The 70,206-nt window shown below is 51.4% G+C and overlaps 4 protein-coding genes across 10 annotated transcripts in view; 1 reads left to right on the forward strand and 3 right to left on the reverse strand.

The window, feature by feature from the left end:
- Positions 1-9,064: 9,064 nt before the first annotated feature.
- On the reverse strand, positions 9,065-25,046 carry LOC308148748 (troponin T, fast skeletal muscle isoforms-like; the record flags this gene model as incomplete). 4 transcript variants are annotated; one of them, XM_080522255.1, is made up of 14 exons in its annotated part: positions 25,025-25,046; positions 22,345-22,385; positions 21,944-21,957; positions 20,734-20,886; positions 18,985-19,002; positions 18,331-18,349; positions 18,173-18,218; positions 17,604-17,720; positions 17,410-17,487; positions 16,120-16,233; positions 15,921-16,033; positions 12,475-12,565; positions 10,669-10,709; positions 9,065-9,238 (listed from the first exon to the last, which is right to left on the reverse strand). In XM_080522255.1, the coding sequence occupies exons 2-14, from the start codon at positions 22,362-22,364 to the stop codon at positions 9,202-9,204; spliced, it is 861 nt and encodes a 286-aa protein (XP_080378381.1). In that variant the 5' UTR covers positions 22,365-22,385; positions 25,025-25,046. The 4 variants fall into 4 exon arrangements, with proteins under 4 accessions (XP_080378381.1, XP_080378380.1, XP_080378383.1 ...); XM_080522254.1 differs by lacking the exons at positions 10,669-10,709; positions 25,025-25,046 and adding an exon at positions 11,574-11,614 and having other exon boundaries at positions 22,345-22,379; XM_080522256.1 differs by lacking the exons at positions 9,065-9,238; positions 10,669-10,709 and adding an exon at positions 11,570-11,614 and having other exon boundaries at positions 25,025-25,039.
- Positions 25,047-32,995: 7,949 nt separating this feature from the next.
- On the forward strand, positions 32,996-41,027 carry LOC308148744 (uncharacterized protein). Its single transcript, XM_080522249.1, has 3 exons — positions 32,996-33,231; positions 33,443-33,486; positions 37,824-41,027. The coding sequence occupies exon 3, from the start codon at positions 37,839-37,841 to the stop codon at positions 40,776-40,778; it is 2,940 nt and encodes a 979-aa protein (XP_080378375.1). The 5' UTR covers positions 32,996-33,231; positions 33,443-33,486; positions 37,824-37,838; the 3' UTR covers positions 40,779-41,027.
- Positions 41,028-48,670: 7,643 nt separating this feature from the next.
- Positions 48,671-55,028, reverse strand: LOC308148743 (troponin I, fast skeletal muscle-like). Of its 2 annotated transcripts, XM_080522247.1 has the most exons (7): positions 54,939-55,028; positions 53,961-53,993; positions 52,259-52,295; positions 51,721-51,849; positions 49,242-49,331; positions 49,002-49,175; positions 48,672-48,888 (listed from the first exon to the last, which is right to left on the reverse strand). In XM_080522247.1, the coding sequence occupies exons 2-7, from the start codon at positions 53,966-53,968 to the stop codon at positions 48,811-48,813; spliced, it is 516 nt and encodes a 171-aa protein (XP_080378373.1). In that variant the 5' UTR covers positions 53,969-53,993; positions 54,939-55,028; the 3' UTR covers positions 48,672-48,810. The 2 variants fall into 2 exon arrangements, with proteins under 2 accessions (XP_080378374.1, XP_080378373.1); XM_080522248.1 differs by lacking the exon at positions 54,939-55,028 and having other exon boundaries at positions 48,671-48,888; positions 53,872-53,988.
- Positions 55,029-56,173: 1,145 nt separating this feature from the next.
- Positions 56,174-70,206, reverse strand: part of LOC308148742 (troponin I, fast skeletal muscle-like) — a 14,913-nt gene continuing 880 nt past the window's right edge. The window contains exons 1-8 of one of the 3 annotated variants that reach the window (XM_080522245.1): positions 69,495-70,206; positions 69,362-69,419; positions 63,146-63,177; positions 60,380-60,419; positions 59,518-59,646; positions 58,203-58,292; positions 57,770-57,943; positions 56,174-56,416 (exon numbers count right to left, since the gene is read on the reverse strand). The exon at positions 69,495-70,206 is cut by the window's right edge and continues 880 nt beyond it. In XM_080522245.1, the coding sequence (XP_080378371.1) occupies positions 56,339-56,416; positions 57,770-57,943; positions 58,203-58,292; positions 59,518-59,646; positions 60,380-60,419; positions 63,146-63,153 (519 nt within the window). In that variant the 5' untranslated portion in view covers positions 63,154-63,177; positions 69,362-69,419; positions 69,495-70,206 and the 3' untranslated portion in view covers positions 56,174-56,338. Of the gene's footprint in view, positions 56,417-57,769; positions 57,944-58,202; positions 58,293-59,517; positions 59,647-60,379; positions 60,420-63,145; positions 63,178-63,588; positions 63,689-63,729; positions 63,772-65,652; positions 65,659-69,361; positions 69,420-69,494 lie in introns of those variants that run through there. The other 2 variants (XM_080522244.1, XM_080522246.1) reach the window with 2 other exon arrangements.

Below are 70,206 nucleotides of genomic sequence, written 5' to 3' on the forward strand. Positions count from 1 at the left end.
TCGTCTCCTGAACCGTCCTCCCCTGAACCGCCCTCTCCTGAACCGTCCTCCCCTGAACCGTCCTCTCCTGAACCGTCCTCTCCTGAACCGTCCTCCCCTGAACCGTCCTCCCCTGAACCGTCCTCCCCTGAACCGTCCTCCCCTGAACCGTCCTCTCCTGAACCGTCCTCTCCTGAACCGCCGTCTCCTGAACCGTCCTCCCCTGAACCGTCCTCTCCTGAACCGTCCTCTCCTGAACCGTCCTCTCCTGAACCGCCCTCTCCTGAACCGTCCTCTCCTGAACCGCCCTCTCCTGAACCGCCGTCTCCTGAACCGTCCTCTCCTGAACCGTCCTCCCCTGAACCGTCCTCCCCTGAACCGTCCTCTCCTGAACCGTCCTCCCCTGAACCGCCCTCTCCTGAACCGTCCTCTCCTGAACCGTCCTCTCCTGAACCGTCCTCTCCTGAACCGTCCTCTCCTGAACCGTCCTCCCCTGAACCGCCCTCTCCTGAACCGTCCTCCCCTGAACCGTCCTCTCCTGAACCGTCCTCTCCTGAACCGTCCTCTCCTGAACCGTCCTCTCCTGAACCGTCCTCCCCTGAACCGTCCTCCCCTGAACCGTCCTCTCCTGAACCGTCCTCTCCTGAACCGTCCTCTCCTGAACCGCCGTCTCCTGAACCGTCCTCTCCTGAACCGTCCTCTCCTGAACCGCCGTCTCCTGAACCGCCGTCTCCTGAACCGCCGTCTCCTGAACCGTCCTCTCCTGAACCGTCCTCTCCTGAACCGCCCTCCCCTGAACCGTCCTCCCCTGAACCGTCCTCCCCTGAACCGTCCTCCCCTGAACCGTCCTCCCCTGAACCGCCGTCTCCTGAACCGTCCTCTCCTGAACCGTCCTCCCCTGAACCGTCCTCCCCTGAACCGCCGTCTCCTGAACCGTCCTCCCCTGAACCGTCCTCCCCTGAACCGTCCTCCCCTGAACCGTCCTCCCCTGAACCGCCGTCTCCTGAACCGCCCTCCCCTGAACCGTCCTCTCCTGAACCGTCCTCTCCTGAACCGTCCTCTCCTGAACCGTCCTCTCCTGAACCGTCCTCCCCTGAACCGTCCTCTCCTGAACCGTCCTCCCCTGAACCGCCCTCTCCTGAACCGTCCTCTCCTGAACCGTCGTCTCCTGAACCGTCGTCTCCTGAACCGTCCTCTCCTGAACCGTCCTCTCCTGAACCGTCCTCTCCTGAACCGTCCTCTCCTGAACCGCCCTCTCCTGAACCGTCCTCTCCTGAACCGTCCTCTCCTGAACCGTCGTCTCCTGAACCGCCGTCTCCTGAACCGCCGTCTCCTGAACCGTCCTCTCCTGAACCGCCGTCTCCTGAACCGCCGTCTCCTGAACCGTCCTCTCCTGAACCGCCCTCTCCTGAACCGTCCTCCCCTGAACCGTCCTCTCCTGAACCGCCCTCTCCTGAACCGCCGTCTCCTGAGCCGTCCTCTCCTGAACCGTCCTCTCCTGAACCGCCGTCTCCTGAACCGTCCTCTCCTGAACCGTCCTCTCCTGAACCGCCCTCTCCTGAACCGCCGTCCTCTCCTGAACCGTCCTCTCCTGAACCGCCGTCTCCTGAACCGTCCTCCCCTGAACCGTCCTCCCCTGAACCGTCCTCTCCTGAACCGTCCTCTCCTGAACCGTCCTCTCCTGAACCGCCGTCTCCTGAACCGTCCTCCCCTGAACCGTCCTCTCCTGAACCGCCCTCTCCTGAACCGTCCTCTCCTGAACCGCCGTCTCCTGAACCGTCCTCCCCTGAACCGCCGTCTCCTGAACCGCCGTCTCCTGAACCGTCCTCCCCTGAACCGTCCTCCCCTGAACCGTCGTCTCCTGAACCGTCCTCCCCTGAACCGTCCTCTCCTGAACCGTCCTCTCCTGAACCGTCGTCTCCTGAACCGTCCTCTCCTGAACCGTCCTCCCCTGAACCGTCCTCCCCTGAACCGTCGTCTCCTGAACCGTCCTCTCCTGAACCGTCCTCTCCTGAACCGTCCTCTCCTGAACCGTCCTCTCCTGAACCGTCCTCCCCTGAACCGTCCTCTCCTGAACCGTCCTCTCCTGAACCGTCGTCTCCTGAACCGTCCTCTCCTGAACCGTCCTCTCCTGAACCGCCGTCTCCTGAACCGTCCTCTCCTGAACCGTCGTCTCCTGAACCGTCCTCTCCTGAACCGCCCTCTCCTGAACCGCCCTCTCCTGAACCGCCGTCTCCTGAGCCGTCCTCTCCTGAACCGTCCTCTCCTGAACCGCCCTCTCCTGAACCGTCCTCTCCTGAACCGTCCTCTCCTGAACCGCCGTCTCCTGAACCGTCCTCCCCTGAACCTTCCTCTCCTGAACCGCCCTCTCCTGAACCGTCCTCTCCTGAACCGCCCTCTCCTGAACCGTCCTCCCCTGAACCGTCCTCTCCTGAACCGTCCTCTCCTGAACCGTCCTCTCCTGAACCGCCGTCTCCTGAACCGTCCTCCCCTGAACCGCCGTCTCCTGAACCGCCGTCTCCTGAACCGTCCTCTCCTGAACCGTCCTCTCCTGAACCGTCCTCTCCTGAACCGTCCTCCCCTGAACCGTCCTCTCCTGAACCGTCCTCTCCTGAACCGTCCTCTCCTGAACCGTCCTCCCCTGAACCGTCCTCTCCTGAACCGTCCTCTCCTGAACCGTCGTCTCCTGAACCGTCCTCTCCTGAACCGTCCTCCCCTGAACCGTCCTCTCCTGAACCGTCCTCTCCTGAACCGCCGTCTCCTGAACCGTCCTCCCCTGAACCGCCGTCTCCTGAACCGCCGTCTCCTGAACCGTCCTCTCCTGAACCGTCCTCTCCTGAACCGTCCTCTCCTGAACCGTCCTCTCCTGAACCGTCCTCTCCTGAACCGTCCTCTCCTGAACCGTCCTCTCCTGAACCGTCCTCCCCTGAACCGTCCTCTCCTGAACCGTCCTCTCCTGAACCGTCGTCTCCTGAACCGTCCTCTCCTGAACCGTCCTCCCCTGAACCGTCCTCTCCTGAACCGTCCTCTCCTGAACCGTCGTCTCCTGAACCGTCCTCTCCTGAACCGTCCTCTCCTGAACCGTCCTCTCCTGAACCGTCCTCTCCTGAACCGTCGTCTCCTGAACCGTCCTCTCCTGAACCGTCCTCTCCTGAACCGTCGTCTCCTGAACCGTCCTCTCCTGAACCGTCCTCTCCTGAACCGTCGTCTCCTGAACCGTCCTCTCCTGAACCGTCCTCTCCTGAACCGTCCTCTCCTGAACCGTCCTCTCCTGAACCGTCCTCTCCTGAACCGTCCTCTCCTGAACCGCCGTTGTGACGGAGCAGCGCCGTCAGTACCAGGGCAGCGTCACACCCCCTGCGGCGTGCAGCTACACCCAAACATACGTCACACTCACTTCCTCACTGCCTCCGTACTTCACATCAAGTCATTCAATTAGCTCATCGCCCTCTTAGCCAACCGTTAGCATAGCCAGACAGGGGTGCACACCTGGCTGCTGGGGTTTACCTGCACAAACATTCACACATTCACACATTAACACATTCACACATTCACCCATCCATACACACACACAGGAGACGCTTACCGTGACATGAGCCTCAGAGCAGTGGAGAGCTAAGAGGGGGCGGAGCTAACTCCGTGACTATGTAGCTCACCCGCACGGAGGCGTGGTCATGTGATCACGAGGACTTTTGAATAATTATTTATTTTTCTTTTTGAAGGGAATTATTTGCTGTTTTGCTGTGGAAAATGTTTTTGTTTACTTTAGAAGAAAAATTGAGGATCCGTTTAAAAAAGGAGGTGAAAATGTATTATCATTGATTTGATTGGCTGGGAGAAGTCATCCCACACGGGGGGGGGGGGAGAAGCTGCATCAGGAGAGTCTGTCCCTGCAGGGGGGGGGGGGGGGGGGGGGGGGGGGTGAGAAGCTGCATCAGGAGAGTCTGTCCCTGCAGGCGCTCGGGGGACCAGCAGGCCACAGGACTCCTGGAGGACGTCCGCTGAGATCAGCTGTTGTTTGGTTTGGTTTTCGCATGTAAAGTCTTTTTTTCCTCACTTGCTGTAAATATTAATTTTGGTTTTGGCCGCCGAGCACCGAGTTCCAAGGAAATAAATACAATGTCGACTTACCATATGGATCGTGGAGGTTATTAATAGTAGTTTGATTTGGACTGGATGAGAACCTCGCCAAGTCGTCTCCTGAACCGTCCTCTCCTGAACCGTCCTCTCCTGAACCGTCCTCTCCTGAACCGTCCTCTCCTGAACCGTCCTCTCCTGAACCGTCCTCTCCTGAACCGTCGTCTCCTGAACCGTCGTGTCTTGAACCGTCCTCTCCTGAACCGTCCTCTCCTGAACCGTCCTCCCCTGAACCGTCCTCTCCTGAACCGTCCTCTCCTGAACCGTCCTCCCCTGAACCGTCCTCTCCTGAACCGTCCTCTCCTGAACCGTCCTCTCCTGAACCGTCCTCTCCTGAACCGTCGTCTCCTGAACCGTCGTGTCTTGAACCGTCCTCTCCTGAACCGTCCTCTCCTGAACCGTCCTCCCCTGAACCGTCCTCTCCTGAACCGTCCTCTCCTGAACCGTCCTCCCCTGAACCGTCCTCTCCTGAACCGTCCTCTCCTGAACCGTCCTCCCCTGAACCGTCCTCCCCTGAACCGTCGTCTCCTGAACCGTCGTCTCCTGAACCGTCCTCCCCTGAACCGTCCTCTCCTGAACCGTCCTCCCCTGAACCGTCCTCCCCTGAACCGTCCTCTCCTTTACCGTCCTCTCCTGAACCGTCCTCTCCTGAACCGTCCTCTCCTGAACCGTCCTCTCCTGAACTGTCCTCTCCTGAACCGTCCTCCCCTGAACCGTCGTCTCCTGAACCGTCCTCTCCTGAACCGTCCTCTCCTGAACCGTCCTCTCCTGAACCGTCCTCTCCTGAACCGTCCTCTCCTGAACCGTCCTCTCCTGAACCGTCCTCTCCTGAACCGTCCTCTCCTGAACCGCCGTCTCCTGAACCGTCGTCTCCTGAACCGCCGTCTCCTGAACCGTCCTCTCCTGAACCGTCCTCTCCTGAACCGCCCTCTCCTGAACCGTCCTCTCCTGAACCGTCCTCTCCTGAACCGCCGTCTCCTGAACCGTCCTCTCCTGAACCGTCCTCTCCTGAACCGTCCTCTCCTGAACCGCCCTCTCCTGAACCGTCCTCTCCTGAACCGTCCTCTCCTGAACCGTCCTCTCCTGAACCGTCCTCTCCTGAACCGCCGTCTCCTGAACCGCCGTCTCCTGAACCGCCGTCTCCTGAACCGTCCTCTCCTGAACCGTCCTCTCCTGAACCGTCCTCTCCTGAACCGCCGTCTCCTGAACCGTCCTCTCCTGAACCGTCCTCTCCTGAACCGTCCTCTCCTGAACCGCCCTCTCCTGAACCGTCCTCTCCTGAACCGTCCTCTCCTGAACCGTCCTCTCCTGAACCGTCGTCTCCTGAACCGCCGTCTCCTGAACCGCCGTCTCCTGAACCGCCGTCTCCTGAACCGTCCTCTCCTGAACCGTCCTCTCCTGAACCGTCGTCTCCTGAACCGTCGTCTCCTGAACCGTCCTCTCCTGAACCGCCCTCTCCTGAACCGCCGTCTCCTGAACCGTCCTCTCCTGAACCGTCGTCTCCTGAACCGTCCTCTCCTGAACCGTCCTCTCCTGAACCGCCCTCCCCTGAACCGTCCTCTCCTGAACCGTCCTCCCCTGAACCGTCCTCTCCTGAACCGTCCTCTCCTGAACCGTCCTCCCCTGAACCGTCCTCTCCTGAACCGTCCTCCCCTGAACCGTCCTCTCCTGAACCGCCCTCTCCTGAACCGCCCTCTCCTGAACCGTCGTCTCCTGAACCGTCCTCTCCTGAACCGCCCTCTCCTGAACCGTCGTGTCTTGAACCGTCCTCTCCTGAACCGTCCTCTCCTGAACCGTCCTCTCCTGAACCGTCGTCTCCTGAACCGTCCTCTCCTGAACCGTCCTCTCCTGAACCGTCCTCTCCTGAACCGTCGTGTCTTGAACCGTCCTCTACTGAAGCGTCGTCTCCTGAACCGTCGTCTCCTGAACCGTCCTCTCCTGAACCGTCGTCTCCTGAACCGTCCTCTACTGAACCGTCCTCTCCTGAACCGTCCTCTACTGAACCGTCCTCTCCTGAACCGTCCTCTACTGAACCGTCCTCTCCTAAACCGTCGTGTCTTGAACCGTCCTCTCCTGAACCGTCCTCTACTGAACCGTCGTCTCCTGAACCGTCGTCTCCTGAACCGTCCTCTCCTGAACCGTCGTCTCCTGAACCGTCCTCTACTGAACCGTCCTCTCCTGAACCGTCCTCTACTGAACCGTCCTCTCCTGAACCGTCCTCTACTGAACCGTCCTCTCCTAAACCGTTGTGTCTTGAACCGTCCTCTCCTGAACCGTCCTCTACTGAACCGTCCTCTCCTGAACCGTCGTGTCTTGAACCGTCGTCTCCTGAACCGCCGTCTCCTGAACCGTCGTGTCCTGAACCGTCCTCTCCTGAACCGTCCTCTCCTGAACCGTCGTGTCTTGAACCGTCCTCTCCTGAACCGTCCTCTCCTGAACCGTCCTCTCCTGAACCGTCCTCTCCTGAACCGTCCTCTCCTGAACCGCCCTCTCCTGAACCGTCCTCTCCTGAACCGTCCTCTCCTGAACCGTCGTCTCCTGAACCGTCGTGTCTTGAACCGTCCTCTCCTGAACCGTCCTCTCCTAAACCGTCCTCTCCTGAACCGTCGTCTCCTGAACCGTCGTCTCCTGAACCGTCCTCTCCTGAACCGCCCTCTCCTGAACCGCCGTCTCCTGAACCGTCCTCTCCTGAACCGTCGTCTCCTGAACCGTCCTCTCCTGAACCGTCCTCTCCTGAACCGCCCTCCCCTGAACCGTCCTCTCCTGAACCGTCCTCCCCTGAACCGTCCTCTCCTGAACCGTCCTCTCCTGAACCGTCCTCCCCTGAACCGTCCTCTCCTGAACCGTCCTCCCCTGAACCGTCCTCTCCTGAACCGCCCTCTCCTGAACCGCCCTCTCCTGAACCGTCGTCTCCTGAACCGTCCTCTCCTGAACCGCCCTCTCCTGAACCGTCGTGTCTTGAACCGTCCTCTCCTGAACCGTCCTCTCCTGAACCGTCCTCTCCTGAACCGTCGTCTCCTGAACCGTCCTCTCCTGAACCGTCCTCTCCTGAACCGTCCTCTCCTGAACCGTCGTGTCTTGAACCGTCCTCTACTGAAGCGTCGTCTCCTGAACCGTCGTCTCCTGAACCGTCCTCTCCTGAACCGTCGTCTCCTGAACCGTCCTCTACTGAACCGTCCTCTCCTGAACCGTCCTCTACTGAACCGTCCTCTCCTGAACCGTCCTCTACTGAACCGTCCTCTCCTAAACCGTCGTGTCTTGAACCGTCCTCTCCTGAACCGTCCTCTACTGAACCGTCGTCTCCTGAACCGTCGTCTCCTGAACCGTCCTCTCCTGAACCGTCGTCTCCTGAACCGTCCTCTACTGAACCGTCCTCTCCTGAACCGTCCTCTACTGAACCGTCCTCTCCTGAACCGTCCTCTACTGAACCGTCCTCTCCTAAACCGTTGTGTCTTGAACCGTCCTCTCCTGAACCGTCCTCTACTGAACCGTCCTCTCCTGAACCGTCGTGTCTTGAACCGTCGTCTCCTGAACCGCCGTCTCCTGAACCGTCGTGTCCTGAACCGTCCTCTCCTGAACCGTCCTCTCCTGAACCGTCGTGTCTTGAACCGTCCTCTCCTGAACCGTCCTCTCCTGAACCGTCCTCTCCTGAACCGTCCTCTCCTGAACCGTCCTCTCCTGAACCGCCCTCTCCTGAACCGTCCTCTCCTGAACCGTCCTCTCCTGAACCGTCGTCTCCTGAACCGTCGTGTCTTGAACCGTCCTCTCCTGAACCGTCCTCTCCTAAACCGTCCTCTCCTGAACCGTCGTGTCCTGAACCGTCCTCTCCTGAACCGTCGTCTCCTGAACCGCCGTCTCCTGAACCGTCGTGTCCTGAACCGTCCTCTCCTGAACCGTCGTCTCCTGAACCGTCGTGTCCTGAACCGTCCTCTCCTGAACCGTCGTGTCCTGAACCGTCCTCTCCTGAACCGTCCTCTCCTGAACCGTCGTGTCTTGAACCGTCGTCTCCTGAACCGTCCTCTCCTGAACTGTCCTCTCCTGAACCGTCCTCTCCTGAACCGTCGTGTCCTGAACCGTCCTCTCCTGAACCGTCGTGTCCTGAACCGTCCTCCCCTGAACCGTCCTCTCCTGAACCGTCCTCTCCTGAACCGTCCTCTCCTGAACCGTCGTCTCCTGAACCGCCCTCTCCTGAACCGTCCTCTCCTGAACCGTCCTCTCCTGAACCGTCGTCTCCTGAACCGTCGTCTCCTGAACCGTCCTCTCCTGAACCGTCCTCTCCTGAACCGTCCTCTCCTGAACCGTCCTCTCCTGAACCGTCGTCTCAATCAAACGTCACGCTGTCACTGGAAACCTTTCTACAATCACAGCTCTGGTCGTTTCACCGAGCTCAGGGGTCTTTGCCGTCTTAGCCTCGGTCTCACTGTAGTACACCCCTGAGTGGTACGGTATGGTACGGTAAGGTAAGGTAAGGTAAGGTAAGCCCACCCAGACCAACTATGTTGGAGTACGGTAAAATGTAGGCAGGGCTGAAAACGACACAGGGATGGAATGTTATTACGCAACCATGGCGGTGAGGAGAACGTGGAACCTTCCTTCCTGTGTGACGGTGAAAACGTTCTTCGTCTAAACGCTAAACTGAACTGGGAGGTGAAGAAACGAGTTCAACCCTACAAATACTGAACTTTATTGCTTTGTGAATGACAACAGCTCTACAGGCAAGGCTTGAAGAGTCACACTTTATTTACAAAAATACTGAGAACCAAACAGCGGAGGCGAGTTAGCGCGGTTACCAGATGTTGACCAGCAGGGGAACTCCTGGTTACCAGATGTTAACCAGCAGGGGAACTCCTGGTTACCAGATGTTGACCAGCAGCTGGACTCCTGGTTACCAGATGTTAACCAGCAGGGGAACTCCTGGTTACTAGCTGTTGGAGGATGAGGTGGGTCGGTAAGCGCAGGGTGACCCTCAGCGTTGCTGGTTTCTTCTTCTGAGCTGCGTCCGTCGCCACTGTGCGCTCTGCTTCGTCAGGCGTGTGTCCGGGACCATGGCGGTTTGGTTTCTGAGCGGCGACGAGCCGGGGCGGATTACTTCCTGCGGCGGGAGGCGGCGCCCTTCTTGCTGCTGTTGTACAAAGGAAACGAGACACACGTCACTACGTCACTACGTCACTACGTCACTACGTCACTACGTCACTCACTTCCCACAGTTCAGGAAGGTTAGCTCAGGGCGGTGGAGCAAGCTGGGCCACACAAACCATGCAGTACTTACCAGCCGGCCAATCAGAACGACCGTGAGCCAACCAATCAGAGGGTGAGTAGCAATAAAAGAAGGATGATCAGCTGGACTGAAGCCAAACCGAGAACTGAACTCTCATCCTTCCCCAGGTACTGGATCACCTGCTGGTTATTACCTGCTACTGGTTATAACCTGCTACTGGTTATTACCTGCTACTGGTTATTACCTGCTGGTTACTACCTGCTACTGGTTATAACCTGCTACTGGTTATAACCTGCTGGTTATTACCTGCTGGTTATTACCTGCTGGTTATTACCTGCTACTGGTTATAACCTGCTGGTTATTACCTGCTACTGGTTATTACCTGCTACTGGTTATAACCTGCTAGTTATTACCTGCTGGTTATTACCTGCTGGTTATTACCTACGACTGGTTATAACCTGCTGGTTATTATCTGCTGGTTATTACCTACGACTGGTTATAACCTGCTGGTAATTACCTGCTACTGGTTATAACCTGCTACCGGTTTTAACCTGCTGGTTATAACCTGCTGGTTATTACCTGCTACTGGTTATTATCTGCAACTGGTTATTACCTGCAACTGGTAATAACCTGCTGGTTATTACCTGCGACTGGTAATAACCTGCTACTGGTTATAACCTGCTATCGGTTTTAACCTGCTGGTTATTACCTGCTACTGGTTATAACCTGCTGGTTATTTCCTGCTACTGGTTATTACCTGTAACTAGTTATAACCTGCTAATGGTTATGACCTGGTGGTTAAAACCTCCTGGTTATAACCTGCTAGTTATAACCTGCTGGTTACAACCTGCTGGTTATAACCTGCTGGTTATAACCTACTGGTTATGACCTACTGGTTATGACCTGCTGGTTATAACCTACTGGTTATAACCTGCTAGTTATGACCTGGTGGTTATAATCTACTGGTTATGACCTACTGGTTATAACCTACTGGTTATGACCTACTGGTTATAACCTGCTAGTTATGACCTGCTGGTTATAACCTAGTGGTTTTAAACTACTGGTTATAACCTGCTAGTTATGACCTGCTGGTTATAACCTGCTGGTTATGACCTGCTGGTTATAACCTGCTGGTTATGACCAGCTGGTTATAACCTGCTGGTTATAACCTACTGGTTATAACCTACTGGTTATAAACTGCTGGTTATAACCTGCTGGTTATGACCTGCTGGTTATGACCTGCTGGTCAATGGTGTTGAAGAGATAAACTTTCACTCGACACAGAAACAGTTACCGGTGGTAAACTGTTGTTGGTTACCAGAGACGTTACTTACTGCTTCTGCAACTGGTCAATGCGGTTCCTGTACGTGAGAACCTGGAGGACACAGCAGGACCACACGGCGTTACCTTGTGACTCCGCCCCCGCTGCCCCGGCTCAACTGGACCGGATCACCGGCTGAACCGAACCGGATCAAAGGCTGAACTGTACCGGATCAAAGGCCGAACTGTACCGGATCAAAGGCTGAACTGTAGCGTATCAAAGACTGAACTCTTCCGGATCAAAGGCTGAACTCCACTAGAAAAGTTTCAGCACTCAGATCAGCTGAAACCACATTAATCCTCCTGCTGGAGTCAAACCTGAGCTTCATACTGACCTGTAACATTCACACATGTCTGAAGGCTGAAGATCCTACATCCTGTAACATTCACACATGTCTGAAGGCTGAAGATCCTACATCCTGTAACATTCACACATGTCTGAAGGCTGAAGATCCTACATCCTGTAACATTCACACATGTCTGAAGGCTCAAGATCCTACATCCTGTAACATTCACACATGTCTGAAGGCTGAAGATCCTACATCCTGTAACATTCACACATGTCTGAAGGCTGAAGATCCTACATCCTGTAACATTCACACATGTCTGAAGGCTGAAGATCCTACATCCTGTAACATTCACACATGTCTGAAGGCTGAAGATCCTACATCCTGTAACATTCACACATGACTGAAGGCTGAAGATCCTGTCAAACATGTTGGAACCATGAGAACGTAGAAGAAGTCCTGCTCTTCTTTGAAACACCTTTGGGAACAAACCGTCCCTGTCCGTGTGGAGAGTTCTGTCCTGTAGAGACGCTCTGTCCTCTAGAGACGCTCTGTCCCCAACTGTCCTTCATGCTGACATGCAAGCGGGCCTGAAGCTAGCAGCTAGCAGCTAGCAGCTAGCAGCGACTTACAATTTACTGAGCTCCTCCACTCTCTTACGCAGAGTCGTGACCTGCAAACAAGACCAGGTCATGACGGAACGTGACGGAACATGACGGAACGTGACGGAACGTGATGGAACGTGACGGAACGTGACGACGTGAAGAGAGAACGTGACGAGGCAATATGACGATGTAGAGAGAGAACGTGAAGAGAGAACGTGCCGAGAGAACGTGACGAGAGAACGTGACGAGAACGTGACGAGAATGTGACAAGAACGTGATGAGAGAACGTGACGAGAACGTGACGAGAACATGACGAGAACGTGATGAGAGAACGTGACGAGAACGTGATGAGAGAACGTGACGAGAACGTGACGAGAACATGACGAGAACGTGATGAGAGAACGTGACGAGGCAATGTGACGATGTAGAGAGAGAACGTGAAGAGAGAACATGAAGAGAGAACGTGACGAGAACGTGACGAGAACGTGATGAGAGAATGTGACGAGAACGTGACGAGAACGTGATGAGAGAATGTGACGAGAACGTGACGAGAACGTGATGAGAGAACGTGACGAGAACGTGATGAGAGAACGTGACGAGAACGTGATGAGAGAACGTGACGAGAACGTGACGACAGGCTGATCATCTTCAGCCAAGATCCTCAAGAATCTTCCAGATTTTATCGCCTGAAGTTTTTGGGTTTTGTTTTCAGAAAAAACCTCCAAACTGAATTAATGAATGAATTAAATAATTAAATATAATATAATATGATGTAATCTAATGTAATCTAATCTAATGTAATGTAATTGTAATTGTAAAAGTTAACTTGAGAACAGAATCTGTTTTCCTTCACAGTGTTTCTGAATGAAAGCTGGACTTGGAGGAAATGGTGACATCATGGTGGGTTGGTAGTTTGACGCCGGCTCACCTCATACTTCTGCCTCTTCAGTCTCTCCGTGTGGTCGAACTTCTCCGACTCCAGCTGGGTCATCCATTCATGAAGCTCTTTGATCTTGTCCCTGCAAACAACAGTCATCAGGACCTTTCATCACACAGCAGCTTTCACAACTCGCCATCCGAGCCATGTTCCACTTCCTGTTCCACTTCCTGCTCTACTTCCTGCTCCACTTCCTGTTCCACTTCCTGCTCCACTTCCTGTTCCACTTCCTGTTCCACTTCCTGTTCCACTTACTGCTCCACTTCCTGTTCCACTTCCTGCTCCACTTCCTGTTCCACTTCCTCCACTTCCTGTTCCACTTCCTCCACTTCCTGCTCCACATCCAGCTCCACTTCCTGTTCCACTTCCTCCACTTCCTGCTCCACTTCCTGTTCCACTTCCTCCACTTCCTGCTCCACATCCAGCTCCACTTCCTGTTCCACTTCCTCCACTTCCTGCTCCACTTCCTGTTCCACTTCCTCCACTTCCTGCTCCACTTCCTGCTCCACTTCCTCCACTTCCTGCTCCACTTCCTCCACTTCCTGCTCCACTTCCTGTTCCACTTCCTGTTCTGCTTCCTGTTTGTTTGTTAACTTTATTCTTCATGAGATTCAGTCAAACTGTAAACAATAGATTGTGACGAGTGTCGGATTCTTCTTGTCGCAGCAGCAAAATACAGACCAACGATCTGACGTACCGAAGTACCAAAGTACCGAAGTACCGAAGTACCAAAGTACCAAAGTACCAAAGTACGATAGTATGAATGATTTTTATAATTTATAATTTTAAAAAAGTGGACATGAAAGCAAGTATCAAGTCAGGCTAGAGTCCTCTCTGGCTAACCTGTCCATCAAGGGAGGACAAATTAAGATGAGGACATTAGATTAGGACAGTAGATTAGGACATTAGATTAGGACATTAGATTAGGACAGTAGATTAAGGACATTAGATTAGGACATTAGATTAGGACAGTAGATTAAGGACATTAGATTAAGGACATTAGATTAGGACATTAGATTAGGACATTAGATTAAGGACATTAGATTAGGACATTATATTAGGACATTAGATTAGGACAGTAGATTAAGGACATTAGATTAAGGACATTAGATTAGGACATTAGATTAAGGACATTAGATTAGGACATTAGATTAGGACATTAGATTAAGGACATTAGACTAGGACATTAGATTAGGACATTAGATTAAGGACATTAGATAAGGACATTAGATAAGGACATTAGATAAGGACATTAGATTAAGGACATTAGATAAGGACATTAGATTAGGACATTAGATTAAGGACATTAGATTAGGACATTAGATTAGGACATTAGATTAGGACAGTAGATTAGGACATTAGATTAGGACATTAGATTAGGACAGTAGATTAAGGACATTAGATTAGGACATTAGATTAGGACATTAGATTAGGACAGTAGATTAGGACATTAGATAAGGACATTAGATAAGGACATTAGATTAAGGACATTAGATTAGGACAGTAGATTAGGACATTAGATTAGGACATTAGATTAGGACAGTAGATTAAGGACATTAGATTAAGGACATTAGATTAGGACATTAGATTAGGACATTAGATTAGGACAGTAGATTAAGGACATTAGATTAAGGACATTAGATTAGGACATTAGATTAGGACATTAGATTAAGGACATTAGATTAGGACATTATATTAGGACATTAGATTAGGACAGTAGATTAAGGACATTAGATTAAGGACATTAGATTAGGACATTAGATTAAGGACATTAGATTAGGACATTAGATTAGGACATTAGATTAAGGACATTAGACTAGGACATTAGATTAGGACATTAGATTAAGGACATTAGATAAGGACATTAGATAAGGACATTAGATAAGGACATTAGATAAGGACATTCGATTAGGACATTAGATTAAGGACATTAGATAAGGACATTAGATAAGGACATTAGATAAGGACATTAGATTAAGGACATTAGATTAGGACATTAGATAAGGACATTAGATTAAGGACATTAGATTAAGGACATTAGATTAGGACATTAGATAAGGACATTAGATTAAGGACATTAGATAAGGACATTAGATTAAGGACATTAGATTAAGGACATTAGATTAGGATATTAGATAAGGACATTAGATAAGGACATTAGATAAGGACATTAGATAAGGACATTAGATTAGGATATTAGATTAGGACATTAGATTGAGGACATTAGATTAAGGACATTAGATAAGGACATTAGATTAAGGACATTAGATTAGGATATTAGATAAGGACATTAGATAAGGACATTAGATAAGGACATTAGATAAGGACATTAGATTAGGATATTAGATTAGGACATTAGATTGAGGACATTAGATTAAGGACATTAGATAAGGACATTAGATTAAGGACATTAGATTAGGACATTAGATTAAGGACATTGGATTAGGACATTAGATTAAGGACATTAGATAAGGACATTAGATAAGGACATTAGATTAAGGACATTAGATAAGGACATTAGATTAAGGACATTAGATTAGGACATTAGACTAGGACATTAGATTAGGACATTAGATTAAGGACATTAGATTAAGGACATTAGATAAGGACATTAGATTAGGACATTAGATAAGGACATTAGATTAAGGACATTAGATAAGGACATTAGATAAGGACATTAGATTAAGGACATTAGATAAGGACATTAGATAAGGACATTAGATAAGGACATTAGATTAAGGACATTAGATAAGGACATTAGATAAGGACATTAGATAAAGACATTAGATAAGGACATTAGATTAAGGACATTAGATAAGGACATTAGATTAAGGACATTAGATAAGGACATTAGATAAGGACATTAGATAAGGACATTAGATAAGGACATTAGATTAAGGACATTAGATAAGGACATTAGATAAGGACATTAGATAAAGACATTAGATAAGGACATTAGATTAAGGACATTAGATTAGGACATTAGATTAAGGACATTAGATAAGGACATTAGATAAGGACATTAGATAAGGACATTAGATTAAGGACATTAGATAAGGACATTAGATAAGGACATTAGATAAAGACATTAGATAAGGACATTAGATTAAGGACATTAGATTAGGATATTAGATTAGGACATTAGATTGAGGACATTAGATTAAGGACATTAGATAAGGACATTAGATTAAGGACATTAGATAAGGACATTAGATAAGGACATTAGATAAAGACATTAGATAAGGACATTAGATTAGGACATTAGATTGAGGACATTAGATAAGGACATTAGATAAGGACATTGGGATTAATGAAGATCATGGGGTTAGGGTTGGGGGGGTGCTGCCACTCTACAGGCTGGGAGGTAAATAGCCCCCCCTGGTGGAGGGTAAGTAGCCCCCCCCCCCCCCCCCGGTGGGGTAAGTACGGGGTCATACTTGAGCTTGTCGTCGTTCAGATGGTCGATGTTCAGCGCCTTGCGTCTGGCGGCCAGGATCTTCTTCTTCTTCTCTCTCTCAGTCTCTTTCTTTCCTCCTCTCTTCTGGTCGGCCTAACACACACACACCAGATGTTAACCTGTGTGTGTGTGTGTGTGTGTGTGTGTGTGTGTGTGTGTGTGTGTGTGTGTGTGCGGACCCTCTGCAGGTGGCTGCTGTAGGTGGAGCCCATGCTGGACAGAGCAGACTTCTTCTTGGCCTCCTCACCAGCCTTCTTCTTAGCATCACTTTCCTCCCGGTTCCGCCTCTCCTCCTTCAAAATAAAGCTCCGCGTGAGATGCTAGTAACACAGACTGCAGGTAACTACAGACAGGAAGTAACTCCAGACAGGGAGTAACAGTAACTGCAGACAGGAAGGAAGTGCAGACAGGAAGTAACAGTAACTCCAGACAGGAAGTAAGTGCAGACAGGAAGTAACAGTAACTCCAGACAGGAAGTAACAGTAACTCCAGACAGGAAGTAAGTGCAGACAGGAAGGAACAGTAACTCCAGACAGGAAGTAAGTGCAGACAGGAAGGAACAGTAACTCCAGACAGGAAGTAAGTGCAGACAGGAAGGAACAGTAACTCCAGACAGGAAGTAAGTGCAGACAGGAAGTAACAGTAACTCCAGACAGGAAGTAAGTGCAGACAGGAAGTAAGTGCAGACAGGAAGGAAGTGCAGACAGGAAGTAACTCCAAACAGGAAGTAACAGTAACTCCAGACAGGAAGTAAGTGCAGACAGGAAGTAAGTGCAGACAGGAAGTAAGTGCAGACAGGAAGAAACAGTAACTCCAGACAGGAAGTAAGTGCAGACAGGAAGTAAGTGCAGACAGGAAGTAAGTGCAGACAGGAAGAAACAGTAACTCCAGACAGGAAGTAAGTGCAGACAGGAAGTAAGTGCAGACAGGAAGGAAGTGCAGACAGGAAGTAACTCCAAACAGGAAGTAACAGTAACTCCAGACAGGAAGTAAGTGCAGACAGGAAGTAAGTGCAGACAGGAAGAAACAGTAACTCCAGACAGGAAGTAAGTGCAGACAGGAAGTAAGTGCAGACAGGAAGTAACAGTAACTCCAGACAGGAAGTAAGTGCAGACAGGAAGTAAGGGCAGACAGGAAGTGAATGCAGACAGGAAGTGAATGCAGACAGGAAGTGAGTGCAGACAGGAAGTGAGTTTAGACAGGAAGTGAGTGCAGGCAGGAAGTGAGTGCAGACAGGAAGTGAGTTTAGACAGGAAGTGAGTGCAGACAGGAAGTAAGTGCAGACAGGAAGTAACAGTAACTCCAGACAGGAAGTAAGTGCAGACAGGAAGTAAGTGCAGACAGGAAGTGAATGCAGACAGGAAGTGAATGCAGACAGGAAGTGAGTGCAGACAGGAAGTGAGTTTAGACAGGAAGTGAGTGCAGACAGGAAGTGAGTGCAGACAGGAAGTAGCAGCAGGCCCACTGACCTCCCTCCTGGCCTGCCGCTCCTTCTCCTTCTCGGCCCGGACCCTCTGCTGCTCGGCTCTCTCAGCGCGACGCTTCTCCTGCAGGGCGGCAACGTCCGTCACACTCTGACCAGTCTCTTTGTAGACTGACGGCTTCCAAAGCCCTCCATCAAACCCATTGATCAGCGGCTCTCCGGAGTCTATTGATCACTCACGATTCTCTCCTTGAGGGCAATCAGCTCCTCCTCCTCCTTCTTCCTGCACTCAAAGTGAGCATCGATCAGCCCCTGCAGCTCCACCAGGTCCTTGTTCTGCCGCTTCTTCTGGATGTCCTGCAGGGGGCGCCAACACAAGTTTCAGCCAACAGGAAGTTCCCTGCAGACACACGGGAAGTTCCCTGCAGACACACGGGAAGTTCCCTGCAGACACACAGGAAGTTCCCTGCAGACACACCGGAAATTCCCAGCAGACACACAGGAAGTTCCCAGCAGACACAGGAAATTCCCAGCAGACACACAGGAAGTTCCCTATAGACACAGGAAGTTCCCAGCAGACACACAGGAAGTTCCCTGCAGACACACAGGAAGTTCCCTGCAGACACACAGGAAATTCCCAGCAGACACACAGGAAGTTCCCTGCAGACACAGGAAGTTCCCAGCAGACACACAGGAAGTTCCCTGCAGACACACAGGAAGTTCCCTGTAGACACACAGGAAGTTCCCTGCAGACACACAGGAAGTTCCCAGCAGACACACAGGAAGTTCCCTGCTTGGTTCCTACTCACGTCAAAGTCCACTTTCTCACCGTCGGGGATCTTAGGAGCAGTGGGCCTGTGGAGAAGGGGGCGGGGCTTATTGTCAATGTCAGTGATCTGATTGGTTTTCTTTGGTCCTTTGAGTCGGATCAGATTATCAACAGGAAGCAAGGAAGGAGGAAACTTACTTGAACTTTGGCTTCTCCTCTGCAGGTTAGGAAATGAAGAGGGGACAAGTACATGTGATCGGGTTAGAAACCAAACGACTTCTCAGGCGTCACATGGTTGTTTTGAAATGACAGATTAGATTCAGTAACAGTCAGTGTCAAGTTAGAATGAAATGAGAGCAAACGTTCAACAATCCCTTAAGAAAAGACTAAATCAGTTCTGATTCGTCTGAAAGCTTCTCTCTTCATTTACGTCTCATTTTTCTGCTTTCATCTTTTCGGCTTGACCCCAAAACGGTCGACACGAGCAAGACAGAGTCCTGGTCCCATGTCCTTCCTGCCGTTAACCCAGAATGTGGCGGCGCCATGCCATGCAGAGGACGGGTGACGTAGCAAGAGTCCCGGTGGGTCGCTGCGCCCAAGCAGGTTGTTAGCGCCTCACTGTCGCTACCCTTCATCTCCACTAGCAGCTTTAGCATTTTCCTCACGATCCCTCACTGATCGCCGCCTCACATTTTCAACGTTTCAGCGCCAATCGGGCAGTTTGAGGACGACAAGACGGGCAGGTGATCCCTGAGGACAGACGTCAGACCTGGACAACTGGAGGCCCACCAAAACCAGATAGACAGATTTCAGATTTGAAAAAGTGTTTTTTTTATGAAAGAATCTACATACCTTCCTCTTCAACGGCCTCTGCATGCAGCAAGCATCCGAAACATAAAGCAGAATAGACAGAGTGTTAGCGGCTGCGTTCGGGTGGCAGCAGATTCACATCCAGAACACTGAGAACGGCGGCTCCGCCGGTACATTCTCAAATAGTTCCCCTCGGCAGGCAGAGCCCCCGGAGCAACAGCTGGACCGGGGCCAACAGCTGGAGCTGCTCTTTCATCCAGCTCGAGCTGTATTTGAGAATTTACCAACGGTTCTGTGACGTTAAGGCTTAAAGTCTCCAGAGAGAGAACCAACCCTTCACATGCCTTCGGTCTGGAGCAACAAGAGGAAGGAGTGACATGAACACTGAAGCACTGAGCTGAAAGCAGCAGTTTCCTCACTTCTTCTCAAATTGCTGCACGAGAAAACACATGAAGAGTTGCGTTCTGCTGACGGACTTCTGAAGCCACGGTCAATACGTGTTATTGGTGAACTGGCTGGAGGTTAATGAAGGTTGATGAACTTAGTCTCAATTCATCAACAAAGGCCTGTGACTGCAACATCTTAACTTCAAGCACTGACAGGTTGTCTTCAAAAAGAGAAAAGGCTTTAGACGTGCTGGACAGTCGTTATTCCTGCAGAGCAGCGGCGAGACGTTCAGGTGAATCTGATGGTCGTCATCAGATGTGAAACCCTGGAGGAGCAACATGCATGAGGAGTCGGACACTGATGGAAGACGCTGATATTTTGTTCCTCGTGGTGAAAGAGCGACTGGTCGACTAGCAGGAGACGAAGCTGCTCATCATCATCATCATCATCATCATCATCATCACCTGCTGTGTTTGAAAACCTGTCAAACTGTTCACGTCGGACCTGAAACCCGTCGTTTTCACTCTGGGAAGGTTTTTTTTTCGCTTTAGTATCTCATGGAGAAATGAAACACGGGGAAGTGCTAGCTTGTTGTTGTTAGCTTGCATCACATTAGCATTATGTTAGCTTCCTTTCTGTCAGCTGATGCTAGTTCATCCAGAAGTTTACTGAATTACAGGAAAGTAGAGTTATGCAACATAGAGCTTTATATTGGTGAGATGATGCAGACTGATGAAACGAGTCCTGCGATTCAGGTTTTGGTTTTTAAACTTCCTCCAGAACCGTCTGGAACCAAACGAGGATCCAGAAGTCGTCTCTAATAAAAACCTTCCTGGAGGAAGTTCCTCTTCACACTCAGACTAACTGGTATTTCCAGCATTTTATTTTGGCGGGACATCCCCGGTGGGTTGACGTCTCAGCTTGGTGTCACCAGATCCTGTTTGTCCACGGGACCTACTGGATCTACTGGATCCACTGGGTCTACTGGATCTACTGGATCCACTGGGTCTACTGGATCCACTGGATCCACTGGGTCTACTGGATCTACTGGACCTCTCCACATCTGGATCCTCTGAGGAAAAACCTTCAGCCTAACCTAACCCTAACCTTTGGTCATTAAAATATCAGCTGTCCAACATCAGTGTCGTCAAGATGAGTGCGTGTGTGTGTGTGTGTGTGTGTGTGTGTGTGTGTGTGTGTGTGTGTGTGTGTGTGTGTGTGTGTGTGTGTGTGTGTGTGTGTGTGTGTCCAGAGGTGAAAGGAAGGTAGCATTAGCGCTAGCAGACATGTGAGCATGTGTGCGGTCAGGATTAGCGGCGTGGGGCCGGCTTCGCCACTCCAGCGCACCTGATGCCTGTGAAAAGGTGATAGAATTGCCCCGGCCCCCCTTCACATGCCACATACCTTCAGGCTCAGGCTCTGGCTCTGGCTCTGGCTCTGGCTCTGGTTCTACCTCAGGTTCTGGCTCTGGTTCTGGCTCTGGTTCTGGCTCTGCCTCTGGCTCAGGGGCCGCCTCAGGGGCCACCTCTACTTCCTCTACTACCTCCTCCTCTACAGCTACACAACATGCGGCGAGTCACCAGGGGAGAGGAAGGGCGGTGAGAGGGTTAATGGAGGCGAGGGGGGGGGGGGGGGGGGGGAGGGGGAGAGGGGGAGGAAGAGAGTGGTCGGTGGTGAGTAGATGTGAGATATGAGGAGGTTGTACTGCCACCGGGGGGCGCTAGAGCAGGTGAGACGGCAGGCGGTTACAAGAGGGAAAAGGTCAGTGGTCGATGACGAGACGAAGTCGCTTCCTGGGGAAAACCTGCACTGCAGCTCCAACCGCTCCCACCCTGTCCTGCAGCAAAATGGCCGCCCGACACGTGTGACGGCGTTTGGGTGGCGCGGGGCGTTAGTGTCATGCACAGTGAGGCTGAACCACGAGGAGGTAAGAGCACACGTCCTGGACGGTGCCTGGCGGATTAGTATCAGTGCCTCGCCGGCCGTCTTACCATCGAATTCTTCACGTCCAGCCGAGAAAGAGAGGAGCAGAAGGACAAGATCAACAGATCCCGTCTGTACCCACTTTGTCAGAACGTTACAGCAAAGTGTGGGTACACTGGGGATCCATGCTTAGCGTCCTCAGAGCCGTCCTCCTGGGCCGTCCGGAGCCGCGGGACTCTGGAGTCCGCCACAGTCCGGCTCGGCTCAGGAGGACCGGACCGCTGCTGAGGGTCATGCAGGGCTGCAGGGCCGCAGGGCTGCAGGGCTGCAGGGCCCCCTGGCAACAGGCCAGGGCCACTGGTTTGTGGCGACACTCAGCCGGGTGGGACACTGTCCTGTTGCCAGGGGGCGGAGCCTGCAGTGGCGCCACAGCGAGGAGGGGAAACGTATGTGCAGGTTTGCTTGATGAGGAAGCGCTACGGCAACAACGGGAACCTGGAGGAGTCAAGCCAAACCTGCAAACATACCAACTGTCCAGTGCACACCACTAGGAGGGGACAGAGAGTGGGTTAGGCAGGAATCACAGGTGGTCCTGGGGCGAGCAGGGCGTGTCCCCCCCCCCCCCGGCGCCGGGACCTGCTGCTGGGACTGGAAGGTTTTGGTTTGGAACGGGGAAGGAGACGCTACTTACCCTCGACCTGATCACTGCAACACACAAACAAAGCAACTGTAAGACCAAAGCTCTCGGTTCCACTTTGTGTTGGTGGCGGTCGTCTGATCAAAACATCCCATCGTCTGCATAACGCTGCTCATGATGACATCATTTGTTTCCCTGATCTTTAGGACGGATTTGGTTTAGAGAATTTCAATTTGAAATTATGATAAATGAACAACAAAAGTACTAATCTATTGTCATGGATTAGCATCTTTTACAAAAGGAATCACTGATGCTCAGACTGGTCGCTTGGTTTTATTGGTTGAATTGGTTGAAGGCGATACAAAGTGGGGAGTCCAGACCAGGACCTGGAGTCACGACCGGCCTGGAGCTCTTTGATCAGACTCGCCACCAGGACAGTGAAGAGCAGTACTCACACTTCCTCGGTGTCGGACATGGTGACAGTGGACTTTGCAACCTGGAATTGTGGGAGAAGACAGGAAGTTAAAGTCGCTTCAAGTCAACGGCGAGCGTCTCTCCGCTTTATTTATAGCTCAGGATTAAGTTGCAGATTTCCTGAATATGTGCTGTTGACCGCACCCTAACTGCCCCCCCCACCCTGACTGCCCCCCCCCACCCTGACTGCCCCCCCCCCCACCCTGACTGCCCCCACCCTAACCAACCCCCCCACCCTGACTCACCACAACTAGGAGAGTTATATCTGTCGGTCAGTTGAGACGTAGGAGTTACAGGTTTGTGTTTTAATGGCAGAATCCTCACGTCCAACTTTTTCCAGATATAATTAGACGTGAGGCTGAAACGTGAGCTTCGCTCCAGATTCTGCTTCTCTCAGGAGAAGTTGAGACGGGAGCCAAACTTAGATTTATGTCGACGTGTTTTCAGCTGTTGGCGAGAAGAGGCGCGACTCCACGCCCACGTTTCACGTTTCTCCTGCATCGGAGGCGTCACGGATTTTATTAATCCGTAGAAACACGTCGCTGAAGCTGCAGACGCTTGGCAGCTCCCCCACCAGACCTGAAGGGTCCAGGATGCTTCAGCTCCCCCACCAGACCTGAAGGGTCCAGGATGCTTCAGCTCCCCCACCAGACCTGAAGGGTCCAGGATGCTTCAGCTCCCCCATCAGACCTGAAGGGTCCAGGATGCTTCAGCTCCCCCATCAGACCTGAAGGGTCCAGGATGCTTCAGCTCCCCCACCAGACCTGAAGGGTCCAGGATGCTTCAGCTCCCTCATCAGACCTGAAGGGTCCAGGATGCTTCAGCTCCCCCACCAGACCTGAAGGGTCCAGGATGCTTCAGCTTCCCCACCAGACCTGAAGGGTCCAGGATGCTTCAGGTCCCCCACCAGACCTGAAGGGTCCTGGAACCTGAAGGGTCCAGGATGCTTCAGCTCCCCCACCAGACCTGAAGGGTCCTGGAACCTGAAGGGTCCTGGATGCTTCAGCTTCCCCACCAGACCTGAAGGGTCCTGGAACCTGAAGGGTCCTGGATGCTTCAGCTCCCCCACCAGACCTGAAGGGTCCTGGAACCTGAAGGGTCCTGGAACCTGAAGGGTCCAGGATGCTTCAGCTCCCCCATCAGACCTGAAGGGTCCTGGAACCTGAAGGGTCCAGGATGCTTCAGCTCCCCCACCAGACCTGAAGGGTCCTGGAACCTGAAGGGTCCTGGATGCTTCAGCTCCCCCACCAGACCTGAAGGGTCCAGGATGCTTCAGCTCCCCCACCAGACCTGAAGGGTCCAGGATGCTGGGAGGACAGGTCGTCCACAGAGGACGGTGTGTCTCACGGGGACAAACTCATGGTTCCACTGTGGTGGAACCTGTTGGTGCTGAGACCTGAGATCAGTTTGTCGTTAGCCGCGGCGGCGCGAGGGCCGCCGCTAAGACGTCCCGGTTCTACAGCTATTTCCAACGGACAGCTGCACGGGGCTCAGATCCGGTTTCAGGGGACCCTCCATCTTGAAGATTGGGTTCCTTTCCTTGGACCGTGACCCACGAGAACGTTTCCATGTCCATATGTGGCAGTGCTCCTGCGAGACCCCCCGTCCTCCACCACCGCTCCGCTGCACAATTTAAAATAAACCCTCAAACGTGAAGTGAAGGTCAAAGGTCTCATGGCTTCCTGCCATTGGTTCTCTGGAACTCGTAAATTCCAACGTCAATAAGTTTACATGCAACGGTAATCAGGAACCACCACAAACACCTGGTGTTGAGGCAGTTCCTTCACACCCTGAAGCTGGATCTCCTGCTGGATCTCCTGCTGGATCTCCTGCTCCAGGTGTTTCAGTGTTTATCCTGCAGCTATGGGTTCTCCGGTCTGTAAACATGCCGGCTGCGTTTGCAGCTTGACGAGAGATAATCCCGACACGCGGAACCGAGACCAGAGACATTCGGGACTTAAGATTCCAGAAACAACAACATGACTCGTTGTTGCATAACTCATTAGTATCGTCTTCTACCTCCTGAAGCGGAAAGCTGCTTCAGAGGCTTAAGCTCCTGTAAATCCCTCAGGTATGAACCTCCGCCCCCCCCCCCCCCCCAGGGTCCCTGGACCCCCACCCACCCACGCCGGCAGCAACAACAACAGACGAGGAACCCGGAACCCTCCCAGGTTCAGGGCCAGTTTGGACTTTGCAGGAAGACAGAAACACAATTTAGCAACGAACTCAGAGCAAAGTCTGGACTTCAGCTCAGGATCAGTTCTGGATCCCAGAGTCCAGCTGAAGTCCAGCAGCCCAGGCCCGTTCAGACTCACGTTGGTCTCAGTGGGGCCGGAATCTCTCCCAACCCTTCACCCTCTCACCCTACATCCCTACCAGTCACCCTCTCACCCTACATCCCAACCCTTCACCCTCTCACCCTCCATCCCAACACTTCACCCTCTCATCGTTTCTACCAGTCACACTCATCCTCCTCCTCTCTGACATTCACTCTGTCATCCCAGTTGAATTGTGTTCATTTTGTCATTCTAAATACATATGTTGCTCAAAAACAGTCCGTAACTCTGTCACCCTCCTCTCCACCATTCACCCTCTCACCCTCCTCTCCACCATTCACCCTCTCACCCTCCTCTCCACCATTCACCCTCTCACCCTCCTTACCTCAGAAAAGCCGAACGAAGCGAGCTCCTGCTGGCCAAGACAGGCTGTAAGGTTCTGCAAACTTACCGCGCTGATTATGTCCTTCTGTTATAGTGACACTTGATCTGCTCGGCCGTCTGATTGGCCGGAGGGCACGGTCGGAGGCGAGGCCGCCTCCCCCCCCCCCCCACCCCCCACCCCCACCCCACCCACCACCCCCACCCCTCCTTCCACTGGCACTCAATAAGGAGATAGAGAGAGTCTAGAGTGAAGGAGGGAGGCTCAAGTTTGGAGAAAGAGGAGCTGGCCAGGAGCAGTGCCCTCACTCTCGTCCAGACCCCCCCCTCACCCCCTCACCCCCTCACCCCCTCACCCCCACCCCCCCCCCCCACCCCCACCATCATCAGGAGGCTATTCTGGGGCGGCTGCATTAGGCAAGCAGATTTCATGTGAGAGGGAAGTTTGGATCATCAGGCAGAAGGTTGGTGGAACGTCTGAGAACCTCGTATCAACATAACGTATAACCTGGTCAATACAGGACAACGTATAGCCTGGTCAATACAGGACAACGTATAGCCTGGTCAATACAGGACAACGTATAGCCTGGTCAACACAGGACAACGTATAGCCTGGTCAATACAGGACAACGTATAACCTGGTCAATACAGGACAACGTATAACCTGGTCAACACAGGACAACGTATAGCCTGGTCAATACAGGACAACGTATAGCCTGGTCAATACAGGACAACGTATAACCTGGTCAACACAGGACAACGTATAGCCTGGTCAACACAGGACAACGTATAGCCTGGTCAATACAGGACAACGTATAGCCTGGTCAACACAGGACAACGTATAGCCTGGTCAATACAGGACAACGTATAGCCTGGTCAACACAGGACAACGTATAGCCTGGTCAATACAGGACAACGTATAACCTGGTCAACACAGGACAACGTATAACCTGGTCAATACAGGACAACGTATAGCCTGGTCAATACAGGACAACGTATAACCTGGTCAACACAGGACAACGTATAGCCTGGTCAACACAGGACAAACAGTGTGTGAGCCCTGAAACTCCTTAGCATGTAGCATGTAGCATCACAGTCCTCAAAGTCTCTATGATGAGACAAATACTGATTGAAACTATTTACAGCAGGGAACGAGGCTCTGACTCGTCAACGGTACAAGCTGATCTATAGATCATTGGTTCAACATAGTTCCCAGAAATAAACAAGGAGAACAAGGAAAGTGAATCGATCAGGACGGAGAAACTCTGTTAAAACATGTTGAGCCTGAATGTGAAAAAGGTTCCTGGGCGTGTAGAACATCATGGTATGTATGTCCATACCTTGCCTCCGTCAGCCCTCCACCATAAAGGCCACGATGGGAAACACTTGAGTGTAGAACCTGTTAAAATGAACACGATTCTGATTCATGTTCTATTTTGTTCTGAAAACAAATGAAATAGAAATTAGAATAAAAACTGTTCAGGCTCCCAAAAGGAGAAAATGGTGGACCAGAAAGACTCTGGACCAGAAAGACTGTGTCTCACATCTGGACACGTTTTCCTTTTAAAGACAAGACAAGATAAGATCAGATGAGATAAGACTCCTCCTGATGACCTCACCCCTGTTTAATGCCCCCCCCCCCCCTCCCCCCAAATGATCTCACCCTTCCTTAACGATCACCCCCTGCTTAGTTATCTCAGCCTCCTTCTATCCCCCCCCACCCCACCATCGACTAGTGACTGAACCATCGACTAGTGACTGAACCATCGACTAGTGACTGAACCCTCGACTAGTGACTGAACCCTCGACTAGTGACTGAACCCTCGACTAGTGACTGAACCATCGACTACTGACTGAACCATCGACTAGTGACTGAACCATCGACTAGTGACTGAACCCTCGACTAGTGACTGAACCCTCGACTAGTGACTGAACCATCGACTAGTGACTGAACCATCGACTAGTGACTGAACCCTCGACTAGTGACTGAACCCTCGACTAGTGACTGAACCATCGACTACTGACTGAACCATCGACTAGTGACTGAACCATCGACTAGTGACTGAACCCTCGACTAGTGACTGAACCCTCGACTAGTGACTGAGCCATCGACTAACTACTGAACCATCGACTAGTGACTGAACCATCGACTAGTGACTGAACCATCGACTAACTACTGAACCATCGACTAGTGACTGAACCATCGACTAGTGACTGAGCCATCGACTAACTACTGAACCATCGACTAGTGACTGAACCCTCGACTAGTGACTGAACCATCGACTAGTGACTGAACCCTCGACTAGTGACTGAACCATCGACTAGTGACTGAACCATCGACTAACTACTGAACCATCGACTAGTGACTGAACCATCGACTAGTGACTGAGCCATCGACTAACTACTGAACCATCGACTAGTGACTGAACCCTCGACTAGTGACTGAACCCTCGACTAGTGACTGAACCATCGACTAACTACTGAACCCTCGACTAGTGACTGAACCCTCGACTAGTGACTGAACCATCGACTAACTACTGAACCCTCGACTAGTGACTGAACCATCGACTAACTACTGAACCCTCGACTAGTGACTGAACCATCGACTAACTACTGAACCCTCGACTAGTGACTGAACCCTCGACTAGTGACTGAACCCTCGACTAGTGACTGAACCATCGACTAGTGACTGAACCATCGACTAACTACTGAACCATCGACTAGTGACTGAACCATCGACTAACTACTGAACCATCGACTAGTGACTGAACCATCGACTAGTGACTGAACCATCGACTAACTACTGAACCATCGACTAGTGACTGAACCATCGACTAGTGACTGAACCCTCGACTAGTGACTGAACCATCGACTAGTGACTGAACCATCGACTAACTACTGAACCATCGACTAGTGACTGAACCCTCGACTAGTGACTGAACCATCGACTAACTACTGAACCATCGACTAGTGACTGAACCATCGGCTAGTGACTGAACCCTCGACTAGTGACTGAACCATCGACTAGTGACTGAACCATCGACTAACTACTGAACCATCGACTAGTGACTGAACCATCGACTAGTCACTGAACCCTCGACTAACTACTGAACCATCGACTAGTGACTGAACCATCGACTAGTCACTGAACCCTCGACTAACTACTGAACCATCGACTAGTGGCTGAACCATCGACTAGTGACTGAACCATCGACTAACTACTGAACCCTCGACTAGTGACTGAACCCTCGACTACTGACTGAACCCTCGACTAGTGACTGAACCATCGACTAGTGACTGAACCATCGACTAGTGACTGAACCATCGACTAACTACTGAACCATCGACTAGTGACTGAACCCTCGACTACTGACTGAACCCTCGACTAGTGACTGAACCATCGACTAGTGACTGAACCCTCGACTAGTGACTGAACCATCGACTAACTACTGAACCCTCGACTAGTGACTGAACCCTCGACTAGTGACTGAACCATCGACTAGTGACTGAACCCTCGACTAGTGACTGAACCATCGACTAGTGACTGAACCCTCGACTAGTGACTGAACCCTCGACTAGTGACTGAACCATCGACTAACTACTGAACCATCGACTAGTGACTGAACCATCGACTAGTGACTGAACCCTCGACTAGTGACTGAACCATCGACTAGTGACTGAACCATCGACTAACTACTGAACCATCGACTAGTGACTGAACCATCGACTAACTACTGAACCATCGACTAGTGACTGAACCATCGACTAGTGACTGAACCCTCGACTAGTGACTGAACCATCGACTAGTGACTGAACCATCGACTAGTCACTGAACCCTCGACTAACTACTGAACCATCGACTAGTGACTGAACCATCGACTAGTGACTGAACCATCGACTAACTACTGAACCATCGACTAGTGACTGAACCATCGACTAGTGACTGAACCCTCGACTAGTGACTGAACCATCGACTAGTGACTGAACCATCGACTAGTCACTGAACCCTCGACTAACTACTGAACCATCGACTAGTGACTGAACCCTCGACTAGTGACTGAACCATCGACTAGTGACTGAACCATCGACTAACTACTGAACCATCGACTAGTGACTGAACCATCGACTAACTACTGAACCATCGACTAGTGACTGAACCCTCGACTAGTGACTGAACCATCGACTAGTGACTGAACCATCGACTAGTGACTGAACCCTCGACTAGTGACTGAACCATCGACTAGTGACTGAACCATCGACTAGTGACTGAACCATCGACTAACTACTGAACCATCGACTAGTGACTGAACCATCGACTAGTGACTGAACCCTCGACTAGTGACTGAACCATCGACTAGTGACTGAACCATCGACTAGTGACTGAACCATCGACTAACTACTGAACCATCGACTAGTGACTGAACCATCGACTAACTACTGAACCATCGACTAGTGACTGAACCCTCGACTAGTGACTGAACCATCGACTAGTGACTGAACCCTCGACTAGTGACTGAACCATCGACTAGTGACTGAACCATCGACTAGTGACTGAACCATCGACTAACTACTGAACCATCGACTAGTGACTGAACCATCGACTAGTGACTGAACCCTCGACTAGTGACTGAACCATCGACTAGTGACTGAACCATCGACTAACTACTGAACCATCGACTAGTGACTGAACCATCGACTAACTACTGAACCATCGACTAGTGACTGAACCATCGACTAGTGACTGAACCCTCGACTAGTGACTGAACCATCGACTAGTGACTGAACCATCGACTAGTCACTGAACCCTCGACTAACTACTGAACCATCGACTAGTGACTGAACCATCGACTAGTGACTGAACCATCGACTAACTACTGAACCATCAACTAGTGACTGAACCATCGACTAGTGACTGAACCCTCGACTAGTGACTGAACCATCGACTAGTGACTGAACCATCGACTAGTGACTGAACCCTCGACTAGTGACTGAACCATCGACTAGTCACTGAACCCTCGACTAACTACTGAACCATCAACTAGTGACTGAACCATCGACTAGTGACTGAACCCTCGACTAGTGACTGAACCATCGACTAGTCACTGAACCCTCGACTAACTACTGAACCATCGACTAGTGACTGAACCATCGACTAGTGACTGAACCCTCGACTAGTGACTGAACCATCGACTAGTGACTGAACCATCGACTAACTACTGAACCATCGACTAGTGACTGAACCCTCGACTAGTGACTGAACCATCGACTAACTACTGAACCATCGACTAGTGACTGAACCATCGGCTAGTGACTGAACCCTCGACTAGTGACTGAACCATCGACTAGTGACTGAACCATCGACTAACTACTGAACCATCGACTAGTGACTGAACCATCGACTAGTCACTGAACCCTCGACTAACTACTGAACCATCGACTAGTGACTGAACCATCGACTAGTCACTGAACCCTCGACTAACTACTGAACCATCGACTAGTGACTGAACCATCGACTAGTGACTGAACCATCGACTAACTACTGAACCATCGACTAGTGACTGAACCCTCGACTACTGACTGAACCCTCGACTAGTGACTGAACCATCGACTAGTGACTGAACCATCGACTAGTGACTGAACCATCGACTAACTACTGAACCATCGACTAGTGACTGAACCATCGACTACTGACTGAACCCTCGACTAGTGACTGAACCATCGACTAGTGACTGAACCCTCGACTAGTGACTGAACCATCGACTAACTACTGAACCCTCGACTAGTGACTGAACCCTCGACTAGTGACTGAACCCTCGACTAGTGACTGAACCATCGACTAGTGACTGAACCCTCGACTAGTGACTGAACCCTCGACTAGTGACTGAACCATCGACTAGTGACTGAACCCTCGACTAGTGACTGAACCATCGACTAACTACTGAACCCTCGACTAGTGACTGAACCCTCGACTAGTGACTGAACCATCGACTAGTGACTGAACCCTCGACTAGTGACTGAACCATCGACTAGTGACTGAACCCTCGACTAGTGACTGAACCATCGACTAGTGACTGAACCCTCGACTAGTGACTGAACCATCGACTAGTGACTGAACCATCGACTAGTGACTGAACCCTCGACTAGTGACTGAACCATCGACTAACTACTGAACCATCGACTAGTGACTGAACCCTCGACTAGTGACTGAACCATCGACTAGTGACTGAACCATCGACTAGTCACTGAACCCTCGACTAACTACTGAACCATCGACTAGTGACTGAACCATCGACTAGTGACTGAACCATCGACTAACTACTGAACCATCGACTAGTGACTGAACCATCGACTAGTGACTGAACCCTCGACTAGTGACTGAACCATCGACTAGTGACTGAACCATCGACTAGTGACTGAACCATCGACTAGTCACTGAACCCTCGACTAACTACTGAACCATCGACTAGTGACTGAACCATCGACTAGTGACTGAACCCTCGACTAGTGACTGAACCATCGACTAGTGACTGAACCATCGACTAACTACTGAACCATCGACTAGTGACTGAACCCTCGACTAGTGACTGAACCATCGACTAACTACTGAACCATCGACTAGTGACTGAACCATCGGCTAGTGACTGAACCCTCGACTAGTGACTGAACCATCGACTAGTGACTGAACCATCGACTAACTACTGAACCATCGACTAGTGACTGAACCATCGACTAGTCACTGAACCCTCGACTAACTACTGAACCATCGACTAGTGACTGAACCATCGACTAGTCACTGAACCCTCGACTAACTACTGAACCATCGACTAGTGACTGAACCATCGACTAGTGACTGAACCATCGACTAACTACTGAACCATCGACTAGTGACTGAACCCTCGACTACTGACTGAACCCTCGACTAGTGACTGAACCATCGACTAGTGACTGAACCATCGACTAGTGACTGAACCATCGACTAACTACTGAACCATCGACTAGTGACTGAACCCTCGACTACTGACTGAACCCTCGACTAGTGACTGAACCATCGACTAGTGACTGAACCCTCGACTAGTGACTGAACCATCGACTAACTACTGAACCCTCGACTAGTGACTGAACCCTCGACTAGTGACTGAACCATCGACTAGTGACTGAACCCTCGACTAGTGACTGAACCATCGACTAGTGACTGAACCCTCGACTAGTGACTGAACCCTCGACTAGTGACTGAACCATCGACTAGTGACTGAACCCTCGACTAGTGACTGAACCATCGACTAACTACTGAACCCTCGACTAGTGACTGAACCCTCGACTAGTGACTGAACCATCGACTAGTGACTGAACCCTCGACTAGTGACTGAACCATCGACTAGTGACTGAACCCTCGACTAGTGACTGAACCATCGACTAGTGACTGAACCCTCGACTAGTGACTGAACCATCGACTAGTGACTGAACCCTCGACTAGTGACTGAACCATCGACTAGTGACTGAACCATCGACTAGTGACTGAACCCTCGACTAGTGACTGAACCATCGACTAACTACTGAACCATCGACTAGTGACTGAACCCTCGACTAGTGACTGAACCCTCGACTAGTGACTGAACCATCGATTAGTGACTGAACCCTCGACTAGTGACTGAACCATCGACTAGTGACTGAACCCTCGACTAACTACTGAACCATCGACTAGTGACTGAACCCTCGACTAGTGACTGAACCATCGACTAGTGACTGAACCCTCGACTAACTACTGAACCATCGACTAGTGACTGAACCCTCGACTAACTCCTGGAGTGTAGACTAGCGTACGTCTCACCTCGATCAGTGAACTATTGACCAGACTAGACGTTCCGTCCTCACTGTGGACAGAGACTCTTGGAGAAAGTGTGTTGGACTATGGAGGCCCTGTCGGTTGCCCTCTCCACCCCTTGGGGGCCCCAGAGCCCCTTTTAGAGCGGTGAGGCGGTGAAACCGAAGGCTGCGGCGTCCCGCCCGGCCGCGCTGCGCCGTCACCGCCACGTCGCTGTCACTGAGCTGCCGGCGGGGCTCAGGGTTATTTTGGGACTGCCATGGCGCCCGGTCCTTCCATTTGCAGGAAGGGGGGCTGAGCGGAGCCGGACCTGAAGCTGGCGCTCTGACACTCCGGGCTGGGAGCCGCAGGACGCAGCCGGCCCGCCGTCCACAGCTGCAGCGCCGCAGGTAAACACCTCACATTGGCCGGGTGGAGCAGGGGGGGGAGGGGGGGGGGGGGGGGGGGACAGCTGCTGTCTGGTGGGAGAACCACCAACGTCGGGACGGGGGCTCAGGGTGTCTCTGTCCCTGGGTGGACCTTAAAGCCCCGGCAGGCTAAGAGTTAGCCGTTAGCCGTTAGCCTCAGCTCGTCCTCACTCAGCCTTCTGCCCTCCTGCAGGTGAAGCGGCTCCAGACTCTCCTCGACGCCTCCACACTCACCTGGTAAGCCTCTCCTTCAGGTTTTTTACAGTTTCTGTGCCGCGACTGGAAGTACAAATACTTTTTGGGACTAATTTCTTCACTTGCGGAGGCGATTGTGGAGCAACGCCGGGTTTTATTACGCTGCTATTATTACTCTTTCCTCTTTTGAACTCGCAACCTGAAGGCCCTCGAATACCAAAACTAGCAGGCCCTTAAAAGGAGGAGCGAGATCTGGTGTGTCAGGTTCAGTGTGTGTGTGTGTGTGTGTGTGTGTGTGTGTGTGTGTGTGTGTGTGTGTGTGTGTGTGTGTGTGTGTGTGTGTGTGTGTGTGTGTGTGTGTGTGTGTGTGTGTGTGTGTGTGTGTCCTACACTTCACTGACATGACGATCTGAGGGAATCAAACACTCGTTTCTACTCTCATGAGGTCAGAAATCCTGAAAACATAAACGTTTCCCGTTCTGGTTATAATCTAGAATAATAATTATAAATCACAGCATGGCATTAGCATTAGCCTTAGCCTTAGCCTTAGCATTAGCATTAGCATTAGCATTAGCATTAGCATCAGCATTGGCAGCATCGTCTCGATGCATCCAGGCAGTGATTCCTGGCCGAGGAGACGAAGCTCCTGTTGACAGAGTTTCCCTCCAGAGAGTCGTTCAGGACCAGACGGACTCGTCAGACGAAGGTCACGACGCCGTCGAACTTCTTTCATTCATTCATTCATTTATAAACAAAGACTGAACGATAGAAGATGTTTTAGAAGACGTGATGCTTCCAGATATACTAAACTGAAAAGTACCACCCAGATACTTTCAACTGCATCAAGGTCCATCATTCAGGTCGTTCTCTGACATCAAAGAGACTTCAGATCGTTCTCTAACGTCACAGTGACTCAGATCGTTCTCTAACATCACAGTGACTCAGATCGTTCTCTGACATCACAGTGACTCAGATCGTTCTCTGACATCACAGTGACTCAGATCGTTCTCTAACATCACAGTCACTCAGATCGTTCTCTAACATCACAGTGACTCAGATCGTTCTCTAACATCACAGTCACTCAGATCGTTCTCTAACATCACAGTGACTCAGATCGTTCTCTGACATCACAGTGACTCAGATCGTTCTCTAACATCACAGTGACTCAGATCGTTCTCTGGCATCACAGTGACTTCAGATCGTTCTCTAACATCACAGTGACTCAGATCGTTCCTAACATCACAGTGACTCAGATCGTTCTCTGACATCACAGTGACTCAGATCGTTCTCTAACATCACAGTGACTCAGATCGTTCTCTGACATCACAGTGACTTCAGATCGTTCTCTAACATCACAGTGACTCAGATCGTTCCTAACATCACAGTGACTCAGATCGTTCCTAACATCACAGTGACTTCAGATCGTTCTCTGACATCACAGTGACTCAGATCGTTCTCTAACATCACAGTGACTCAGATCGTTCTCTAACATCGCAGTGACTCAGATTGTTCTCTGACATCACAGTGACTCAGATCGTTCTCTGACATCACAGTGACTCAGATCGTTCTCTAACATCACAGTGACTCAGATCGTTCTCTGACATCACAGTGACTTCAGATCGTTCTCTAACATCACAGTGACTCAGATCGTTCCTAACATCACAGTGACTCAGATCGTTCCTAACATCACAGTGACTTCAGATCGTTCTCTGACATCACAGTGACTCAGATCGTTCTCTAACATCACAGTGACTCAGATCGTTCTCTAACATCACAGTGACTCAGATTGTTCTCTGACATCACAGTGACTCAGATCGTTCTCTGACATCACAGTGACTTCAGATCGTTCCTAACATCACAGTGACTTCAGATCGTTCTCTGACATCACAGTGACTCAGATCGTTCTCTAACATCACAGTGACTCAGATCGTTCTCTGACATCACAGTGACTCAGATTGTTCTCTGACATCACAGTGACTCAGATCGTTCTCTGACATCACAGTGACTCAGATCGTTCTCTGACATCACAGTGACTCAGATCGTTCTCTAACATCACAGTGACTCAGATCGTTCTCTGACATCACAGTGACTTCAGATCGTTCTCTAACATCACAGTGACTCAGATCGTTCCTAACATCACAGTGACTCAGATCGTTCCTAACATCACAGTGACTTCAGATCGTTCTCTGACATCACAGTGACTCAGATCGTTCTCTAACATCACAGTGACTCAGATCGTTCTCTAACATCACAGTGACTCAGATTGTTCTCTGACATCACAGTGACTCAGATCGTTCTCTAACATCACAGTGACTCAGATCGTTCTCTGACATCACAGTGACTCAGATTGTTCTCTGACATCACAGTGACTCAGATCGTCCCTAACATCACAGTGACTCAGATCGTTCTCTAACATCACAGTGACTCAGATCGTTCCTAACATCACAGTGACTCAGATCGTTCTCTGACATCACAGTGACTCAGATCGTTCTCTAACATCACAGTGACTCAGATCGTTCCTAACATCACAGTGACTCAGATCGTTCTCTGACATCACAGTGACTCAGATCGTTCTCTGACATCACAGTGACTCAGATCGTTCTCTGACATCACAGTGACTCAGATCGTTCTCTAACATCACAGTGACTCAGATCGTTCCTAACATCACAGTGACTCAGATCGTTCTCTGACATCACAGTGACTCAGATCGTTCTCTGACATCACAGTGACTCAGATCGTTCTCTGACATCACAGTGACTCAGATCGTTCTCTAACGTCACAGTGACTCAGATCGTTCTCTAACATCACAGTGACTCAGATCGTTCTCTAACATCACAGTGACTCAGATCGTTCTCTAACATCACAGTGACTCAGATCGTTCTCTAACATCAAAGAGACTTAAGATCATTCTCTAACATCACAGTGACTCACATCGTTCTCTGACATCACAGTGACTTCAGATCGTTCTCTGACATCACAGTGACTCAGATCGTTCTCTGACATCAAAGAGACTTCAGATCATTCTCTAACATCACAGTGACTCACATCGTTCTCTGACATCACAGTGACTTCAGATCGTTCTCTAACATCACAGTGACTCAGATCGTTCCTAACATCACAGTGACTCAGATCGTTCCTAACATCACAGTGACTTCAGATCGTTCTCTGACATCACAGTGACTCAGATCGTTCTCTGACATCACAGTGACTTCAGATCGTTCTCTAACATCACAGTGACTCAGATCGTTCCTAACATCACAGTGACTCAGATCGTTCCTAACATCACAGTGACTTCAGATCGTTCTCTGACATCACAGTGACTCAGATCGTTCTCTAACATCACAGTGACTCAGATCGTTCTCTAACATCACAGTGACTCAGATTGTTCTCTGACATCACAGTGACTCAGATCGTTCTCTGACATCACAGTGACTCAGATTGTTCTCTGACATCACAGTGACTCAGATCGTTCCTAACATCACAGTGACTCAGATTGTTCTCTAACATCACAGTGACTCAGATCGTTCCTAACATCACAGTGACTCAGATCGTTCTCTGACATCACAGTGACTCAGATCGTTCTCTGACATCACAGTGACTCAGATCATTCTCTAACATCACAGTGACTCAGATCGTTCTCTAACATCACAGTGACTCAGATTGTTCTCTGACATCACAGTGACTCAGATCGTTCTCTGACATCACAGTGACTCAGATTGTTCTCTGACATCACAGTGACTCAGATCGTTCCTAACATCACAGTGACTCAGATTGTTCTCTAACATCACAGTGACTCAGATCGTTCTCTAACATCACAGTGACTCAGATCGTTCTCTGACATCACAGTGACTCAGATCGTTCCTAACATCACAGTGACTCAGATCGTTCTCTGACATCACAGTGACTCAGATCGTTCTCTGACATCACAGTGACTCAGATCGTTCTCTAACATCACAGTGACTCAGATTGTTCTCTAACATTACAGTGACTCAGATCGTTCTCTAACATCACAGTGACTCAGATCGTTCTCTAACATCACAGTGACTCAGATCGTTCTCTAACATCACAGTGACTCAGATCGTTCTCTAACATCACAGTGACTCAGATCGTTCTCTAACATCACAGTGACTCAGATCGTTCTCTGACATCACAGTGACTCAGATCGTTCCTAACATCACAGTGACTCAGATCGTTCTCTAACATCACAGTGACTCAGATCGTTCTCTGACATCACAGTGACTCAGATCGTTCTCTGACATCACAGACGGAATGTGGTCGTTGTTTCTCCACCACCGTTTGGTGACGGAGGCTGTATTACAATGTTGATGGACCCATCCGGTTGCTGAGTTCTGTTAATATCGGCTGTTTGTTCTTCGCAGGGCGCCGAAGCCGTCATGGCGGTGGCGTACGGCAGCGCCGCCCCCCCGGGCCTGCTGCAACCACCCTACGCCCCACCCCTGCTGCCCAAGCCTGGGAAAGACAACGCTCGGCTGAAAAAGCTCCTGAAACGGACGGCGAAGAAGAAGTCTTGCGTTCAGACGTCCCAGTCCGCCGCGCCGTTCCGCTCCAGCCTGTCGCCGGTGAACGAAGCCAGCCCGGACCTGGAGCGCAGCGACTACTCCACCCCCCCCAAGACCCCGGAGACGCCGTTCACTCTGCACGGCGTCGCGCCGGCGCCACGCTTCACCGTCAGAGCGCTCTACCAACACGTGGCGTCGCCCTACCCGCAGCGGGCGGCTTACGGCAGACCGGCGAGTCCCTCGTACTCCCACATGCAAGGCGTCTCCACATCTTCCTCTCAGTCGCTGTCGGTTCCCTCGTCTGCAGCTTGTAGCACACTTTTTGAGTTTCCCGCTGGACGAAGCGCGCAGCCAAAGCCTCAGAGTCCCGGTCCAGCTCTGTATTCGGCGCTGATTCGGCCCCTCACCGTCTTGGCCCCCGTCATCAAATCTAAAAGCCCACGTCCAACCTTTAAAGCCACCGAGCCCTCGAGGTCGCCCAAGCCAATGTTTGAGGTTCCTCAAATGCGGATGTACACGGCGAGCACCTCATTTTACGAGACGTCCAGAACCCCGCCGGTGTATGACATGGTTGCTTTAACTGCCATTGGCAGCATGGTGCCCAAACAAGACGAAGGTGGAAGAGGAACAACACCGACACCTCAACCTTTGTCATCCGTCACTGATTCTCAGAGAAAAGCTCCCACTCCAGACGCTACGACCGGAACGTCACCAAAGGTTGAAATCACGGCTCCTCCACTGGAAGCCTCGGTGTCAGAGGTCCGGAGAGCGACGCCGACACCCGACGCCAAAACGGCAACGCCGACATCAGAAGGCACCAGAGCAACTCCCACTGCCGACAGCAGAAACACAACTGCAGCATCGGACGTCCAGACCGTGGTGCCGTTGTCTGTGATCACAGTTAAAACACCAACGTATGAGTTTGAAACATCAAGGATTACAGCGGGACGACCTCGAACCCCCGCTCGAGCCGCAACGCCAGCCTTCGAGGTCTCCAGACCGAACCCCCTCCTGTTTGCAGTGACGCCCACCCCAGTAGAGCCAGAGAGACCGACCACGTCCCAAACCCTTCCTGCTGCAAACAGTTTGTCCGTTTCCCAAAGTGTGAAGATCACCGACGGAGCGCTGCCAAACGGAGACGTTCACTCAGACATGACTCCTGCAGCCAAACCGGCGCCACAAAGCCTCGTAGAACCAAAGCCAGAGTCTGACCTGACAAGAGAACTGACCAGAGCAGATCCGGTCAGTTCCGGGAGGCCAAAGACTCCAACATACGAAGCGAGTCGACTTCTGAGCACATCGCCTGGCTACAAACGACCAAAGACCCCAACGTACGGCATGACTCGTTCTGGAGTTTCCCCTGCAGCCTTTCAAAGACCCAAGACACCGACACACGTGACTCAAAAGTCAAGCTACCGGGGGTTGACACCAGCTGAGTACGCCGCCTACGGCGGAATAAAGACCTTCTCTCCAGCGTTTGGCATCGGCAGCATGACGACGTCGACTCAAGACGAGGTGAAACCGTCAGCAGAGTCTAAGACGCCTGGTCCAAGACCATCTGGGACAGGCCAGTCTGCAGAGGAGGGGTCTCAGACCAAAGATGTGGGTCAGCCCCAGCAGGTAGAAGGGACGGTAGCTCCAATCCCAACTATTGTTGTTTCACATGCCTCGGAATCTTCTGGTAAAATTGTAACCAAACAAACAACGTCTCATCAGGTTGAGACAAACTCGGCTGAAGAAACTCCGACAGCACAGAGTCACACCACGGCGCCTGAAGAACCCAAACCTAAAGCCCCTGAAACTAAACGTCCTTCGTCTAAAGATCCATTGAAGGTCGTAAAGAAACTTCTCGGCAAAGTCCAAACTACTGAACAACCTCAAGATGAAAGGAAATCAGAAGTCTTAAAGCAAAAAGAACCTGCAGCTGCCGTGACGACGAGAGACTGGCCAGCAGACCCTCAGGCGCCTGCTGAGACCAGGACTGCTGAGACCAGGACTGCTGAGACCAGGACTGCTGAGACCAGGACTGCTGAGACCAGGACTACTCAGACCAGGACTGCTGAGACCAGGACTGCTGAGACCAGGCCTGCTGAGACCAGGACTGCTGAGACCAGGACTGCTGAGACCAGGACTACTCAGACCAGGACTGCTGAGACCAGGACTACTCAGACCAGGACTGCTGAGACCAGGACTGCTGACAAAGGACGAGAGCAGAAAGCATCAGTCACGCCCCCCTCAGATAAAGAGCCGGGTGAGGACGCCCCCCCAGCGGAGCTCCTTATGAAAGTGTTACAGAAGCCGAAGGGAATCCAAGCTAAAGCCAGCGGTTGGTCGCGCCTGAAGAAACACATGGTGGTGGAGCAAGAAGAGCCCAAGTTCCCCGAGATGGCGCCCGGGGGTCCGGCCGGCGAGCGGCCAGAGCGTGAGGAGAAGCGGCCGGACGAGGCGGCCGGCGCCCAGGACGACCGGCGGGCCAGCGGCTCACCCAAGGCCACCAAGATGTGGGACGCCGTCCTCTTCCAGATGTTCTCGTCCAAGGAGAACATCATGCACCAGATCGAGTTGAGCAAAAGCGAGACGGAGCCGAGCGAAGAGGCGGCGGCCGGCGAGGGCAAGGACATCCCGTCGTTCGCCTACCGGCTGCCGGTGCTGCTGTTCAGTCCCAAGTTTGATGCCAAGAAGCTGAGAGAGGCGGCGTCCCGGCCCGTCACCAAGATCTCTACCGTGTTTGAAATGGGCCTGATCGGGCGGAAAGGTAAAGAAGAGGAACCAAAAGACTTTAATAGAACGGCGAGGGGCTTCAGGAACGTGTAGACCACAGAAGGAGGTTAGGAATTGTCTTCTATGTACGGGTGAGGAGGAACGCTGTCGTCTGAAGGAACCTGGCTCTGAACTTTATACTTTATACAAAAGCTTTGTGAGACTGGTTGTCCACGGCGACGCTCCAGGCCTGTGATTGGCTGGACAGGCAGCACATTTGTCCTCGAGTCACTCGTTGCATCAGAATAAAGTGTTTTTGTCATTTAAAGTGTTTTCATTTGTTCATTTTGTTCACGACATGCTAACGTGGCTTCATAGCCTCACACACAAAGCTTCACCTTTGATGACGTCACATGAAAGCTTTCAATCCACCTTTTCAACTCATCATGCTATCGTTTAGCCAACGAGACAGAAATACTCGTGAAAAAGTGACGAGTCTTTGAAGGAAGAAAGAATCGTGAATGACTGAACTGTGAACTTCTTCTTCAAACGGTTTCTTCTATTTCGTTCTTGTGGTTCGTTCAGGTTTGTTCTTCTCTCAAGAACCCTCATTGAGGTTGCTCATACATCCTGAAGTCTTGTTCAGGTTTGTTCTTCTCTCAAGAACCCTCATTGAGGTTGCTCATACATCCTGAAGTCTTGTTCAGGTTCGTTTATACGTTAAGTCTCACTAACATTTGTTCATAGAACTTCAAAGTTTGTCACGACGTCGTTAAGCCTCATTAAAACGCGTTCAGACTTTGTTGAGCCTCGTTACTCAGCAAATATCACAAGTTGGTGAAGGTCTTACTTCAGGACCGCCGTCGCCACTTGAGTCTCTCAGGAACTGAACCGTGGAACCAACCAGGGCTGGTCCTTGATCCCCGCTGCTCTCCTGGTCTGCGGGTCTCGTCTCGTACTTCCCCTGGCCAGTGACCACAATGAGGAAGGGACCAGCAGGGACCAGCAGGGACCAGCAGGGACCAGCAGGGTCCAGCAGGGACCAGCAGGATCCGGCAAGGTCCAGCAGGGACCAGCAGGGACCAGCAGGGTCCAGCAGGGACCAGCAGGGACCAGCAGGGTCCAGCAGGGACCAGCAGGATCCGGCAAGGTCCAGCAGGGACCAGCAGGGACCAGCAGGGACCAGCAGGGTTCACAGCAGGAGTCACAACCTCAGTTCACAGAAACGACAACAACAATGTGCTTCTCATGTCGGTCCACCAGGTGGTGCTGTTGGTGGTTTCTGTAATAAAGAGTGTGTGTGTGTGTGTGTGTGTGTGTGTGTGTGTGTGTGTGTGTGTGTGTGTGTGTGTGTGTGTGTGTGTGTGTGTGTGTGTGTGTGTGTGTGTGTGTGTGTGTGTGTGTGTGTGTGTGTGTGTGTGTGTGCAAGACGGGGTCCCAGCAGAGGGCGGCAGGGCACCACTGTGTGATCCAGGGGTGAGGGGGGGTGTCGAGGTGTGTGTGTGGGGGGGGGGGGTTATGAAGTGTGAGTCACCCCCCAGGGAGAACCAGACCCCCCCAGGCGAGAGCCGCCCCCTGAAGAAAGGAGAGGAAGTAACGATACCAACAGACGATATCAGACTGTAGAACTGATGATTCTGGAATAAACGTGATTGATGGTTCCTTTGATCTCTTCTGGTCTGGTTCTACCTGCGTACGTCTACATGTTCCTACACACACATATCCAAACCCACACATACACACCCCAGTGTAGTATTGTTGTTCATTTCTTTGTTATTGTTGTCCTATGGCTCCACTAACAGACGTTATTTGATCTCACGTTTCAAGCTTTGAGAAAAGGCGACCAGTTTTCTTTGAAGTCAGTCACTTTTAGTCGCAGTGAAAAATATGAATCAATATGAATTAATCATCTCCAGATTCTTTCTCTGACGTGACGAGCTGATTGTTGCAGGTCAGTTTTCTCACGGCGAGAAGTCCTGAGGTGACATGAGGTCACCAGTTAGCGCCCCCTGCTGGGCGACAGAGGAACCTGCAGTCCATCATGGAGGAACTCATCCAGACGCCTGGAGGGACTGTCCGTCCTACTTATACCGCGTTGGGTACGTATGTCTTTTGTAAAGTTCTCTCCAGTGACGTGTGTCCTGTGGAGGACTTTAAATGGGACTGTCCTCTGGGGACTGTCCTCTGGGGACGAGCCAGCCCTCAGAGCTCGCTGTCCCTCAGGAAGAACTGCATCAGACGAAGTCTTCGCTGCTTCTTCCAGATCGTTCGGTTTGAAAACTTCCACCACCTGGTTTAAAAACCCTTGAAGCAGTTCTGGGAGTTCAGGATCGGTGAAGTACTTGTGGAGACTCCGTCTCTGGTCCACCAGCAGAGGTTGGACACTCGTCTCAATGTCTTCGGAGCAGATGGTCTCATCGATCCAGTCCTGATCAGCTGCTCTTCATCTTCATCTTGGAACCAAACTTCACCTTCTGTGTTCCTCCAGCAGGAAGACCACGCCCCCTACTGGCCGCCGTCTCCCTCCAGTGGAACACGAGGAACCGTCAGACCGCCGCCGGCCTCAAGGGGGCGCTAGATAGTCAGTGGCTCCATGAGGTCCACGTGTCCCCAGCAGCTGCTCTGCAGTGTTTCCAAAGTAAAGCGTCGCCAGCAAATGCTTTACTTTCCATTCAGTGCAGTTTTGTGAGTGTTTCCGTTGTGGTTCCGCCTGAGGACCCCTGCTGGTGGACCGGGGAACCGCAGGCCAGACGGGCGGGATCCAGGACTACCTGCAGCCTGCATTGTTTGTTTATTGCAATAAAGTTTTGAATCTCCGTGGCGAGTTTCCTTTCCTGCAGGTTCTGAGCCTGTCAGCGCGGCGGCGTGGCGAGGGTGAGGTCACGCCGCGCTAATAGAACCCAGGCATCTCCTTGGCATTCCCCCGGCGGCCCAGGAGATAAAGTTAGTCTGAGGAAACCCAAGAGGCGGCGACGCCTTGAGGCGCGATGCACAAGTCCAAGGACCATACAAGGACCGTACAAGGACCGTAGGGTCCGTGCTCCCCAGCAGGGCGGGGCCACGACACACACATTCTGTATTACGCAAAATTAATGTTCAGCACAGGAAGTAAAGACCATCAAAGCTGTTAGAGTCTTTTTCCAATGTGACTCAACGAGACGCCAACCGACCAGCAACACCAGTGAGGAGGGGAGGCTCCTGGTGAGGCTCCTGGTGAGGCTCCTGGTGAGGCTCCTGGCTGGTGAGGCTCCTGGCTGGTGAGGCTCCTGGTGAGGCTCCTGGTGAGGCTCCTGGTGAGGCTCCTGGTGAGGCTCTTGGTGAGGCTCCTGGTGAGGCTCCTGGTGAGGCTCTTGGTGAGGCTCCCGGTTGGTGAGGCTCCCGGTTGGCGAGGCTCCCGGTTGGTGAGGCTCCTGGTTGGTGAGGCTCCTGGTGAGGCTCCTGGGGAGGCTCCTGGTGAGGCTCCTGGCTGGTGAGGCTCCTGGTGAGGCTCCTGGCTGGTGAGGCTCCTGGTTGGTGAGGCTCCTGGCTGGTGAGGCTCCCGGCTGGTGAGGCTCCTGGTGAGGCTCCTGGCTGGTGAGGCTCCTGGTTGGTGAGGCTCCTGGCTGGCGAGGCTCCTGGTGAGGCTCCTGGTGAGGCTCCTGGTGAGGCTTCTGGTGAGGCTCCTGGTGAGGCTCCTGGTGAGCCTCCTGGTGAGCCTCCTGGTGAGGCTTCTGGTGAGGCTTCTGGCTGGTGAGGCTCCTGGTGAGGCTCCTGGCTGGTGAGGCTCCTGGTGAGGCTCCTGGTGAGGCTCCTGGCTGGTGAGGCTCCTGGTGAGGCTCCTGGTGAGGCTCCTGGTGAGGCTCCTGGTGAGGCTCCTGGTGAGGCTCTTGGTGAGGCTCCTGGTGAGGCTCCTGGTGAGGCTCTTGGTGAGGCTCCCGGTTGGTGAGGCTCCCGGTTGGCGAGGCTCCCGGTTGGTGAGGCTCCTGGTTGGTGAGGCTCCTGGTGAGGCTCCTGGGGAGGCTCCTGGTGAGGCTCCTGGCTGGTGAGGCTCCTGGTGAGGCTCCTGGCTGGTGAGGCTCCTGGTTGGTGAGGCTCCTGGCTGGTGAGGCTCCCGGCTGGTGAGGCTCCTGGTGAGGCTCCTGGCTGGTGAGGCTCCTGGTTGGTGAGGCTCCTGGCTGGCGAGGCTCCTGGTGAGGCTCCTGGTGAGGCTTCTGGTGAGGCTCCTGGTGAGGCTCCTGGTGAGCCTCCTGGTGAGCCTCCTGGTGAGGCTTCTGGTGAGGCTTCTGGCTGGTGAGGCTCCTGGTGAGGCTCCTGGCTGGTGAGGCTCCTGGTGAGGCTCCTGGTGAGGCTCCTGGCTGGTGAGGCTCCTGGTGAGGCTCCTGGTGAGGCTCCTGGTGAGGCTCCTGGCTGGTGAGGCTCCTGGTGCGGCTCCTGGTGAGGCTCCTGGTGAGGCTCCTGGCTGGTGAGGCTCCTGGTGAGGCTCCTGGTGAGGCTCCTGGTGAGGCTCCCGGTTGGCGAGGCTCCCGGTTGGTGAGGCTCCTGGTGAGGCTCCGGGGGAGGCTCCTGGTGAGGCTCCTGGCTGGTGAGGCTCCTGGTGAGGCTCCTGGTTGGTGAGGCTCCTGGCTGGTGAGGCTCCTGGCTGGTGAGGCTCCTGGTGAGGCTCCTGGCTGGTGAGGCTCCTGGTTGGTGAGGCTCCTGGCTGGCGAGGCTCCTGGTGAGGCTCCTGGTGAGGCTCCTGGTGAGGCTTCTGGTGAGGCTCCTGGTGAGGCTCCTGGTGAGGCTCCTGGTGAGCCTCCTGGTGAGCCTCCTGGTGAGGCTTCTGGTGAGGCTTCTGGCTGGTGAGGCTCCTGGTGAGGCTCCTGGCTGGTGAGGCTCCTGGTGAGGCTCCTGGTGAGGCTCCTGGCTGGTGAGGCTCCTGGTGAGGCTCCTGGTGAGGCTCCTGGTGAGGCTTCTGGTGAGGCTTCTGGTGAGGCTTCTGGCTGGTGAGGCTCCTGGTGAGGCTCCTGGTGAGGCTCCTGGTGAGCCTCCTGGTGAGGCTTCTGGTGAGGCTTCTGGCTGGTGAGGCTCCTGGTGAGGCTCCTGGCTGGTGAGGCTCCTGGTGAGGCTCCTGGTGAGGCTCCTGGCTGGTGAGGCTCCCGGTTGGTGAGGCTCCTGGTTGGTGAGGCTCCTGGCTGGTGAGGCTCCTGGCTGGTGAGGCTCCCGGCTGGTGAGGCTCCTGGTTGGTGAGGCTCCTGGCTGGTGAGGCTCCTGGCTGGTGAGGCTCCCGGCTGGTGAGGCTCCTGGTTGGTGAGGCTCCTGGTTGGTGAGGCTCCTGGCTGGTGAGGCTCCTGGCTGGTGAGGCTCCTGGTTGGTGAGGCTCCCGGCTGGTGAGGCTCCTGGTTGGTGAGGCTCCTGGTTGGTGAGGCTCCTGGCTGGTGAGGCTCCTGGTTGGTGAGGCTCCTGGTTGGTGAGGCTCCTGGTTGGTGAGGCTCCCGGCTGGTGAGGCTCCTGGTTGGTGAGGCTCCTGGTTGGTGAGGCTCCTGGTTGGTGAGGCTCCCGGCTGGTGAGGCTCCTGGTTGGTGAGGCTCCCGGCTGGTGAGGCTCCCGGCTGGTGAGGCTCCCGGTTGGTGAGGCTCCCGGTTGGTGAGGCTCCTGGCTGGTGAGGCTCCTGGTTGGTGAGGCTCCTGGTTGGTGAGGCTCCTGGTTGGTGAGGCTCCCGGCTGGTGAGGCTCCTGGTTGGTGAGGCTCCTGGTTGGTGAGGCTCCTGGTTGGTGAGGCTCCTGGTTGGTGAGGCTCCCGGCTGGTGAGGCTCCTGGTTGGTGAGGCTCCCGGCTGGTGAGGCTCCCGGCTGGTGAGGCTCCTGGTTGGTTTGGCTCCTGGCTGGTGAGGCTCCTGGTTGGCGAGGCTCCTGGTTGGTGAGGCTCCTGGTTGGTGAGGCTCCTGGTTGGTGAGGCTCCGCCTCCTCTGGACTCAGATTTCCATTGTAAGAAGATAAAAGATTCTTCATCCAACAGCATCAACTGGTAAAACTTCACACCATCAACTTCCAGTCACACTGACAACAACATAAACACAAACAACAACATAAACACAAACAACAACATAAACACAAACAACAACATAAACACAAACAACAACATAAACACAAACAACAACATAAACACAAACACAGGAACATGTTGGTCCTACAAACAAAGGTTCTTTCTAGAGATGATAAAACGCCTCCTTGTGTCCAAGATGTTCATATTTACTGTTAAACTTATTAAAGTAGAGATTTTATTCTGACCTTCAGTAAAGATTTCTCTTATTTTGTCTAAGTTTGTGTGACGGCTGGGAGGCGGAGCCTGGAGCTGGAACCCAACAGCAGAGGCTGGGAGGCGGAGCCTGGAGCTGGAACCCAACAGCAGAGCTCCGAACGGAGAATTGGGGCAAATGTCAGTTTTATTGTGCAGACAGGACACAGGGAGCTGGAACCGGGACGGATCCGGGGACTCACAGGCTTCTTGGACAGGAACCAGGGACTCTCGGGCATCTTGAGATCGTTGAAACGGACCCGGGGACTCTGGGGCGTCTAGGACAGGAACGGGGATTCTCCCCCCCCGGGGAGGACAACACAGACTCATGTGCGACAGCAGTCAACAGGAGACTCACATCACGGACTGGAGACAAACCCTCCTCACTGCAGGGCTTCAGAGTCGGACCAATCAATTGCTTGATTTCCTGCAGGAGCGTCAATCAGGGCGGTCCGGAGCTGGAGGAGGTGTGGATCCTCAGTTTGTCTCTCAAAACGATGAACAATTTGAGAAATGAGAAATGATTTCAGGCCCAAAGTTTAGTTTTCACATACTTGAATTGTTTTCTACCTTATTTACAAAGAAAAAACAAAAAGACTCCGTCTCAGTGGACATCATAGACTACTAAGAGACAGGAAGGAATATTGGGACGCACCCCACACATACAATCCTTCCGTGCGCCTATTAATGAAGTCCCCCCAGAAACAACTATGGTTCCGCCTCACACACACTGTCTTTAGCAGAAGGAACCAAACTGTTAGTGTGTAGCATGAATCATGCTCTCATGTTTCATTGTAGTTTTATCAAAACACTTTGATCTTTTTCTCTGAACAAACTTCATCAGTTCCAGCAGCAAAGTAGAAATTCTGCTTATTTGATGGTTTCGATATAACTTTTCAATAACATGTAGAAAACATAGAGGTCACAAAACTGAACCTCGCCGTTATTTAGATCATCTTTATTTGCTCTTTATGTGTGACTTTACAGTTTGTTGTGAATTTGAGGCTCATTAGTGAATCTATATTAACACAGTAACCGTCCGTGTCTTCATCCTTTCATCCTGCTGCTCTGACGGCGCTGGTCTTTCTTCATCAACCACTTCGACCTGTGAACCTCGACGGGCCGGCGGCGCCTTGGTGACGGAGTGAATCCATGGAGGAAGACTTTGATGTGACGGCGTGAATCCATGGAGGAAGACTTTGATGTGATGGCGTGAATCCATGGAGGAAGACTTTGATGTGACGGCGTGAATCCATGGAGGAAGACTTTGATGTGACGGCGTGAATCCATGGAGGAAGACTTTGATGTGACGGCGTGAATCCATGGAGGAAGACTTTGATGTGACGGCGTGAATCCACGGAGGAAGACTTTGATGTGACGGCGTGAATCCATGGAGGAAGACTTTGATGTGATGGCGTGAATCCATGGAGGAAGACTTTGATGTGACGGCGTGAATCCATGGAGGAAGACTTTGATGTGATGGCGTGAATCCATGGAGGAAGACTTTGATGTGACGGCGTGAATCCATGGAGGAAGACTTTGATGTGACGGAGTGAATCCATGGAGGAAGACTTTGATGTTCATCAGAACAAAACGCAAGAAAAAGACACTCAAGTTGTTTCTTCCACATTTTGACTTTATTATATTTCAACATGGTTGTTTGTGTGTGACTGGATGAAAACCTGTGGATTTAAAGACTTGGTGTGTGAACCAGCACCCCCCCCCACCCCCCCACAAAAAAACACAGTGCAAAAAACCCCCCCAAAAGAAGCCCCTCCCCTGGGTTGAGGACCCGCCCCTGGGAAGAGGGCACTCCCCTGGGCAGAAGCCCCTCCCCTGGGCGGAGGCCCCGCCCCTGGGCGGAGCTTCAGCCTCCGTTCAGCCTGAGGAGAAGTTTAGGACGACTCGAACATCTTCTTCCTGTCGGCTTTGTCCTCGATGTTTTTACGCCAGTCGCCCACGGCTTCTGTCGGCTGCAGGGAAACAACGACACGCCCTGTTATGTACTCTGATTACTCTCACTACTCTCACTACTCGTGGCCCAGGTGAAGCTGTTTGTTGGATCCTCCTCCTCCTGGTGACTCACCTCCTCCTTCACCTCCTTCTTGACCTGCTTGAGGTTGGACCTGAGGTCCATGGTGACCTTGTGCTTGGAGCCCAGCAGGGCCTGCAGCATGGAGTCGGCCGACATGCGGACCTTCTTCAGGGCCGGCTTCTTCACGCCCCTCAGGTCCACCACTTTGATGTTCAGGTCCTCGATCTGCAGGAGAACACAGTGACTTCCTGTCCCTCCTCCGGGTTCTGCAGCCCGGCGGAGAACCGTTACCTCCTTGTCGGCCTTCTGCACTTTGGCGGCGATGTCGTAGCGTTCCTCGTCGATCCGGTCGATGACGGCCTGGAGCTTCTTGCAGGTCTCCTGCGGACACAAGGCCTCAGTCCAGGACCTCATCGGTTCTAAACCCGGGCCTCACTGCCCTGGGTCTCGCTGAACTACAGGAATTCACTCTGAACTGAATTCACTCTGAACCAGAGGAATTCACTCTGAACTGAATTCACTCTGAACTACAGGAATTCACTCTGAACTACAGGAATTCACTCTGAACTGAATTCACTCTGAACTACAGGAATTCACTCTGAACTACAGGAATTCACTCTGAACTGAATTCACTCTGAACTACAGGAATTAACTCTGAACTACAGGAATTCACTCTGAACTACAGGAATTCACTCTGAACTGAATTCACTCTGAACTACAGGAATTCACTCTGAACTGAATTCACTCTGAACTACAGGAATTCACTCTGAACTACAGGAATTCACTCTGAACTGAATTCACTCTGAACTACAGGAATTCACTCTGAACTGAATTCACTCTGAACTGAATTCACTCTGAACTGAATTCACTCTGAACTACAGGAATTCACTCTGAACTGAATTCACTCTGAACCAAAGGAATTCACTCTGAACTGAATTCACTCTGAACCAAAGGAATTCACTCTGAACTGAATTCACTCTGAACCAAAGGAATTCACTCTGAACTGAATTCACTCTGAACCAAAGGAATTCACTCTGAACTGAATTCACTCTGAACTGAATTCACTCTGAACTGAATTCACTCTGAACTGAATTCACTCTGAACTACAGGAATTCACTCTGAACTGAATTCACTCTGAACTACAGGAATTCACTCTGAACTTAATTCACTCTGAACTACAGGAATTCACTCTGAACTACAGGAATTCACTCTGAACTGAATTCACACTGAACTACAGGAATTCACTCTGAACTGAATTCACTCTGAACTACAGGAATTCACTCTGAACTGAATTCACTCTGAACCAAAGGAATTCACTCTGAACTGAATTCACTCTGAACTGAATTCACTCTGAACTGAATTCACTCTGAACTGAATTCACTCTGAACTACAGGAATTCACTCTGAACTGAATTCACTCTGAACTACAGGAATTCACTCTGAACTTAATTCACTCTGAACTACAGGAATTCACTCTGAACTGAATTCACTCTGAACTACAGGAATTCACTCTGAACTACAGGAATTCACTCTGAACTGAATTCACACTGAACTACAGGAATTCACTCTGAACTGAATTCACTCTGAACTACAGGAATTCACTCTGAACTGAATTCACTCTGAACCAAAGGAATTCACTCTGAACTGAATTCACTCTGAACTACAGGAATTCACTCTGAACTGAATTCACTCTGAACCAAAGGAATTCACTCTGAACTGAATTCACTCTGAACTGAATTCACTCTGAACTGAATTCACTCTGAACTGAATTCACTCTGAACTACAGGAATTCACTCTGAACTGAATTCACTCTGAACTACAGGAATTCACTCTGAACCAAAGGAATTCACTCTGAACTGAATTCACTCTGAACTGAATTCACTCTGAACTGAATTCACTCTGAACTGAATTCACTCTGAACTACAGGAATTCACTCTGAACTGAATTCACTCTGAACTACAGGAATTCACTCTGAACCAAAGGAATTCACTCTGAACTGAATTCACTCTGAACTGAATTCACTCTGAACTACAGGAATTCCCTCTGAACTGGAGGAATTCCAGCGCTGGCTGAAAGTAGTGTGGAGTAGCTTTGAGTATTGTTGCGTACTGCTGACTTTTTTTGAGTCATGTTGAATATGTTTGAGTATCTGTATGTATTTGTGAGTAGTGTTGAATGTTATAAGAAATTGTATTTGTGAGTAGTGTTGAGTATTAATGAGTATTAATGATTATTAGTGGGTATTCGTGAGTATTAATGAGTATTAGTGAGTATGATTGAGTATTAGTGAGTATTAGTGAGTATTAGTGAGTATTGATGAGTATTAGTGAGTATTAATGAGTAATAATGAGTATTAATGGGCATTAGTGAGTAATAATGAGTATTAGTGAGTATTGATGGTATTAGTGAGTAATAATGAGTAATAGTGAGTATTAATGGGCATTAATGGGTATTAGTGAGTATTAATAGATATTAGTGAGTATTAGTGAGTATTAATGAGTATATTGGTATTAGTGAGTATTAATGAGTATTAATGGGTATTAATGAGTATGAATGGGTATTAGTGAGTATTAGTGAGTATTAATGAGTATTAGTGAGTATTAATGGGTATTGGTGAGTATTAATTAGTATTAATGGGTATTATTGTGTATTAGTGAGTATTAATGGGTATTAGTGACTATTGATGAGTGTTAATGAGTATTAATGGGTATTAGTGAGTATTAATGGGTACTAGTGCGTATTAGTGAGTATTAATGGGTGTATCTCCTCACCATGAGAGCAGCCTGGTCTCCACTCATGTCAGGTGCAGGACAGTGTTCTGCCATGTAGGCTTCTTTCGTCGCCACGTTCTCCTTCTTCTCCGCCTCGATCCAGTTCTGAGCGATCTGGAGGATCAGGCTCTGGAACGGCGTGGAAACATGAACCGGCGTGAAAACATGAAACAGCATGGACACATGAAGTTAGTCGGAAACAATAGTTCAGAGGGTCAGACAGGAAGTTCAGAGGGTCAGACAGGAAGTTCAGAGGGTCAGACAGGAAGTTTAGAGGGTCACACCGGAAGTTCAGAGGGTCACACCGGAAGTTCAAAGGGTCAGACAGGAAGTTCAGAGGGTCAGAGAGGAAGTTTAAAGGGTCAGACAGGAAGTTCAAAGGGTCAGACAGGAAGTTCAGAGGATCAGACAGGAAGTTCAAAGGGTCAGACAGGAAGTTCAGAGGGTCAGACAGGAAGTTCAGAGGATCGCACAGGAAGTTCAGAAGGTCAGACAGGAAGTTCAGAGGATCAGACAGGAAATGGGTTTGTTGGTTTACCTTCAGGTGATGCCTGCGGCTGGAAGTCATCTTCTTCCTGTTGTAGAGAAAAGTTATCTTTTATATTCACCATCAAAACGTTAAGATATCGTACAGTTCCCACAAGGCACATCTGTAGGGAACATGCTAGTGTCTGTAGGGAACATGTGAGCGACTGTAGGGAACATGTTAGCGTCTGTAGGGAACATGTTAGCGTCTGTAGGGAACATGTTAGCGACTGTAGGGAACATGTTAGCGCCTGTAGGGAACATGTTAGCGTCTGTAGGGAACATGTTAGCGCCTGTAGGGAACATGTTAGCGTCTGTAGGGAACATGTTAGCGTCTGTAGGGAACATGTTAGCGCCTGTAGGGAACATGTTAGCGCCTGTAGGGAACATGCTAGTGTCTGTAGGGAACATGTTAGCGCCTGTAGGGAACATGTTAGCGCCTGTAGGGAACATGTTAGCGTCTGTAGGGAACATGTTAGCGACTGTAGGGAACATGTTAGCGACTGTAGGGAACATGTTAGCGACTGTAGGGAACATGTTAGCGACTGTTAAGACTGATTAAATTGTGTCAGTACATGAGCCTCAGTGAGGAACCAGAGGCAGCGGTTCTCCACCTGTCGTTGCAGTTCTTCCCTCCATTAACAGGTTCTAGTCCATCAAAACAATAGAACGTCTGCTGGTGTTCGGGTGTTAAGATTAAAATAACTCACAAAATAATTCAAATGGTTTGTGTCTTTTTCCACCCGCCACTAGATATCATGTGTTTTGAAGTGGTGAAGTTTGTTCTTTCTTCTGCTCCACATCTTGGGAAAAGAGGCTCGTCTATTAGAGACGATACGGTAGGACAGGAAGTAGAGAGACAATCCGATCGGCGTCTGACGGATAACGTCGGACCTTTAGATGTTTTGTAAAGAAGAAATTCATGTGAGAAACAAGTCGTAACACGTCGTAACAAGCTTGACTTCCTTATATGGTGCTGTCTCAGAATATGTTCGGCCAATCAGAGGAAGGGGGAGGGGCCTTAAAGAGACCACATGATGAACCCTCCCACAAATCAACATTGTTGATCAGACTTGTTTTCCCTTCCTTTCAACACGGACTCGTCTATAAAAAGACGACGCGTCGATGTTTGTGTGTGAATGTTGTCCAGTGCAGAGTTCGCCTTCACAATAAGAGCGGCACAATTTGCGATGGATACAAACACTTTGTTGGCTCGTTCTCGTTTTCCAGCAACTGATTCATTAACTTCAGTTGAATTGAGTTTCATACGTTCACAAACAGTTGTTATGTTGACGAGCAGAAGTGAACACAGTAGATCTGCTAGAACCGTGACGGTAGAACCATCTGAGGCAGACTGTCAGGAGCAGCTGTACCTGGTGGAGCTGCAAGGTGGTGTAAGGTGGTGCAAGGTGGTGGAGGTGTAAGGTGGTGTAAGGTACATTTCTCCATTGTGAGATCAATAAAGGCTTATCTCATCTCATCTCATCTCATCTGATCTTAGATGGTGTAAGGTGCTGTAAGGTGGTGGAGGTGAAAGGTGGTGTAAGGTGGTGTAAGGTGGTGTAAGGTGCTGTAAGGTGGTGGAGGTGTATAGAGTTGCAGGTGTAAGGCAGAGCGGGGACTTACTCAGACATGTTGGCGGTGCAGGTGTATAGAGGTGGAGGTGTAAGGCGGTGCAGGTGTAAGGTGGTGGAGGTGTAAGGCGTAGGACTTACTCAGACATGTTGGCGGTGCAGGTGGGGGACAGCCTGGACGAAGAGACGAAGAGACAGACAGACGCTGAGACGCTGAGCTCCGGCTGTTCTGGTTCCTCCTCCAGATTCTCTCAGATCAGCATTTTTCCAGCGCCGCCGCGCCGCCACACATTCCTTCCCGGTAAGGCGATCCGAGCTCACAGCCGGAGGAGGACGGGCGACGTCGGCTGAACTAATCTGGGACGTCGGGATCCGGTGTCGGCGTTTTTATGAGCGCTGAGTCGGCGTTAATTTACCCAGAATATCATGAAGGACACGGCGGCGTCCGCTAAACCTGAGCTGCTAGGAAGCTTTTTTTAATCCACATCAACATTCACTTTAACGGATTTCATCAGTTTCACGTTACTTTTACGCGTCAGATATTTTCTCCCACACAGATTAGCTTCCAGAGCAGAACGAGTGACGGCAGAACCGGCGGTGCTCGCGATCGGAGGTTCTGTCGGGACGTCGGGGGTTCTGTCGGGACGTCGGAGGTTCTGTCGGGATGTCGGGGGTTCTGTCGGGATGTCGGGGGTTCTGTCGGGACGTCGGGGGTTCTGTCGGGACGTCGGGGGTTCCGTCGGGACGTCGAGGGTTCCGTCGGGATGTCGGGGGTTCTGTCGGGACGTCGGGGGTTCTGTCGGGACGTCGGGGGTTCCGTCGGGACGTCGGAGGTTCTGTCGGGACGTCGGGGGTTCCGTCGGGACGTCGGAGGTTCCGTCGGGACGTCACGAGGAGCCGACAGGTTCAACACTCACTTTCTCCGCCGAGCTCCAGGCAGAAGCGAGGAGCTGCTCGTAAATTCAGAACGCCGGGGGGGGAAAAGGTCAAATCGCACAAAAGCCGAGCGGCGGGTCAAAGGTCACGCAGTTTAACCGCCAGAGGACAAAAAGATGCTGAAGGCAGAGAAGCTGGAGGAGGAGGAGAAGGAGAAGGTGGAAGAAGAAGAGAGTTTCTCACCGAGACAGGAGGAGGACGAGTCAGTCGGAGGACAGGAGACACTGCCAGCGGCGCGACGGAGACAAATCAAACAGGTATATATGCAGGACGGCGACGCCTCGTCCCCACGTCAGTCCTCTTTAAGGGAATGCTTCCCCGCCGACCAATCGGCCGGCGGGTCCTGAAATACCCTTCAGCCATTCCTGCTCCGCAGACCGCCGCCCCCCCAGTCTCATCCTGCTCCGCAGACCGCCGCCCCCCCAGTCTCATCCTGCTCTGGGGGCAGAGCGGGATCACACTGCCGGCGCTTGTCAACCACCGCCGACCACATTCCTCCACCTTCCTCCACCATCCTCCACCATCCTCCACCATCCTCCACCATCCTCCACCTTCCTCCACCATCCTCCTCCATCCTCCACCTTCCTCCACCTTCCTCCACCATCCTCCACCATCCTCCACCATCCTCCATCAGAACACCACCACTGATCACGTTCCACCAACTTTTAAAAATGTCAAATCTTTTCAGCAAAGTCTGGAGGTCGACTCACAAGCTTCCTGTGAGCTAACAGCTGCTAACCGACTACTAACAGCTGCTAACCGCTACTAACAGCTGCTAACCACTGCTAACTACTGCTAACCCCTGCTAACCGCTGCTAACCGCTGCTAACCACAGCTAACCGCTGCTAACCATTGCTAACCACTGCTAACCGCTGCTAACTGCTGCTAACCATTGCTAACCACTGCTAACCGCTGCTAACTGCTGCTAACCATTGCTAACCACTGCTAACCGCTGCTAACTGCTGCAAACCGCTGCTAACCACTGCTAAGCGCTGGTTTGATCATCGCCGAAGCGAAAGCTGACGAAATGCCGCTAGCTGCTATCGAGCTCGTTACAGAACAACCGAAATCATAAAGCCAGAGTGAAACAATGCTAATCACATGATGACAACTGTTAGCATGTTAGCATAGCATGAGAATAGGCTACATGGTGGAAATTTTAAGATTCTGATCTGTTCAGAATTTTGATGTTTCAAAACTTTAGCCTTTTTAGTGTTAGCTTTAGCTTCAAGCTATGTTAGCTTTTTCTTTTCAAGCCATTCTCAGCTATTTTAACAGCTTTGATCTATTTGTTGGTTAGGGTTGTTGGTGAGCAGCTAGGGAGGCCTTTGAAGAACATATACATTTATATAAACGTATATCTGTTTGTTAGCGTTGCTTCGTACGATCCAGGATAAAAGTAACAAACAGTTTCCTGCTTACTTTAAAATGTTTATTTCTATGTTTTGCATGAAAATCTGTACATTTTGAAGTTTGTTTGTCCGCCAGGAACCAAACAAGGACGAGGACGAGGAGTTGGGTTCAGTGTCTCACCGCGTCCAAGAGGAACAAGGAAGTGTAAAAACATGACGGTCCTGCGGCTCTTAGGACGTCTCGAACATCTTCTTCCTGTCGGCCTTGTCCTCAATGTTCTTACGCCAGTCGCCCACGGCTTCTGTGGACTGGAAGCAAAGGACAGACATCACCACCGGGACAGACGTCACCACCGGGGACAGACGTCACCACCGGGACAGACGTCACCACCGGGGACAGATGTCACCACCGGGGACAGACGTCACCACCGGGACAGACGTCACCACCGGGGACAGATGTCACCACCGGGACAGACGTCACCACCGGGGACAGACGTCACCACCGGGACAGACGTCACCACCGGGAGAGACGTCATCACCGGGACAGACGTCACCACCGGGGACAGACGTCACCACCGGGAGAGACGTCACCACCGGGACAGACGTCACCACCGGGGACAGACGTCACCACCGGGACAGACGTCACCACCGGGACAGACGTCACCACCGGGACAGACGTCACCACCGGGACAGACAGGACCCATCGGGGACAGACGTCACCACCGGGGACAGACGTCACCACCGGGACAGACGTCACCACCGGGGACAGACGTCACCACCGGGACAGACGTCACCACCGGGGACAGACGTCACCACCGGGACAGACGTCACCACCGGGAGAGACGTCATCACCGGGACAGACGTCACCACCGGGAGAGACGTCATCACCGGGACAGACGTCACCACCGGGGACAGACGTCACCACCGGGAGAGACGTCACCACCGGGACAGACGTCACCACCGGGGACAGACGTCACCACCGGGGACAGACGTCACCACCGGGAGAGACGTCACCACCGGGACAGACGTCACCACCGGGGACAGACGTCACCACCGGGACAGACAGGACCCATCGGCCACTTTATTAGGAACACATGGCACTGCTCGTAACCATGGAGACGAGAGACGAGCAGCTGGAGCGCAAACTGAGCATGTGCAAGACGGAGGGATTGTGAACCTTCAACTGGCCAGAGGTCAGAGGTCAACAGACAGAGGACAGAGGTCAACGGACAGAGGTCAGAGGTCAACAGACAGAGGTCAATGGACAGAGGACAGAGGTCAACAGAGGTCAGAGGTCAACAGACAGAGGTCAACAGACAGAGGACAGAGGTCAACAGACAGAGGTCAGAGGTCAACAGACAGAGGTCAGAGGTCAACAGACAGAGGACAGAGGTCAACGGACAGAGGACAGAGGTCAATGGACAGAGGACAGAGGTCAACAGACAGAGGTCAACAGACAGAGGTCAGAGGTCAATGGACAGAGGACAGAGGTCAACAGACAGAGGTCAAAGACAGAGGTCAGAGGTCAAGGTCAGGGGTACCCTCAGACTGGGTGATTGTGAATCAAGCTGCCGTCTCCACAGACTCAGCAGTGATGAAGACGATGGTGACGGTGCCCCCCCCAGCCCCCCCCTCCCCCCCAGGCCACCCCTGCAGACTCACCTCCTCCTTCACCTCCTTCTTGACCTGCTTGAGGTTGGACCTGAGGTCCATGGTGACCTTGTGCTTGCCCCCCAGCAGCGCCTGCAGCATGGCGTCGGCCGACATGCGCACCTTCTTCAGCGCCGGCTTCTTGACGCCGGCGAGCTCCACCACCTTCAGCTTCAGGTCCTCGATCTGCCGGGAGACAAACGTCCGTCCTCTCACCGACGCCGTCCACCAGAGGGCGACGGCGACGAGGTGGAGGACGTGATCACACTGCCAGGACTACTGGCCCCTGAGGCCACGATAGAGCATCTTCCTCCTCCGGTAACCCGCACCGGGGAGAGTCACTGCTTAACCTGGTTGACCTGCTTAACCTGCTTAACCTGGTTAACCTGGTTAACCTGGTTAACCTGGTTAATCTTTCCCGTCCTGGAAGCTGCAGCAGCTTTACCTCTTTATCCGCTTTGGTGACTTTGGCCTCGGCGTCATAACGCTCGTCGTCCACCTTGTCGATGGCCTGGTGCAGCTTCTTACACAGTTCCTGGAGAAACACCGGAACATTAGTTCCTAGTGAGGAAGACGCTAGCATCTGTAGGGAACATGTTAGCATCTGTAGGGAACATGTTAGCGTCTGTAGGGAACATGTTAGCATCTGTAGGGAACATGTTAGCATCTGTAGGGAACATGTTAGCGTCTGTAGGGAACATGTTAGCATCTGTAGGGAACATGTTAGCATCTGTAGGGAACATGTTAGCATCTGTAGGGAACATGTTAGCATCTGTAGGGAACATGTTAGCGTCTGTAGGGAACATGTTAGCATCTGTAGGGAACATGTTAGCATCTGTAGGGAACATGTTAGCATCTGTAGGGAACATGCTAACATCTGTAGGGAACATGTTAGCGCCTGTAGGGAACATGTTAGCATCTGTAGGGAACATGCTAGCGTCTGTAGGGAACATGTTAGCATCTGTAGGGAACATGCTAGCGTCTGTAGGGAACATGTTAGTGTCTGTAGGGAACATGCTAGCGTCTGTAGGGAACATGCTAGCGTCTGTAGGGAACATGCTAGCGTCTGTAGGGAACATGTTAGTGTCTGTAGGGAACATGCTAGCGTCTGTAGGGAACATGCTAGCGTCTGTAGGGAACATGCTAGCGTCTGTAGGGAACATGTTAGTGTCTGTAGGGAACATGCTAGCGTCTGTAGGGAACATGTTAGTGTCTGTAGGGAACATGCTAGCGTCTGTAGGGAACACGCTAGCGTCTGTAGGGAACATGCTAGTGTCTGTAGGGAACATGCTAGCGTCTGTAGGGAACATGCTAGCGTCTGTAGGGAACATGTTAGTGTCTGTAGGGAACATGCTAGCGTCTGTAGGGAACATGTTAGTGTCTGTAGGGAACATGCTAGCGTCTGTAGGGAACACGCTAGCGTCTGTAGGGAACATGCTAGCGTCTGTAGGGAACATGCTAGCGTCTGTAGGGAACATGTTAGTGTCTGTAGGGAACATGCTAGCGTCTGTAGGGAACATGTTAGTGTCTGTAGGGAACATGCTAGCGTCTGTAGGGAACACGCTAGCGTCTGTAGGGAACATGCTAGTGTCTGTTAAGACTGACGCTGCCTTCGTCTCACTGAGGAAGACCACGCTGCCCTCACTCCTCTCTCTCCCTAGATTACATTACATTAGGTTACATTAGTGTCTTGGCCTGGTTCTGCAGGGCCTGGTTCTACAGGGCCTGGTTCTGCAGGGCCTGGTTCTGCAGGGCCTCACCATGAGGGCGGCCTGGTCTCCGCTGAGGTCCGGGTCCGGGCAGTTCTGGCTCATGTAGGAATCCTTCGTCTCCTGGATGTCCTTCTTCTCCTGCTCCAGCCAGCTGGCGGCGATCTGCAGCATCAGGCTCTGCAGGGGACAGGAAACAGGAAGCTGTGGACAGGGAGCTGGGGACAGGAAGCAGTGGACAGGGAGCTGTGGACAGGGAGCTGGGGACAGGAAGCTGGGGACAGGAAGCCGGGGACAGGAAGTTGGGGACAGGAAGCTGGGGACAGGAAGCCGGGGCAGGAAGCTGGGGACAGGAAGCTGTGGACAGGGAGCTGGGGACAAGGAGCTGGGGACAGGAAGCTGGGGACAGGGAGCTGGGGACAAGAAGCAGTGGACAGGAAGCAGTGGACAGGAAGCTGGGGACAGGAAGCTGGGGACAGGAAGCTGTGGACAGGAAGCCGGGGACAGGAAGCCGGGGACAGGAAGCCGGGGACAGGAAGTAGTGGACAAGAAGTTGTGGACAGGAAGTTGGGGACAGGAAGCTGGGGACAGAAAGCTGGGGACAGGAAGTTGGGGACAGGAAGTTGTGGACAGGAAGCTGGGGACAGGAAGTTGGGGACAGGAAGCAGTGGACAGGAAGCTGTGGACAGGAAGTTGGGGACAGGAAGTTGTGGACAGGAAGCTGTGGACAGGAAGTTGTGGACAGGAAGCTGGGGACAGGAAGTTGGGGACAGGAAGCAGTGGACAGGAAGCTGTGGACAGGAAGTTGGGGACAGGAAGTTGTGGACAGGAAGCTGTGGACAGGAAGTTGTGGACAGGAAGCTGGGGACAGGAAGTTGGGGACAGGAAGCCCCATGAGGACGTGGTTCCTCACCTTCAGGTGATGCCGGCGGCTGGACGTCATTTTCTTTCCTCTGAGGAGAAACAACGTCGTTCAGCTTCAATCACTTTAACAAACACTTTTAAAATAGATGAACTTCGTTCTTCAAATTCAACAGATCAGGAAATAAGATGTTTCTACCATGCCAATGCTAATGCTAATGCTAATGCTAAACGTTAGCCAGACTTTTACCCTCGTTTTTCAATCGTTGTATTTCTCAACATCAACAATAAACATACAGTTGCATCTACACAGTTGTAACCATGACAACCATCACAGTGTGGTGTTATGTAACCATGACAACCATCACAGTGTAGTGTTATGTAACCATGACAACCATCACAGTGTGGTGTTATGTAACCATGACAACCATCACAGTGTAGTGTTATGTAACCATGACAACCATCACAGTGTGGTGTTATGTAACCATGACAACCATCACAGTGTGGTGTTATGTAACCATGACAACCATCACAGTGTAGTGTTATGTAACCATGACAACCATCACAGTGTGGTGTTATGTAACCATGACAACCATCACAGTGTAGTGTTGTGGACAATGAATCGTATAAATAATCAAAATGTGATGTCACCTCACGTCTTCTTTGTGCTAAGTTATGCTAATCACCTGCTAGCTATAGCTTTTATCAGTCCTTCTGGTTCGGTGATATTAGCATTAGCATTGTTTTTTCTCCAGGCTAGGCTAGGCTAGGCTAACAGTCCCAACACTAGTGTAAGACACCATTATCACAGTTCCTCTTTATCAAACTACTAAATGGCCGAAGTACCATCCGCTCTGTATGCTAGGCTAGGCTAATGGATTGAACTGCCTCACGTTTGTAATGAACACATAAAAGAAATGTAAATAGAAAAGCGTTTCTGCAGACTCTTATTGGTCAGTATGACCTGGATTCTGGTTTTCTTACATGAAGGCATTTCTGGTTGTTTGAATGCTGAAGCCAAAGCTAAAGCTAAAGCTAAAGCTAGCATCTCCCGGGGCTGCAGGGAGTTTCTCCGTCAGCTGCTGCCACATGTTGACCTTCAGACTGAACATGTTCACGTCTCCACAGAAACACGATCCTCTGACTCCTCCTAACTTTTACTGCAGCAACTGTTGCGTCTCGGCGGAACTGAAGCAGAAGACGGACGTCCTGACAGGACAGACGTCTCACCGTCCAACTTCTACCCTCTCGTATTGAACCACAAGCAGATGATCGGAACTCAGTCAGAGACACTTCTGTACATTTTCAGACTTTTAATTTGAAAATCTTTTGTTTGATCAGAACTGTCATTCATCCAGCCGATAATCTGATATTTGACCTCCATATTGATAATCTGATACTTGACCTCCATATTGATAATCTGATATTTGACCATTTTGATAATCTGATATTTGACCATATTGATAATCTGATATTTGACCTCCATATTGATAATCTGATGTTTGACCTCCATATTGATAATCTGATATTTGACCATATTGATAATCTGATATTTGACCTCCATATTGATAATCTGATGTTTGACCTCCATATTGATAATCTGATATTTGACCTCCATATTGATAATCTGATATTTGACCATATTGATAATCTGATATTTGACCATATTGATAATCTGATATTTGACCTCCATATTGATAATCTGATATTTGACCATTTTGATAATCTGATATTTGACCTCCATATTGATAATCTGATATTTGACCATATTGATAATCTGATATTTGACCATATTGATAATCTGATATTTGACCTCCATATTGATAATCTGATGTTTGACCTCCATATTGATAATCTGATATTTGACCTCCATATTGATAATCTGATATTTGACCATATTGATAATCTGATATTTGACCTCCATATTGATAATCTGATATTTGACCATTTTGATAATCTGATATTTGACCATATTGATAATCTGATATTTGACCTCCATATTGATAATCTGATGTTTGACCATTTTGATAATCTGATATTTGACCATTTGATAATCTGATATTTGACCATATTGATAATCTGATATTTGACCATTTTGATAATCTGATATTTGACCATATTGATAATCTGATATTTGACCTCCATATTGATAATCTGATGTTTGACCTCCATATTGAAATTTGAGAAATAGAAACAGTGAACATTATTTATCTAAGTCAAACAAAGTATATATAAAGTGATAATTGTGTGCTGCGGGTTTGGTTCCCATGGTAACGGTCTCAGGTTACCCTCTGTCACAGATTATTGATCAGATCTGTTTGTTTCTCAACAGCTTGTTGGTCTTGATGGTCGACTTCCTGTCCCGAGACAATAAAAGCATCTGACAGATGGAGAGCCGAGTTTCAGTGTGGAGGCGGATTGGGGAGGAGGAGGAGGAGGAGGAGGAGGAGGAGGAGGAGGAGGAGGAGGAGGAGGAGGAAGAGGAAGAGGAGGAGGAGGAAGTGGAGGAGGAGCAGGAGGAAGAGGAGGAGGAAGAAGAAGAGGAGGAGGATGAGGAGGAGGAGGAGCAAGAGGAGGAGAAGGAGGAGGAGGAGGAGGAGGAAGAGGAGGAGGAGGAGGAGGAGGAAGAGGAAGAGGAGGAGGAGGAGGAGGAGGAGGAAGAGGAGGAGGAGGAGGAGGAGGAAGAGGAGGAGGAGGAGGAGGAAGAGGAGGAGGAAGAGGAGGAGGAAGAGGAGGAGGAAGAGGAGGAGGAAGAGGAGGAAGGATCAGGTTTCATGCTTCATTCAAGCTAAAGAGGAAGAAGAAGACTAGAACTCACTCAGACATGTTGGCTGTTGGTGAGGTTCCACCCTGGAGGAGAGAGAACCGTCATCAGTCAGGGCCAGAGCACATGGACCCCCCCATTACTCCACCGCCCCCCCCCCCCCCCGCCCCCCGACCCCCCCGACCCCCCACCCAATATCAATCATGTCCCTTCTGACCTCTGACAGGAAAGGCAGGATGTTTCACTGAAGAACTGGTCTCCACCACAACCCGCTAATTCTGGACAGGAGGGGTCAGATGCCTCGGGCCCCGGTGCCCCCCCCCCCCCCCCCCGACACCCCGACACCCCCCCCCCCCCCCCGACACCCCCAGAAGACCTTCTGCCTGGAATCCAGCTTGTTGCCCCCAGCCTAAGAGCTTTGCACAAAATGCCCCAGCAGGAGACGGAACGTGGCGCCAAACAGCGGCGAATTCCAACATGGTGGAGGAATGTGGCACCTGGAACCGCAGACACATTCTGAACGCCGCCGCCAGGGACGAGCTGCTCCCGTCCCAACAAACAAACAACGCTGCTCCACGTCCCAACAAACAAACAACGCTGCTCCACGTCCCAACAAACAAACAAACAAACAAACAAACAACGCTGCTCCACGTCCCAACAAACAAACAACGCTGCTCCACGTCCCAACAAACAAACAACGCTGCTCCACGTCCCAACAAACAAACAACGCTGCTCCACGTCCCAACAAACAAACAACGCTGCTCCACGTCCCAACAAACAAACAAACAACGCTGCTCCACGTCCCAACAAACAAACAAACAACGCTGCTCCACGTCCCAACAAACAAACAAACAAACAAATAACGCTGCTCCCACGTCCCAACAAACAAACAAACAACGCTGCTCCACGTCCCAACAAACAAACAAACAATGCTGCTCCACGTCCCAACAAACAAACAAATAACGCTGCTCCCACGTCCCAACAAACAAACAAACAAACAAATAACGCTGCTCCCACGTCCCAACAAACAAACAAACAAACAAATAACGCTGCTCCCACGTCCCAACAAACAAACAAACAAACAAACAACGCTGCTCCACGTCCCAACAAACAAACAACGCTGCTCCACGTCCCAACAAACAAACAAACAACGCTGCTCCACGTCCCAACAAACAAACAAATAACGCTGCTCCCACGTCCCAACAAACAAACAAACAAACAAATAACGCTGCTCCCACGTCCCAACAAACAAACAAACAACGCTGCTCCACGTCCCAACAAACAAACAAATAACGCTGCTCCCACGTCCCAACAAACAAACAAACAAACAAATAACGCTGCTCCCACGTCCCAACAAACAAACAAACAAACAAACAATGCTGCTCCACGTCCCAACAAACAAACAAATAACGCTGCTCCCACGTCCCAACAAACAAACAAACAAACAAATAACGCTGCTCCCACGTCCCAACAAACAAACAAACAAACAAATAACGCTGCTCCCACGTCCCAACAAACAAACAAACAAACAAACAACGCTGCTCCACGTCCCAACAAACAAACAACGCTGCTCCACGTCCCAACAAACAAACAAACAACGCTGCTCCACGTCCCAACAAACAAACAAATAACGCTGCTCCCACGTCCCAACAAACAAACAAACAAACAAATAACGCTGCTCCCACGTCCCAACAAACAAACAAACAACGCTGCTCCACGTCCCAACAAACAAACAAATAACGCTGCTCCCACGTCCCAACAAACAAACAAACAAACAAATAACGCTGCTCCCACGTCCCAACAAACAAACAAACAAACAAACAATGCTGCTCCACGTCCAACAAACAAACAAATAACGCTGCTCCCACGTCCCAACAAACAAACAAACAAACAAATAACGCTGCTCCCACGTCCCAACAAACAAACAAACAAACAAATAACGCTGCTCCCACGTCCCAACAAACAAACAAACAAACAAACAACGCTGCTCCACGTCCCAACAAACAAACAACGCTGCTCCACGTCCCAACAAACAAACAAACAACGCTGCTCCACGTCCCAACAAACAAACAAACAACGCTGCTCCACGTCCCAACAAACAAACAAACAAACAACGTCAAGCAAAGCTGCAGCGACGCGTCAACAGACAACAAACTCTTCCTGTAGCGAACAAACTTTGTCTTCAGGTTGTTTGTGTTTTACATGTTTTTTCATTGGTTTCTCTCAGATTGTCCTGCAGGAACGATTCACTTTACTTTAATCACAAGATTTTTCCTTCAGTACAAATCCACAGATCCGAGAACTTCAACAAGCATGAAGCAGTGAAATCACAAGAACCCGTTCCTGACGAGTCGCCACTGAAACCTGACCGAGTCCAGAGAGCCGAGAGTCGGCCAGCAAACCCCTTAATCCCTTAATCCCTCTAATCCCATCAATCCCGGCTATCTACCGCAGCGTGAGCGCAGCCTCGGAGGTCAGAGGTCACACACGCAGCAGGAAAGTCACCTGTGCGGAACAAACCCACCTGCCGAGACCCCCGAGGACCAGAGAGCGGCACCTACCGAACGTGAGCGAGGCGAGGAAGAAGGGGCGAGACGCTGCCAAGTCCTGAACAGTACAGATAAAACAGGGTATATAGGGTGTGAAGTGCTGGCTCAGCAGCAACGCCGGCCCTCTTTATGGTAGCACTGCCACTTCAGACCAATCGGCCGGAGGCTCCAGAAATACCAACCGCAACTCGCCCAGGAACCTCGTAAATTTCTGCCACGGGAAGACTGAACAGGGCGATCGGGTTCCCCGCCCAATCTAAGCAATTGTTACACAACAGTCATGGGGTGGTTGTGGGGCGGTAGGGGTTGTGGGGCGGTAGGGGTTGTGGGGCGGTAGGGGTTGTGGGGCGGTAGGGGTTGTGGGGCGGTAGGGGTTGTGGGGCGGTAGGGGTTGTGGGGCGGTAGGGGTTGTGGGGCGGTAGGGGTTGTGGGGCGGTAGTGGTTGTGGGGCGGTAGGGGTTGTGGGGCGGTAGTGGTTAGGGGCGGTAGTGGTTGTGGGGCGGTAGGGGTTGTGGGGCGGTAGTGGTTGTGTGGCGGTAGGGGTTGTGGGGCGGTAGGGGTTGTGGGGCGGTAGTGGTTAGGGGCGGTAGGGGTTGTGGGGCGGTAGTGGATAGGGGCGGTAGTGATTGTGGGGCGGTAGTGGTTGTAGGGTGGTAGTGGTTAGGGGCGGTAGGGGTTGTGGGGCGGTAGTGGTTAGGGGCGGTAGTGGATAGGGGCGGTAGTGATTGTGGGGCGGTAGTGGTTGTAGGGTGGTAGTGGTTAGGGGCGGTAGGGGTTGTGGGGCGGTAGGGGTTGTGGGGCGGTAGGGGTTGTGGGGCGGTAGGGGTTGTGGGGCGGTAGGGGTTGTGGGGCGGTAGGGGTTGTGTGGCGGTAGGGGTTGTGGGGCGGTAGTGGTTGTGTGGCGGTAGGGGTTGTGGGGCGGTAGGGGTTGTGGGGCGGTAGTGGTTAGGGGCGGTAGGGGTTGTGGGGCGGTAGTGGATAGGGGCGGTAGTGATTGTGGGGCGGTAGTGGTTGTAGGGTGGTAGTGGTTAGGGGCGGTAGGGGTTGTGGGGCGGTAGTGGTTAGGGGCGGTAGTGGATAGGGGCGGTAGTGATTGTGGGGCGGTAGTGGTTGTAGGGTGGTAGTGGTTAGGGGCGGTAGGGGTTGTGGGGCGGTAGGGGTTGTGGGGCGGTAGGGGTTGTGGGGCGGTAGGGGTTGTGGGGCGGTAGGGGTTGTGGGGCGGTAGGGGTTGTGTGGCGGTAGGGGTTGTGGGGCGGTAGTGGTTGTGTGGCGGTAGGGGTTGTGGGGCGGTAGGGGTTGTGGGGCGGTAGTGGTTAGGGGCGGTAGGGGTTGTGGGGCGGTAGTGGATAGGGGCGGTAGTGATTGTGGGGCGGTAGTGGTTGTAGGGTGGTAGTGGTTAGGGGCGGTAGGGGTTGTGGGGCGGTAGTGGTTAGGGGCGGTAGTGGATAGGGGCGGTAGTGATTGTGGGGCGGTAGTGGTTGTAGGGTGGTAGTGGTTAGGGGCGGTAGGGGTTGTGGGGCGGTAGGGGTTGTGGGGCGGTAGGGGTTGTGGGGCGGTAGGGGTTGTGGGGCGGTAGGGGTTGTGGGGCGGTAGGGGTTGTGGGGCGGTAGTGGTTAGGGGCGGTAGTGGTTGTGGGGCGGTAGGGGTTGTGGGGCGGTAGTGGTTGTGTGGCGGTAGGGGTTGTGGGGCGGTAGGGGTTGTGGGGCGGTAGTGGTTAGGGGCGGTAGGGGTTGTGGGGCGGTAGTGGATAGGGGCGGTAGTGATTGTGGGGCGGTAGTGGTTGTAGGGTGGTAGTGGTTAGGGGCGGTAGGGGTTGTGGGGCGGTAGGGGTTGTGGGGCGGTAGTGGTTAGGGGCGGTAGGGGTTGTGGGGCGGTAGTGGATAGGGGCGGTAGTGATTGTGGGGCGGTAGTGGTTGTAGGGTGGTAGTGGTTAGGGGCGGTAGGGGTTGTGGGGCGGTAGTGGTTGTGGGGCGGTAGTGGTTAGGGGCGGTAGGGGTTGTGGGGCGGTAGTGGATAGGGGCGGTAGTGATTGTGGGGCGGTAGTGGTTGTAGGGTGGTAGTGGATAGGAGCGGTAGGGGTTGTGGGGCGGTAGGGGTTGTGGGGCGGTAGTGGTTAGGGGCGGTAGGGGTTGTGGGGTGGTAGGGGTTGTGGGGCGGTAGTGGTTAGGGGCGGTAGGGGTTGTGGGGTGGTAGGGGTTGTGGGGCGGTAGTGGTTAGGGGCGGTAGGGGTTGTGGGGTGGTAGGGGTTGTGGGGCGGTAGTGGTTAGGGGCGGTAGGGGTTGTGGGGCGGTAGTGGTTAGGGGCGGTAGGGGTTGTGGGGCGGTAGTGGTTAGGGGCGGTAGGGGTTGTGGGGCGGTAGTGGTTGTGGGGCGGTAGTGGATAGGGGCGGTAGGGGTGCGTGGGACCACTGCTAACGAGAACCAACCCTCACCCTGTCACAGTTCTGATCGGTTCAGGAGCTTCTGCCGTCTGAAGGCTCCTTGTTCTTCTCATGTTAGCATTGTAGCATGGTAGCATGCTAGTATCATCGCATGTTAGTATTGTAGAATGTCAGTTTCATAGTATGTTAGCATGGCAGAATATTAGCAGGGTCACATATTGGCATGCTAGCATCATAGCATGGTAGTGAGTTAGTATATTAACATGGTGGTATGTTAGCATGGTAGCATGTTGTACTAGTAGCATGTTAGCATGATAGCATGTTAGCATTTTAACAAGGTAGCACATCAGTATGTTAGCATAATGGAATGGTAGCACGTTAGCATTTTAAGATTTTCGTAGTAGCATGTTAGCATGACAGTTAGCTCAACGACAAACAATCAAACATTTTCTTCAAACATCCAAATGAATTCTGTGTGAATCAGCGTTTTGTATTTAGGATTAACAAAGTATTTCTATTGTGTTCTACTCTTAGTTTGAAGGGCTTGAGGTTCCATTGTACTCAGTCTGTCCACCAGAAAGACGTCCAGGGTGGAAGAAGAGGAAACGTCTTAATATGCACTGATTAGCATTAATTAGCAGGAGCATTATTGGATTAGCATCCAGGAGAAGTTGTTTAACGGTCGGTGTGACTCAGACTCAGCTGTGGATTTGATCTGTGATGAAGTTTGCAGGTCTGAACTCTGAGGTTCTAGATGTGTTGAGGTTCTCTGCTGCCCTCTGCTGGTGCAAAGACCACATCTGCTCTGATCCCAGAGACCAACTGAGCTCAGGGGTTCAGGAGGACCGGCTCAGTCTGGACCTCAGCTGCTGGGCCACGGGTTCTGTTCGGTTCTGTTTGGTTCGGTTCTGTTCGTCTCTGTTCGGTTCTGTTTGGTTCTGTTCGGTTCTGTTTGGTTCGGTTCTGTTCTGTTCATCTCTGTTCGGTTCTGTTTGGTTCTGTTCGGTTCTGTTTGTCTCTGTTCGGTTCTGTTTGGTTCTGTTTGGTTCTGTTCGGTTCTGTTTGGTTCGGTTCTGTTCGTCTCTGTTCGGTTCTGTTCTGTTTGGTTTGGTTTGGATTGGTTCGGTTCGGTTCGGTTCTGTTCTGTTCTGTTCTGTTCGGTTCGGTTCGGTTCTGTTCTGTTCGGTTCGGTTCTGTTTGGTTCTGTTTGGTTCTGTTTGGTTCGGTTCGTTTTCATTTGGTGTCAGGTGTTTTTTCACGGTGTTCCTTGTACATCCGGCTGTTCCAGTCATATGTACTCATGTCAGGTGAGTAAAGTATGAGGTGAGTAAAGTACTTTACCTGGAAGTACTCGGAGCTCTGGACCGGAACTCTCTAGACCATCATGACATCACAGACTCTAGAAAACAAGACGGACCAATCAGCAGCCAGAACCTCTTCAGAACCAGCAGGAGGAACAGGAAGTGATAAAGACCTGAGCTCTGATTGGCTGCTGCTGGACTTCCTGTGGAGAACCGCCAGGACCAGGATCACGGCCAGGACCAGGACCAGGTCCAGGTCCAGGACCAGGACCAGGACCAGGACCAGGACCAGGATCATGACCAGGACCAGGTCCAGGTCCAGATGGTCCAGGAATCTTCTGGGTGGAGTTTAGTTGTGCTTTTCTCTCGGCACCACTTTCCTCCAACCGTCCAAACATCCAACATTGGTTGTGATTGATCAGTGATCAGTCGTGATTGATCAGTGATCAGTCGTGATTGATCAGTGATCAGTCGTGATTGATTACTGATCAGTCGTGATTGATCACTGGTCAGTCGTGATTGATCACTGGTCAGTCGTGATTGATCAGTGATCAGTCGTGATTGATCACTGATCAGTCGTGATTGATCACTGATCAGTCGTGATTGATCACTGGTCAGTCGTGATTGATTACTGATCAGTCGTGATTGATCACTGATCAGTCGTGATTGATCAGTGATCAGTCGTGATTGATTACTGATCAGTCGTGATTGATCACTGATCAGTCGTGATTGATCACTGATCAGTCGTGATTGATCACTGGTCAGTCGTGATTGATCACTGGTCAGTCGTGATTGATCACTGGTCAGTCGTGATTGATCACTGATCAGTCGTGATTGATCACTGATCAGTCGTGATTGATCACTGATCAGTCGTGATTGATCACT

The sequence above is a fragment of the Blennius ocellaris genome, assembly GCF_963422515.1.
Source record: "Blennius ocellaris genome assembly, contig: SCAFFOLD_50, whole genome shotgun sequence".
NCBI lineage: Eukaryota > Metazoa > Chordata > Actinopteri > Blenniiformes > Blenniidae > Blennius > Blennius ocellaris.

Coding starts and splice junctions, on each gene's coding strand:
- LOC308148743 (XM_080522248.1), bottom strand. Junction 51,850..52,258: donor GCCGCAGGCATCACCTGAAG/GTAAACCAACAA, acceptor ACGCCGTTCCAG/AGCCTGATCCTCCAGATCGC. Junction 49,176..49,241: donor TGCAGAAGGCCGACAAGGAG/GTAACGGTTCTC, acceptor GTTCTCCTGCAG/ATCGAGGACCTGAACATCAA.
- LOC308148744 (XM_080522249.1), top strand. CDS start 37,839: ATGGCGGTGGCGTACGGCAGCGCCGCCCCCCCGGGCCTGCTGCAACCA.